The sequence below is a fragment of the Pteronotus mesoamericanus genome, unplaced genomic scaffold, assembly GCF_021234165.1.
Source record: "Pteronotus mesoamericanus isolate MK-2021 breed Mesoamerican mustached bat unplaced genomic scaffold, CSHL_Meso_final contig_78, whole genome shotgun sequence".
Taxonomy (NCBI): Eukaryota; Metazoa; Chordata; class Mammalia; order Chiroptera; family Mormoopidae; genus Pteronotus; species Pteronotus mesoamericanus.
In genome coordinates this window covers 23,840,809-23,912,897 of record NW_026555258.1, presented here as the reverse complement: position 1 = coordinate 23,912,897, position 72,089 = coordinate 23,840,809, and the positions used below count along the sequence as shown (strand labels likewise).

The 72,089-nt window shown below is 38.5% G+C and overlaps 1 pseudogene; it reads right to left on the bottom strand.

Moving 5' to 3' along the window:
• Positions 1-20,608: 20,608 nt before the first annotated feature.
• Positions 20,609-70,274, bottom strand: LOC129079120 (WD repeat domain phosphoinositide-interacting protein 3-like; annotated as a pseudogene).
• Between the last annotated feature and the right edge of the window lie 1,815 nt (positions 70,275-72,089).

Below are 72,089 nucleotides of genomic sequence, written 5' to 3'. Positions count from 1 at the left end.
GCCATAGACTGCTAATACATTTGATTAAGAATCCCTAGGACGGCCACCAGTCCAAATAGTCACCTTGTACAAATTAGAACAAATGTGGAGCAGCAAAGTCCTGTGGACCCACAGCTGAGAAGCAGAGAAAGCTTTGTATGGAGACGAAGGCGGAGTAGGGCTCATGGCTCAGTGAGCATAGCGCGTGTTGGGCATCAGCTCCCTTATTCTCTCCGCAGTCACTTTCGTTCAGACCACAACCCTCACCTCTGCACATGGGTCCCTGAACCCTGGAGTTTCCACTGGGTTTTTGGCTGTCCTTTTGGAGACACATTTCCCAGCCTCTGCTGTAGTAGGAGTGGTCACTTGAATCAGTTCCAGCTCATGCATTGTCAGCAGAAGTGATGTCTATAACAACTTCCAGTCATCTCCTTCTGGGAAGCCCTCCGTCCTAGGTATTCTCTTCCTTTTCCTCTGTCTGGGAAATGGTGACAATGGGGCTCCCATCCTGAACACAAAGATAAAAGCCATGGATTGAGAACGGCAGAGCTCGTCCATCGTCCTCGGGAGGGCAGAATCACATCAGCCCTGGCTTGCTCATTTCTAGAATGTACATCAGCAGGAATGACTTTTTCACCCCTCAAGCCACTGTGTGTAAGGATCTTTCTGTTTTGTGGCCTCGCTAGTATTATAACTAATATGGGGCATTTAGACCAGAGCTGACAGAGTTATTTTGATAAGGGAGTCTGATTTTTAGTGACACGAGTCATGGAGCTTTGGGCCCCAGGTGAAAAGATGTGATGAAGAGTGGAGAGGAGCACAGGAGTGGCATGGTACATGGAGCAGTGCCCAGGAAGGCTGATGCAGAGCAATGATGGAGTTGTGACGCGTGATAGGAGGCGGCAGATGCCTGAGAAACACGGCGGCGCAGCGGCTGTGCTCAGCCCAACTGGCACCTGGAGTGTCTCCCTAAGGACTCCCCATTGCACTTGAGTGAGAGGGGCATGGCAGGTGGCTAAGCTCTGGGAGAGCAGATGACGGAGAAAACACATTTTGCGGTATTATCATTATTCTGACCCATCTATACTCCCAGGGTGATAGAACCCTGAGTCAATCAAGGTCCAATGAGGAAAACAGAAATCACACTGTTGTTTTCTAAAAGAAAGTAATTGTTAGGAAGCTGGAGTAATGCAGAGATTAGAAACTCCAGGAAGTTCTCAGGACTGAAGAACAAAAAAGAGAAGGTGGTATTAACAAGCTGAGGAGAGTATTCTCTGCTAATGGGGGAGGTAGAGCTTATCGCTGCTACCGCAACTGCTTTTTCCAGAGCCACCCAGCAGGCTTGGGTTTGTCAATCCTGGCAGGCATTGCCCATAACCCACTGCCACCACTGCTAGAAACTACAGAGGCCGCTGGGGGTTATAGCTTCCTGTTGCTTCAGGAAAGATATAGAGAGATAGAGAAAGGGGAAAAGAATGGACCTGAAGAAACAAAGGCTGATTTATATACATTTTAAACCATGCATACAAGATCTGTCCAGAAAGTATCCAGCCACATATTATTAAAAGTAGAGGCATTTTACTGAAGAAGATACAAGATACTAGAAACATTGTACATAGGACAATGACACCTCAGTCCCCTTCAGACTAGGCACCTTGGGACCTCATACAGTTCTCCCAATTGCCATCAGTTGCCGCATTGTATTTTTCTGAATCTCATTGATGGTCTGAAATTTCTTCCCTTTCAAAGGTGATTTTAGTTTTGGGAAAAACCAGAAGTTGCAGGGCACCAAATCTGGGCTGTAACAGGGCTGAGTCACCTGAGTGATTTGATGTTTTTCCAAAGAACTCCAAACAAGATGTGATGCGTGAGGGGGTGCATTGTGGTGATGAAGCTGCCAATCACCAGTTGCCCAGAGCTGCAGCCTTCAGAATCATCTGAATAGCCACTGTGGAGGAATGTTCAAGCTTCATGCAAAATTGGATGCAGCTTCATTGCTCTACTTGCTTAGTCATTTTGAATGCGATGGCCACACAGTACACACGCTCACTCAATGGTGTCTGCCGCCTCCACCGGCTAGTACAGTGAAGTCATCATTGTTCATGCATGCACATTCCAGTCCGCTCTCCTTGGTTGCCAGGTTATATGCATGTCACACAAACCACTCTCATTATATTAACAATGGCTAGACATTTTCCAGACAGAACGTGTGTGTGTGTGTGTGTGTGTGTGTGTGTGTGTGTGTGTGTGTGAAACTAGAGACTAAAATGGGACTTTTCCTACTTACTAAATTGGGACTGCATCCCCTAAGGTGAAAATACCCACACCTTCTAAAGAGATTATGTGTGTGGCAAATGATATTCTTCAAGTCTATGGCTTGTTAATGTCTTTTTTTTAATAGAAACTTTTGAAAAATAATCATTAAAAATTTTTAGGTTGTTAAGAAAAAGAAACTAAGGTTGGAATGACACATTCATTTTACAAAGGCAATCATGTTTCTGTGGGAACTAGCAGTGGAGAGGTTGGAGGCCAGGCAAAGAGCAGGCTGGACATGGTGCTCCCTGCATGGTCTCTGGAACAACCCTGGGCAGACAGGCAGCCTCCAGTCTGTATCTGGTGACCAAAACGTTGAACGCAAACCTTTCTGGTTCTTTAACATCTAATTTTAAGTTCTATATCCCTTTTCAATATGGAAGTGTAAGTTCCCAGCACATAAACAATATTTTAACCAGCTAATAATGTAATTGTATACCTGACATATACTCCCTTTGCTTCACATTTTGTAAATTTTTCATAGCATGAAGTTTATTTCATTGCAAATTATGAAACACTGAATTAAACATAAGCTTGAATGCCGAAGGAGTAATAGAAGCATGTCAAAATTTCACCTGTTCTTGGTTAAATTTAAATAAAATTTGCTGGCCTTCAGAGATGGATACTTAAGACTCCTCAATGAATAATTCTAACAAATGAGGTGTTCTACATAGTCAAAGAAATATTTAAGAACATAATATTTTCGTTGGAACATTGACACCTTTGTATTGCACTTTTTCAAATCCTTATGTTTATTTCTCAGGTAGTCATTCTGCCTCAGGTTTTGATGATTGAAGCACACATATTTTACCTCAATTCTTAGCGTGAACTCATACCCCAAATCCCGTCTTGTACAAATGACTAAGGAATCCTGTTTATTGGGATTACAATGGCTAAGTATCAGAGCAGACCCACTAGATCCAGTGACCCTATTACTGTCTCCTCACTTGAGTGATGGAGCCTCATCTGTCACATAGTTTCAAAGCGATTCCTCTTTATTCCTGACTGGTTTACCTTGGGTCAATATTACTGACAAATGACTGTCTCTTTCAATACCAAACACTGATAAAGCTTAATGTCCTTCACACTTACTAAAGATTAATTTAAACTTCCAGTATACTTAAAAACCAAGAGAAGTCATGCCAAGGAATATACTTACATTACTTGAGTGCCCAGAACTGTGCTGTATAGAAAACATATTAACTGTATAAAATCATTGTTCCATTCGTTGAATGCCTGGGAGTGGGTTGAACGTTTCACCTACATTATTTTAGCTTGTCCTCTCATTCATGCTAAAAGGTAAGTATTTGCAATGTCTATTTTATAAATGGGGAGACAGAGACTTGGCAAAAGAGCTGAAATTTAAACTTACTTCTGTCTGATCCCAATTCTTTTGCTGCTAAGTACCTGGCAAAATCTTAGACAGTATTCCTGCCACTTCACAGTTGGTCATGTCCTCAAAGAGATAAAAGGAAGACCCATGTAGCCATTTTATTGCCAATATCTTTCTCATCCGGCTCTCTCTCCCCACACACAAGTGTTACCGGGCACACCTGTGTAAGCAAATACACAATCAGCAAAGCATCAGCATCAACCTGCACAGGTGAGCCTGTCCTTTGTGTTTTCCAGGTCTCTCTAATCTCACTCATGGGTTTTTCCTCATGGCAAAAGTTGGTTTACAGCTGTTCCTGTGGAAAACAGTACAATAATTAATAAATAATAATACAAGAATACACTCTATTTCACACATCACAACTGTAAACCTGCCTTTGCCCCACCCTGTACGAGCCTGTCCTCCAGACCCTGGCCCTGCAATAGTTCTTGCCAGTAGATCAGCTCCTGCCGGGAAACAGATCAGGCAGCTGGGCTCCAAGGCTACTTGACCACTTCTATGTCCCAGGCTGGTGTCTCTGGGCCCCTCTTTCCCTTACTTACTAACACCAGGACTCTAAGCTCTCCTTTCTTTTTCTCTCTTAGGCTGCTATGTCCTGCTTTACCCTGCAGGGTGAGATTCAGTCTCCTAAGCTCCCCTTTACCCATGCTACCCGCAAACATAAACCATAAGGCCTTTCATGTGTGTGTGTGTGTGTGCAGTTTAGAATTTTTAACCATTATAAAAAACACAGAGAGAGAATGGTAAAGATAAACAAGGGAAATATACAGAAGTTTAAAAAACCTATTATTGCTCCTGATTCCATAAAGTTGGAGAGTGTTCACCTGAAAATCTCAGATTGTGCTCATCCCTGCCTAATTAGCTGATGGCTGCCCATTGTCACTGTGAGAAAGTCAAAGGCCTGGCATGCAATGTTCCCCGTGGCCTGTCTGATGCCACCTCCTGTCACTCTCACTTGCTTATCTCACTCTCAGCCACAGAGCACTGCAGTCTCGCCCCTTAACACTTACTCCCTCTGCACCTGCTATTGTCCCTGTCAAGAAAGGCTTCCTCTTTACCCAAATAATGTAAATGCCATTGTCTCTCAAAAATCAGCTCCTGTTTCACTTCCCGTGTGAAGCATTCCCTGATTCCCTCGGGCTTCATGCATGGCTCCTCCCATTGTGCTCTGTCTAATAGCAATTCATGTCTGACTCTCACACAGCCCTTGTTGCATCGTATTATAATTATGTTTATGTGCCCACATCTCCTTCTCAAATGTGTGGTTCTTAATGGCAGGGACCACATTTTGTTTACTCCTGGGTCCTCTTGGTGCCTCCTACAAGTGCCCGGGTCTTAGAAAGTATCCTCCAAATCTGTTGAATGCAAGAATAAATAAATGCATGGATAAATAAATCAATATGCTTGAGATGAGGACCAGTAATTACCATAACCACATGTCACACATCCCAAAGTCTGGAGCGTGAATGACAGTTATAAAATCTCCCATAGATACATCTCTATTCACATCATACTGCTACAGGAGGCTGGAGTTTTTTTTAGCAGCTTTTTCTACCTAAGGATGTGGAAGAATTGCTCTTCCCCATCAAGGAGAGGCAGCTGTGTCAGTCTGATGTGTGTTCTGTAGCAGAGCAGTACCTGCCATAAAGTGATTGCCTGTCAGCCTGTGACACATGATGGCAGGTGTCACCACACGCCAGCTCTATCTGGCACAGAGGAGAGTTAATGAAGGAGTGGAATGTGGGACTCAGAAGATGCAGACAGCATGGCCGGGAGTTGGGCTGTGGAAGGAAGAAGCCTCCTTCTCAAACACATGAGAAGGGGTCCGCTTCCAGCCTTTGAGGGGAACAAAGTTATCAGAGAACTGTGCTGTCCCCACCTTCTGGGAAAGCTACTGGCTCTTCTGCATGGGGCTCGTCCTCTTCCTCCTACATTCTGAAGCAAGCAGCCACGGTCTTCCTAGAGATCATCTTAGTCTTAGGGCCTGCCAAGACAGGAGCCTCTCCTTACCTGTTTTTGAAGAAGATGAATTCATGGGATATGAAAAAGATGGAGATTCTCTGACCCTTTGAAGTCTATTTTGCCTAAGAGAGGATTCTCTCTCCTTCTACTTCCCTATCTTCAGATAATATGACATCTCATATCTGGAAAAACACAGTTGTCCCATTGATTGGAGTTAGACATTTACACCTATATCTGGTGTTGTGGCAGATTAAGATATGGGCCTTGCTCTCAAGGAGATAATAGTTAATGGAGAAACATACAAGCTAACCAATGACTACACTGTGAAAAGTGGCATTTATGGAAGAGCTACGAACATGGCGCTATAAGAACATGCTGGGGGACTTCTAAGCCATATTCTGTGGGTAAGGCAAAGCATCCTAGGGAAGATAGGACTTAATCTGAGTAACAAAAATCATCAACAGTTAAATAGGTTGAACGAATAAAAGAGGCTTTTAGGCCAAGTGAATAAAATGTGTGATGAAATGGACTGGGAAGTAGAGAGGGGAAAAGAATAAAGCAGGAGAGTTAGGTTCAGACAAGATGCAGTGGGTTTTGTGAGTAATGTTGAAAAGCTTGAACTTGAAGACCTCAAGGGAGTGGCTGAGGACCGCAGCCCAGCAGTCTAAGTCAACTAGAGGGACTGTGGCCCTAACGAAAACCAAGTGGCCCTGAATGGTGTGGCTCAGTGTGTTGGGTATTGTCCAGCAAACCAAAAGGTCATGGGTTTGATTCCCAGTCAGGGCACATGCCTGGATTGTGGGGCCAGGTCCCTGGTTGGGGGCGTGCGAGAGGCAGCCAATCAATGTTTCTCTCATACATCAGTGTTTCTCTACCTCTCTTCCTCCCTCACCTCCCCTCTCTTCTAAAAGTAAATAAAATCTTTTTTAAAAAAAGAACTGAGTGGGTGGAGGTGCATGCCTCTAAGTCCTGATTCCCAGCCTGGAGTGCAAAGAGCTGGTGTCCTTGCTGTTCTGACAGAGGAAATGAGCAGCCTATGTGCCACAAGGCCAAAGGCCCCAGCTGACCAGCTACAAACATTCTGCTGTTGGACCAATTAAAACTGATTTACAATCCTTTCAATCAAATCAGTTCACTTCCCTGGGTCCCCATTTTTTTTTTCACTTGAAAAGCTAGTATAACAAATCTATCCCACAGCTCTTTCCGGTGAGTATTAAATAAATTACCATATGAGAAAAGTGAAGAGTGCTTAACATAACATCTGACACATACCTGGTACTCAACAAATTGTTAAACTTAAATTGTGAGGTATTTATTAGAACTCTATACCAACACTCCTCAACAGAATTTTCTGTGATAATGAGAATGTTTTATGTCTGTGCTGTCTAATGCTATAGCCATTGGCTTAAAACGTGGTCAGTGCAGCTGTGGAACAAAATGATTAATTTTATTTTATCTTAATTAATTTAAGTAGCCACATGTGGCAAATGGCTAGCATATTGAACAACACAGCTTTATTTTCTATAAAGTCTTCATATAATTAAAATTTTTGTTCTAAAAATATATAAATAGAAGGTTGTATCTTCCAATTTTGGTAACCTTTTAAAATAACATTATAGTAATTAGTATTCTACTCTATTTACCATTATGCATTTTGAAATCTCTTGGATAAAAAAAATTTTTTTCAAGACCATAATTTTTATTTTGACAAAATATTTGGATACATGTTGTGAAATAAATGAATAATTAATTTTGAAAATAAAATTACATAAAAGCATATATAGCATGATCCCATTTATTTTGGAAAGACATACATCAAACTTTTTAACATTTTATCACAGGAATGTGGGGTTATAGGTGATTTGTGTTGTCTCCTCTATAAATGTTTTATACTGCTTGAACCTTTTTAAATGAACAAGTGTTAATTTTATAGTTGAACTATTTTGCCTATGTTACAAATATAAAAGTACATTATCAGAAAGATTCCAGAAAAGAAGGATAAACCCAATCCAGAGAAACACTGCCTCCATTTATGTCTCCAATCAAGGCATTTCATTTTGTCTTTCTATCATGAGTAGAGAATTTCACCTCGATATGAGGTAAGGGAGAATGAAACAAAAGCAGCTGCTCTGAGATCCACTGACTCCCTCTGCCAAGCGTGTGCTACTGGGTAAAAGCAACAAGGCAGGTGACCCAGTCTCATCTTCTTGTCAGCATGATAATTAGACCTGTTGGTAAATGATAAAATGTTATTTGCTAGGAGGAGGGTCCTTAGCTTTTGAATACTCTTAACAGGATGTGTCTGGTTATGTAGTGCTCGGAAATCAAACCCATAATCTACACATTTATGATGTACGCTTCCTGTAAAATTGCAGGGACATTGAAAGGGAACCCTTGACAAATACATCAGTAAAGGGGCCCCTCCCTTATCTCACTCATCAGCAAAAGATAACTGAGTTTCCAGGGTTCACCAGGCACTGGCTGTGGTGCTGGTCACTCAGAAGTCCACACACAATCGCTGTCTTCAAACTGCTCATAATGTAGAAGGACTCCGTGCTGCCGGTGCTGTGATATAAACCCAGGTGCTATGTTGGTACATATAAGAGGAAGATGCCCAGCCTGAAAGAACTATGAAAGGCTTTCCTAAAAGAAGTGATGTCTTGGAAGAAATACTGTCGCTATCTTGGCAAGTGGCTACCAGGTCTTCTGGGAGCTCTGGAAAGATTAATAGTAGAAAAGCATAGATCCAATGCAAAGCATGCCATCTGCAGTACCTAAAATAGGCCAGGATGCTTACAGCCTTGTTTGTAGGAGAAGATCAATGATGGACAATGATGCAGGAAAGGTAGAAAGGGGCGTATTGGATTTTGTATATTACTCTGGGAATTTACCAACACACTGAAAACAAAGGGGAGCTATTTCAGTAAGACGGTAGCACAATTATATTAATATTTCAGAAGAGTTATTGGAGCAGTAGTGTGGAAAATTGATGAGGAGGATATAAAGCCAATTAATTTCTGCTAAGAATGTGCTGTGGAGAAGTGACCATATTATTTTGCTCTTCAAAAGGGGAGGAGAACTACAAGGTGCCTAGACTTCGGATATTCCTTAGAAATACATTTTCTGACTCAAAAATCTCCTTTTTCAGGGGAGAAATTGGAATGGAAGGCATCATCTCAGTTACAGGCTCACTTGAAGCCGTAAAATTTTCCTGTTGCAATAAACTTAGATCTACTCAAAACTAGAATGTGACTGTTTCTGAAGACAGAGGGAGAAGATGGCATTTCATTTAAAAATGAGTATTGATTTTTTTTCTTATTAGAAAATATGAACAATGTGGAAAATTATAAAGAGAAAAGCAAAAACACCTAGTAATCCTGTCTCCCAAGGTTAGTTTTATAGATAACATTGTGACATAGTTCCTCAGGATCTTTCTTCTAACTATACATTATAATTAGAAGATAAAATAATTTAAGCTGCTTGGCCTATTGCAGTATTTTAATAGAAACCAGTTCTAATATTCAAAGGCTTTCTCATACTTTCCATTTTACATGAAGAAAATATCTGCCCTTCTCTGGACTTGCTGAGCAATAGGAAACCACTTTCTCTCTCTTTCCAATGCATGTTTGTCCCTATTCTCCAAGTTTCTTTCTTCCCTCTTTCTCTCCGCTCCAAGCCTGTGATCACCATATTATTCTGCATCTTTTGGGCTTCTGTCTTTAGCTTCCATGCTACCTTGGTTGAGGTGAACCTGTCTCCTAGTAGGAGGGTTCTTTTCATAAAACAATATTAAGAATACAATAAATAATTGATATTTGAACTTGACCCTGTAGTTCTCTTCTCAGAATATTAGAAGAGTTAATGAGAACAAGGACATAAAGGGCTTTTCAATCTTTATATTCCACAGAGATATATGGTACCAATTATTTAAATCTTGAATAACCTTACACTTTTAGTTCAAAGGGCAGAAGAATATTCAGATCCACCTCAGTGGGATACTATCGTATGAATAAATCAAAGTAGAAAAGGAAAAACAGCAAGGATTTGGAAATACAGATGTACACAAAATAACAAATCCAGGAAAGCTGTAAATTCTTCAAATAAAAAGTCCTCATTACATTACTGAGTGAAGCATTATTCTTGCTATTATGATTAGGGTAATGTTAAGTATAGCACTCCTCAGAGGACTTATTTTTAACAAAATTGTAATGACAAGGTTGTTATTAACCAAAAAAATGATCATATTCTTTATTTCTGAATTTGGCAAATCAGAGTCTGGGCCATGATTCTAGAACAGTGTCTAACCAATAGTGTATTCAACATATGGTGACTAAATGGATGAATACTGGATTGGTCCTGGAAGTGTTTGAGCAATTGTAAGATTTAGTTTGTTGGGGACAGAGTTATATTGGGCAGTAAGATGACTCTGATTGTTATTTAAATGCATGGGATCCAATTTAGGGGCAGTGCTAAATGATAAACTAAAACTTAGTGGCCAAAATGCTGGGGACAGGAATAGAGCCAGTTTCTGGGGAAAAGTAAGATTGTAGGCTCCACAATGTTGAGGACCACATCACGTGGATACATTATTGTACTTCTACCTGAGCATAATGCCAGGCACAGAGTAGCTTCTCAGTAAATAAGATTTGTTAAACGGATGACTAATTAACTCTAACCCAACAGGATGGCCAGGCATACATATACGAGTATGTGGTGTCGGCTTAGAAAGATCAGTTACAAGGCAGCAAGGAACAATTTTATACATCTAATAAATAATTGTTGTCCTACAATTTTTTATGTTTAGTTACACATACAATAGATTTCACCTTGTGTATTTCAGATGGCCTACATATGTCTCACAGAAGCTTGCAGAATTGATCCTGATCACCTGTGATTTGAAAACAGCTTAATATACATATAAGACAGTTCATATTCTAATAGTGACCTTATATTTATAAGATGTGAGTTTTGATATCACTCTTTTTAAAAATTTAACCTAGAAAAGTTAGACAAGAGTAATCATTTATTCCTTCTACCAACTCTCTGTCCTGCTATAAGCTCCCTACATCAAGGAAAACATACTTTCCTTCTCTCTGGCCTCAGGGAGCAGAGCTGGACCACCATGCGATGGTAACCAGGCCTCAGGGAGCAGGGCTGGGCCGCCATGCGATGGTAACAAGTACATATGCATTTAACTGAGCCCAGATCCCTGAGTACCACTTCCTTCCAGTCTTGCAGGCCCTCAGGTTATGGCTGATTTAACAAGCTATTGTATTTTACAGATAGGTTCCCAATCCCCAAAGTCTGGTTCTGGAGCATTCCTTTACTTTTCACCAGCAGGCTAGCCTACCTCAATATTCCCCGTTCATAGGAAAAATGAATGAAAGACTTTAAAACGTAATCTTTTAACACTACACACCCAAGACTCTTTAGAATACATTCTCTCATTTGAGATGTTTTTGTATGTTGAGGGAAATATTCATTTCACACTGATAGTGATATCACTGAATCACGGTCATTGATGTCTGCATTCCAAGTCGGAACTATTATCTCACCTTCCTGCAGACCCTCCATAAATCGCTCATTCTGTCAGTCCCCCAATGCGCAGTCTTACAATATCAGTTTTTAGCCTACCAAATAGTTCCGTCACCGTCATCCTCATAAAGTGGCACTCAGAGAATTTAGCAGAGCAGTGAAGAGCTGATTCTCTAATATTTTCCTCACTGGGATGGGCCACTCAGGACTGTCCCCTACGGCCCACTCGGTGTCGTGCTCCAGTCACATCGGCCCGTAAGAATTCTGACTTCAAGTGTAAGGAAGCACATGGATTTACTTTCCTTCCAAAATCTATTAAAATGTTAGTAAGTAGAGAATAATCCATATATAGGCCCAATCTGAGACTGGACCCATTAATGATCAGAGATACTGAAGGATTTTTATAATATTGAAAGCAGTATGGACTATTTTGTCTGATAAATTAAGAGAAGAGAATGTAAATAATCCAAAACAAAAATAAAGAAAATGTGTAGTTGAAGAGGAAGCTGCGGAACTCAACTGGGTTATAACATAGAAGTCCAAGTAGTTAGAAAACTGTGGTCAGGACAGCCGGTAAGTTGTCTTGCCCCCTCACCTCTAAGAGATAGACATACACACTCACTCTGAGTCAGGCTTCCGTCACGACCTTCCTTCTCCAACAGAGGCATTCTGCCAAAATAAAACTAGGATTTGTAAAAAAGGGGCTCCACCTCACGGTTTAAATTTTCTTTAATGTATCCTGCCTGTATCCTCCCATTCACACAAATGTGGACCAATTGACAAATCCTGTGCACAGACAAAGAGCTCCACTCATTGCCCCAGGCAGTCTCTCAACTGGGAGCATTTGCATTTGTTGCTCCCTCTGCCGTCTGTGCTCCACCTAATATTCACAGGGCTTTCTTCTTTTAGGCCTTTGTTATAACTACCACCTTATTGCAGAGCCTTCCATGACAAACCTATGGAAAACAGTCACGTATCTTTCTCCATTCATGGCATTCTCTATTCTCATCACTCCGCTTTATTTTCACTGTCTGACATATTATTTTTGTTGGTTTGCCCACAGTCTACCCCCTGCTGAAATATAACCTCCATGAGTTCAGGGACTTGGTTTTGTTCACCACTGATTTTCCAGTGTTTATGATAGGATCTGGCATTTGGTAGGCTGTCAACAAATATTTATTGAGTGGATGAATGAATTAACTCAGGTATATGATGAGAAATCTCAAGATGCCAGCTGTTAAGTAGGTAGAGAAAGCAGGAGGCCTAAATTAGTGTAAGAATTCACAGGGTTCTGAGAATAGTGTCTTCAAAAATAGTGATTCCATTAAATATATAGCATTTAAAAAGCCACTGGAAGCTCTTAATATTTTGAAGGCACATTGTTTCTCCTGCCCACTAAGTAGAACAAAAGCATTTGGAATCTCCAGAAATAACGGAGATATAGATAAGGACATCATAGCCCAAACATGAATTGAAATAAAATGCATCATAATTTTGAGCAATTAAGAGGATAAAATGAAAGAGACTCCATTTGACTTTCAGCCTTATGCTATTCGGCCTCCAGTAGTGCCAGTTTAGTGTCATAAAATTTTGACTCTCTTACTTTCTCTGAGTATGTGACCCGGAACTTGAGGGCAAGGAGGACTTTCCAAGCAGTAGTTGAGCAGATTGTTTCGTTCCCAGGCCAAACTATGGAGCTCCCAGTGGAAGAAAAGAGCTAAACTTTTTCTTAGTCTAAGGCTTTTTGAGGAGCTGTACTGACAACCCTGACTGGTGTGGCTCAGTACAATGCCCACAAACTGAAAGGTCACTGGTTCGATTCCCAGTCAGGGCACATGCCTGGGCTGTGGGCCAGGTCCCTGGTTGGGGGTGTGAGAGAAGCAACCAATTAATGTTTATCTGACATATCAATGTTTTTCTCCTTCCCTCTTTCCCTCCCTTCCTCTCTCTCTAAAAATAAATAAATTAAAATAAAAAAACAAAAACTCTGCTGCTACTACATAGTCAGTATCCACACGTGGTCTTTAAATTTAAATGCAGTTACACAAAATTAAATATTTCTTGTCCAGTTGCACTAGTCATATTTCAAGTGTTTAATAGCCATACATGGCTAGTGACTACGAAGAATGCATGCATAAATGAGTGAATGAATAAACAAAGAAATAAATAAAATTGAACAGTGGAGAAATAAAACATTTTAATCATCACAGAAACTCCTATAATTCCAACAAATGACAGAGACCGGGGGGGGAAAAAATGAGTCAAAGAAGATAGGCAATTTTGCCTTTAGTGTTTACATGTACTTAGAAAAACAACAGGTCTGCAGTTGCCAATCATTTCCCAGGCAGGAAAGCTTCATTTATATGTTTATACAAAATCTCAAACCTGTCTACCCTTTGTTTCACACCACTCAATTTCTGGCTAAGAATCTAGGCCTATATTTCTGGTTGCTCCCTTTTAATATGGCTAAGCAATAACTTTCTATCTCTGTTCTCATTTGGTGGTAACCCTTAATAATGCTAAGACTGCTGGATGTCCTTCCAAGTGTTTTGCAAAACAGCATGCTTCTGTGATCATGATTATGTATAAGTTAGCACTCATCTGTTATCTGTTGTTCCAGCTACATTGCATTATATTTTCTCTTTCGAATTTTGGAAGAGCCATGTTCTCTTTCAGATTGATTGATTTATTTCTAAAATACAATCGGAACTTAAAATTTCTAGTCTATTTGATATTGTACTTCAAGGATACATAACATTTCTCTATGGGAAATCACAGTATTGGCTTTATATTAAATAACATTTACATAATCATAACTTTCTAAATGCATCTTATTGATTTTTTTAAAAAATTCAAATCGCAGAAAAAGCACCAAATATGATTAATTACAAAAGGGAATATAAAGTCAGGTTGGTAGCTTGAAATCACCCACAGAAATAGGCAAATACTACAAATCAGTCTCCCTTCCCCCACCAATGAGTCAGTTTATCAGTGAACCACTGGTTGTAAGATTATGCAATATTATAATTTAATTTTTAAATGATAGGTATCAAGGGATAATCTATAGGATGACAAAAATAGAAATATATATTACTTAGAGCTCTAAATAAAACCAATAAAAGAACTATAAAATAATATAAATAAAATTAGTAGGGAAGAAGTAGTATAAATAAGTTAAATTCCTAAGCTTTCATAGGCAAAGTTTATGCTTACTTTTTAAAGTCAATATATTGGGAAAAAGAGATATCAGCATATTACTCAGAATAATTGTGCTAACAGATTTGGGGAAAGAAGGACAATTTATTTTTCATTTAGTATTACTTCATACTGTTTGAACTCTTACTATGTACCTGCGTTACTTTAATAAATGTAAAATTTATGTAAAATATATATTAACTGCTACATTGGCCTTGTTCTTCTAAGCTTTCCTTATGAATAAATGACTGCTATTGAACTTCAACTGTTAAAGGAAAATAAGGGAAACAAAAATATTTATTAGGTATGCTCCAGGTGTACTGTCTTAGGATTTCTATATTCATTAGTTCCTAAACTGTTAAATCCTTCTAACCTCCTTTCAAGATAGGTATTATACAGAGCAGCCTTAGAATTTAACAACATGAAGCAAGAAGGGGTATATTTGGGGCATAAATTTTAATACACCTATAATGTTGGCGGTACCCAATGTCATCTGTGTATAAAGCTGACTTCGTTAGTGATGTCAGAGTTGGGACTATATTAATCATTGAAGATCCCTTCATTTTTGTTAAAGAGCAAAGGCTGTGGAATGGAGATAGAAGGGGAAAGTAGCTTCTTCCCTGACCATGCCTGGTTGCCCACAGGTGGGCAAGCAAATTGACCTGCCCCGCAGAACTCAGTAATTCCTCACTTCTTCACTTTTTCGTTTATGACTTTATTTCTTCATGCTCGGCAAGAGCAGAAAGTAAATCATGGCAGTTCTTGGCTGAAAGGCAGAGTGAAACAGCTGTGACCCTTGAGATACTGTTTACTGCTCCTGATACACAATTGCTTTTGTTAGACATGCTTGATGGTTTTCGTTCATACAGTTGGCTGTTCTGTCTGCTCCACCAATTGATCAATAGGCAGAGAGCGGTAGCTTTAAGCTACATTTAGTAGTTCATTTATTAAACATTCATGAGCCCCTACTACCTGGCACGTACCAAGAACAAATCAGATACCCTACCTTCATGGTGCTAGCAGTCTATGAAGGGAAGACAGACATGTAAATATTCATCATTACACAAGTAGGGTAAGTACTAGAAGAAGTAAGAATAAGTAACATGAGAACACAGAAAAAAGAAAGACTAATTCTACACAGAGACAAAGTGGAGAAAGACAAGATGCAGAAAGGTTTACATACAAAATGATATTTCAATTACAGTATCTTCAAGCTTCACTATGTCACTCAAGGATGACAAAAAGAAGAAAGATACTAGAAAGTCAGCCGAGAAAGACAGAGACCCAGAGAACAAATCTGGAGCAAAGCCAAAAAGAGGAAGTGGTCCAAAGGCAAAGTTCGGGACAAGCTCAATAATGTAGACTTGTTTGACAAAGTGACATGACAGATTCTGCAAGGAAGTTCTCAACTATAAGCTCATAACCCAGCTGCTGTCTCTGTGAGACTAAAGATCTGTGGTGCCTTGGCCAGAGCAGCTCCTTAGTAAAGGACACATTAAACCAGTTACAAAGCACAGAGCTCAAGTAATTTGCACCGGAAACACCAAGGGTGGGGATGTCCCAGCTGCTGGTGAGGACACGTGAGCAACGGCTAAGCATCTGGAAGGCTTCATGACACAGTAAGAAATAAACCCAGAAATCAGTAACTGTGGCACAGTTATAGGCCATAATGAGTAGTAGGCTGAGTAGATAGAGTGATGCACCACTGAGATCCCCGCTTTAGAACCAAAACACTCAACCCCAGCTGCCAGCAGTGTTACCTGCTAAAGGCTCAAAGCTGAGTCTTTCCCCTGGAAACTGTCTTCCTCCAAAGGGGCCCCTGTGCCTGAGGGTATGTCTCCACCAGCAGGAGCAGCCTGATTTATCTAATTCATCAATTTAGGGAGGCACAATGGTAACTGACGTACCTCTGATGGAGGGTAATTCTGGTGGGTCATCTGAGTTCAAGAGTTCTCCATATGTGGAAGACTGAAAAATGGCCCCCAAAGATACCAAGTTCTAATCCCCAGAACCTGTAAATGCTATTTTATATGCAAATTATGTATTCACAGATGTGATTAAATTAAGGGCTTAGTGACTGGGAGGTATTAGAGTGAGTGCTAAATGTAGTCACATGAGGAGAAGATGATGCAAAGACAGAGGCAGGGATTGGAGTGATGTGGCCACAATCCAAGAATGCCAACACTGCACGAAGAGGCGATGAATGGATCTTCCCCTAGAGCCACTGTAATGCATGTGGCCCTGCAGACACCTTGATTTAGGCTCAGTGATACTGATTTAAGTGATACTTAAATACCTGCATTTAAATACTTAAATACAAGGTCATATGAACTTGGTATGTTGTTTTCTGGACTTTGAAAAAGAGCAGCTTCAGAAAACACCTGTGCTTAGTTAGTGCTGACCTTGAACCCCATAACTAAGTGTTTAGAGGCTAACAATTTGAGAAGGTGTCAGATCATGGCCTGCAGAAAGCTGTGGGTACCTGGACCGTATTGCCTGAGTTTGAATTCCAGCTCTGCCTCTTACCTGCACCATATATTTAAGCAAGCTTCATGAACTATGCCTGCAGTTTTCTCATCTATACCAATGATACTTATTTTGTGGAGTTACCATGAGGCTTGAGTGCATTAATATATGTAAAGCATCTAGAAAAAATATCTGGCACATAGCAAATGGTTAATAGCATTAGTTATTATCAACCCAACAGATTCTTCAAATGTTTTATAATGAGAAGAGCTCTCTTTCATTTATAGGAGCACTGGGACCTCAAGAAATGATGAGGAGAAAAGAATGTGATAAAGTTGCTGATTAAAGTTAGAAAAGATACAGTGTTACCAGAGACTTCACCCTCTGTCCAGCCCCTGACCCCAATGTTCCCCTCCCCCTCCTCAGCAAGAATGGAGAGCAGGGCAAGGGAACCCCATACACTTAGAACTAAAGGGGCCACCCGTGGTCATCTTGGTGAACTACCCACTCAGCGCTGGGCTCCTACTGCAACTTGCCTCATCCTTTGCTTTCAGCATTGGGCTTGAACTCCTCCAGCAATAGGAAACTCGTACCATTCATATCCTCAAACAACCCATTGTCTAGTGGAGTGCACAGCCATAAATTAACAATTATATACATAGATCACAGCATAATAAATGGTGTATTGGGGGCTGAGTTGACCGTGTTTGGGGAATGAAGAAGTAAGGATTAATTTATCTTGGGGTAAGTAGGCAAGGTTTTACGAAGACAATTACATCCGTGATGAATCTTGTAAGATGAAGCTTGGTTTTGCTAGGCAGAGAAGCTGGGAACATGCATCTGGTGCAAAAGAATCAGCCAACAAAGGCACAGTCTGAAAAGAGCCCAGCTTGTCTGAAGACTCCTGATGACAGATGAGACAGAGTTTGAGGAGTGGTAGGGGTTGAGGAATGACAAGAAGGGACAGAAATTGGACCAGGAAAAAGTAGGTTGCAAATCCTTGAAGGCAGTGCTGAGGCAACTGTAACTGTCCTGAAGGCAGGAGGAGACTTTGAAGATAGTCCTAAGAAGAGAGACATAATCAGATTGGTAGTTTAGGAAATTTTTGTGGTGCTATTATGGGTGAAAAGGGGTGGGACTACTGCAAAGCCCCCCCAGATGTAATGAGGAAGTGAAGCCTTTTGGGGACATAACATTTAAAACCACAGTGTTAATGCAAATATGATCTTAATTTTAAAAATGCAACATCCAAGATAAAATGCAATTGAATGGTTTCCTCAGATTTGTGCATATAATCAAGAAACTTTCAAGGAATTTCTTCTGTTAACTTATACAAGGGGGGGGGGATCCCAAAAAACTCTGGAATTATCTTCTGGAGGGCAGTCCCCTTGTAGTACAGGCTTCTCCCAGTACGTGAGTGTTCTAGGAACCCATCTGTATCAGTGTACCAGTTGGTGTTGTGGGAGGCTATGTTCGACTTCAGTAAAATGTTTTTGAAGACTCAACTTGTTTGTCCAATCACGATGGGTGATGTATGAGCACACTTGCCCACACCACACTGAGTGTTCAGCAGTTTTTGACCCAAAACGGCATGACCCCCCTGCCCCACCCTCCCTGTTCACCTGATCTCTCCCTGAGCGACTTTTTTTGTTTCCCCAGAAGAAAAAAAGTCTTCAAAGGGAAACAATTTGCCAAAGAGGTGAAACAAAAACTGACAGAAGCACTAAAAGGCATTAAAATCGACAAGTTCAAAAATGTTCTGAGCAGTGGAAAAAAGTCCTGATAGGTGTATTGCATCAAATGGAGAGCACTTTGAAAGTGACTGAAATTTAAACATGTAAGAATAAACACACAGTTTTTTATAAATGAATTCCAGGGTTTTTTGGGTCCCCCCTCGTATATTGTTATGTTTATTTTATCCAGAGTACTATTTATAGACATAAAAGTTCAGAACACATATTTACCTTTAAGCCCAATACAAATAGAGAAGTGAAAAAATCAAACTGAGAATTTTTTTTTTCTTTGTGTGTGTCTGTGTGTGAAGGGCTAGAAAAGCAAAGTGTATGTTGTCCGGAAAGAATTGCTCTGTCAATCTCGACAAACGTTTTTGTTCCTGTGAAAAATCAGAGTGCATTACGCAATATATGTGCCTGTCAATCTCTCCCAGCCTGAGCTGAGGATTAGTCTGGTAACATTTCCCAGTAGAATAACAAGTGCTAACATGTCACTTCCTGAAACTGAGCATTTTATTTCACACAGGTAAATTAAAAGCACAAGTTTGGAATTAAAAACAAAAGCTTTATTGCAATGCAATACAGTTTGGGGAGTGAAATGCATTAATAGTGTTTCATAGATTTTTCTCCTGAAATTATTAGGTATTAAAATAAATTTAAGTGTCCATTAACGACACCTGGGTTAAGGTCAAGACCAGGAAGTACATACATATTATACTATATTGATGCTTAATCTCTTTGTCATACTTCTTGCACAGCTGAGCGTTTGCATTGCTGATTGTAAATATTTGCATCCTGGAATCAAAAACACAAAATTATATCTCTTTACTGGGATTTTTAATTAAATACATACCTTATGTGGTACTTAAGAATATAGAGCCCATAACTTACTGTAGCTTATCCAATGTTTAAAAAATTGTAATGTGCCTTCTCTTCTCAAAATGTTAGTGTGTAGCTCTTCTTATAAATGTTGGGGACAGAAAAAGATGGTGAGAAAGGAGTATAGAAATGGCAGACTGACTAAGGCACTATGCTTAACACCAACAGAAATCACCAGAGAACCCTCGGGTATCTCTTGGTTGAAAGAGATGTTGAATATTTCCCTTCATATGCACTAAATTAAACAGCTAACTTTTAAGATCCATGCTTTACTTTGTTCCCTACACAGAGCACAGAAATTTAGTTTTGACCCTGGATAAAGCCAACTCTCCTTAGTTAGGAGATGCAGGCACACTCCTTGTGTCAGGGAGAGCACCAACCACCTAAGCTCTTTGAGTCTGTCTGGTGTTTTGCACCAATTCTAACAACTGCAAAAATAGGGAATGGCAGCATGCAGCATACGTGCACACATAACCAAACCACATCACCGGCATGGAAAAGATGGTGACATTGAAATGCCATGGGGCAGATGTCCACATTGTGTTCCCTAGCACAGTTTTGTCTTTGTTCTCCATGTCCAGACTGGAGAAGGAATTTTTCTTTTTCTTTTTCTTTTTTTAAGGCAATCTGCTGGTGTTATTCCATGTACATCTTGTTATACTGTAAAAACTAACATGTGCACTAAGGCTTGTCCTTTCTTCACTGTAGACTCAGTAAAAATGACAGAATCTGTTGCAAAAAAAAATTTGAATTTGTTCATCCTTTCCTTAACCCAGTTTCTATGTCTGAATGGAGTTTTCCTCACACCCTCCCCTACACCCTGCAATTTTAGGTGTAAAGGATGCAGTGGAACCACCAGATCTAAACTTCACAGTTGAACTGAAAGACAACAAGCGAACAGTCAAGCACAAATTGTTCCAAGTCACTTCAGCATCTTCTTATGCCTTGGCAATCATTCTTTTCTTTCAGTGCTGGAAATGGGAAACCTTCCTCAGGAAGGCAAAGGACGACAGGTGGCTTTGAGGCCGAGGGTCACCGGTGCAGCCCCGCAAGTTCCACACTGGGCCACAGCTGGCCCCAGAGAAGTCTCAGGGGTACAGTCAGCTCACTGATGGGCGCAGCGTGGGTGTTCATGGCACATACTTGTGACGAGTCAGAGCCTGTCACTAGTCATTTCTAGAAGCTGTGAATAGACATCCTCAATGTACTCCTCCTTGATGTTGAATAAGAATGTGTATAGTTGCTGCCTTCTGCCCAAATTAAAATGATAGCATTTGAGTCTGTTCCAGAGGCACAAATGCATGACGAGCCCGAGGAATGTGAAATTTGCAAAAAACTTGATTTGGAACTGGAGTATTTTGAGAGGAAATTGGCTGATGCCAAACTAGACTGTCTATTCATTTTGGGGGTCTTTGGTAGCAAAAACGTGCACTGTGTCATGGTCACTAGATACACAGATGGGGAAGCATCCTGACAGAAGTTAATGGAATCAATGTTTGCTGCTTCAGATCCCCTTCCTAGTTCCTGGAGTAAATGCCCTGGTGAAACAGCAAATGTTCCCAGGAGAGTCCCTTTTTCAGACAGGGACGGAAACTCTGTTCCCTACAGGCTGAGAGCAGGGCGGCCCAGGACACCCCTGTGTGCAGGAACGTCGGCAGGAGGCTCCTCGGCCCTGGCCAGATGCACAGGCTGCACGTGCCCCGTGTGCATACTCGGGGAGGGCCAGGGAGAGATTGCTGCTATGGCAACAGGAGACACAAGGCCTTTAGGGTTACAGCAGGTTTCAAAGACAGGCTACTCAGATGTAAGCTTGTGAGCACCTAAATTATGGGGTCCAGAATAACTATTACTGTATCTCACCTTAATTTGACCACCTTGACCTTTGTAGAAAATTCTATGCTAATAATAACCTTCTTTTTCAGATCAGTCAAGAATATCATTTTATTGGGAGGGTATTTCAGCTTTCTTTTTATCACCAACTAAAGCAAAGCAGTTGCAGCAAAATGCCGCATGGGGATTTTTTTTTTTTTAAAGGTAGGGTCAGGCTGCCTGCAGGCCAGCAAAGCGCGATACCAGCAGCCCTCGAGGGCTCTGTGCATCTTCCTGGCACCACACAGGAAGGCAGGGCAGGGCTACGTGATTTATTACGATCACTTTTACTTTATACGTTAGAAAGCAAAATGTTATTTACATTAAATTCTTTTGAAATTAAGATGATTTGGCTTAAGGTAATGTCAGTGGGGTTTCTGGGATTGCGTTCACCTGAAACAATTGTTTTAGGCTACTGTAGGAAGTGTTGAAAAGTCATGATAAAGGGGTATTTGCCCCACAGAATTTAAAAAATGCTTTATATAGAGGAGCAGTAGCTGGTGCAATGTGGTGCTAGCTGAGAAAGTGACAATGGAAAGAATAGAAAGTCGAGAAACAGGCTCACGTAAATATAGATAACTTAGAATATAATAAAGATGTCACGATCTTAGAGGAGGATTGAATAATTAGTAAATATCAATAATAGGACAACAGGCTAGTCATTGCACTAAAATAACTCCTAGATTGCTGAAAAATTTAAATATTTCTTTAAAAAACCCACAGAAGTGTTTTGGAAAGAACTTTCTAAGAAAATATGTCATTAAATTCAGAAACAATACAGAGAAGTGACAGATTTGGCTGGGCAAAAGAACACTCAGAATCAAAATGGATGAAAAAGATGGGAAAAATTATATTTTGTACTACTTAGAATATACATAAAAGTTTTTTAAATTCCAGTAAAAGAAGGATGAAAAAACAGAAGAATGAGTATATCACACACACAAAAAAAAAAAAGATACAAGGGTGAACAAAAGTAGGTTAATAATAAAAAATAATACAAAAATAAACTGCGTTTTGTGTACTCACAACTGTAAACCTATTTTAGCCCACCTCTGTATATAAGTGGTCAAAAATAGTTTTGGAGCACCTGTTGTGTGCCAGGCCCTATTTTAGGGGCCAGGGCAGGAACAGTAAAGGAAACTGAAAAGTCCTTGCTCTCATGTTCGCATATTCAGATTCACCATAATAGACATAAAACAATCAAATACCTAATGTGTCGGTGGATGATAAATACTATGAAAAAAATAATAAAGCACAGTGAAGGACTAGAGAAGGCTAATCTTTTATTAACTGACATTTAAATAAAGGCCCGGAAGCAGTGAGGGACTGGATAGGCTGCCTTTCAGGGCACATGAGGAGCTGCAAGCAGAGGTGCCGGAGGGGCCAGGCGCCCTGGGTCAGGGGTGTGCCCTGTGGCTTAGGGCCCGCGAAACAGTCAAAGAAGCCAGAAGGGAGTGAGGCAAAGAAAGAATGTAAGAGATCAAATCAGAGAGGTAATTGGAGGCCAGATAACATAGTGTGATGAGCGTTAGCAAGGAAATTCTTAAACGATGGGCCCTATGCTAGACCGATTCTGTACTTCTCCGCTAGTCTGAGGCAGAGGGAACCCTCAAAGTCAGTGACTATCAGCAGATGAATGAAACAGGCTGAATATCTGAGGTCCGCTGGCAGGAATGAAAGGTACATGGAGCAGCTTGGGGCTAAGAAGGTGAGACTTAAAACCCCAAATGGTTCAGAAATAATTTGCATAATACAGATATTTTAAAATGAAAGCTTAGTTTTGAAATGGTGTTAGAAAATATCAATGAATGCTCTCACTGTGTAACCAAGCATAAAGAATAAATATTCTCCAGTTCACTTCAGTTTCTCTGTTATTCTTTCAAAGAACATGCCTACAGAGGCTTGCAATGGCCTGCTATCAAGGAAATGCATATTTAAATTTTTCTCCTGGACTCAGAAATGATCCAGATTATTTGACAACTTGACTTCTTCCAGTTTGCCTTACATTTACATTTTAATGTAGTGTCAATAGATATAACTATCGTCTTTGAACATTTTATTTCTTTCCTTAACAGAGCAGTTATTCTGATCAGAGGATAAAACGACAATTTAAAATGAAGTCTGTGATGGATATCAGGCCATCTGATTGAAATAAATTTAAAAAGAAATCTACCTCAAGATGTATGTGTAATAGAGTGAAATGATATACTCTTGTTGTTTCAGAAAAGATGAATTACTATGTGTGCTGCCTAAACAAGACTTGAAACTTCAAAATATCGGCATCTGAAGAAACATAGAGCTTATCCAAGGGGAGAAAACTCACACTATAAGGATGTACTCTGTCATTTTAACCATCTACAACCTTAAGATGATTATATATTTATTTGTTAATTCATAAGATATTATGGTGTATATGTTCCGTGCTTGCAACTGTGCTTGGCACTAGGATAACTCTGTCTAGAAGGGAAGAGGGGTAAGGGAGCTAACGGTATTAGCAACATGAAGAAAAAAGTGAGCGCACAGGGGTGAGGGGACTTCCTGCGAAAACACCGAAGACCGGAGGGCTGGCAAAGGCTTCTTCAAAAAGACGTTGCTTGGGAACCCTGAATACTAGGATTTGAAGAACGGTTCAGTAGGAAAGTCCTTGAAAGGCGGGCAAGGGACCTAGCTTCCGGTATGTTCTCTGCCATTCACTGAACTTACGACTTGAAAGGCGATGGGGAAGCGTGCATGGAGGGAAGCGACAGGAAAAGCCAAGAGTGCTATGAAAGTCAAGGACGCTTGACAGGGCAGGGGTGAGGGGTGGGGGAGGTAGGGGAAGGACTGAGGAGTGCCCCGGTTGCCCTTTGAATGGCGATTCCTGAGAAGCCTCTTATCCTGGAGTTTCTGATCTCAAAGAAGTAGTGGAGGTGACTTCAGTATCTTTCCTGTGCATCCTCTATCATCCATGGACTTTTCTAACTCCTCCCCAACAATTTCTGAAGACCAAGTGTGATCTAATCCATTGATTTTTTTTCAGTGGGTGGTCCCAGAAACTTCTTATGAGAAATGCAACCCCATCCAAAGAAACTGGCCAACTGGCACCATATTAGTACTTCCACACAGGGACAACGTGGGGCTAAATCCTGGCTCTCAATGCTCAGTTGAATGGGTTCTCCACTCCATTGTGTAATCTCCCATTTCAGATCCAACAATTTAAACTTAGTTTGTGTTGCCAGAAATAACATGGAGCAATTCTCACGTTTAGTTGTTAAGAAGTGAAATAGAAGCTTAAATTATGCATACTGTAATACTTTGATTTTATCTGTGAGCAAAAATATTCATGGAAACAATAGTGTTAGTTATTTTTGCCTTCATGAGGTAAGATTGCTGATTTATCTTTCCCTTTTCCCATAGTTTTGATCCTTTAAAATAAGCCCATTTTTTATAATTAAAAATAACACAATAATTGAATTCAACCTGGGATAAAATTAAAGTTGAAATTCAAAAGCTGTAAGTGACCTTGAAAGAACTTTCAAAGTCCCTGAGTAAATTGTGTTTTCAAGAAGATTTAAGAGTCTTTGTTGGCTCTGGCCTCCCAGATGGTAGAGATATTCTCAGTGATATCTGACCTCATTTGACATCTGAAAATGTCCTTTGATCATCAACTTTGTCCTACTTTTCCTGAAAAATTAAGTCATCAGAAACTCTGACTCAGGGACAGAAAGGGTTTGGAAGGTTTCAATTTGAAGAAGTGAATAAAAATGACAGTGAGTAGTATGTGTTCACTTCTAAAACTCCATAAATCTTCATGAAAAATTTTAAAGGCAGGGGCTTTAAATTCTTGATCCAGAACTTAAAAGTTGATGAGGACAGAAAGAAATTGAGATATTCTTCTCAAATAGAGATAAAGTCAAAAATATTAAAGATTTTTATTTTCTTTTAATGACTGTTCTCATTGTAAACCAAGTGATTTTTTAATTTTTAAATTTTAAGTAATATTCCCTTATATACACAATCTAGAAAATAAAAACAAATATTAGCTATCCATAGTCTTACTATATATTAACATTATAGTGTATTTTCCACAGTCCATACATAGGACTATGATTGTCAACTACATATAATTTGGATTCGTATAATTTTTACAGTATTTTAACATATATATTTCTCATGTTGCTTCTAAAATCTACATTTAGATTTTAGAAGCATCATTGGACCAAAAAATTCCTGATATTAATCATCATAGAACTTATCTGTTTAGTTCATGTTATGAGCCTATTTTAAATGATCGAAAATAGGCTTTTGTTCTCATGACACGTTTAAATGTTCAAGAGGATTTGCATTCTATTTTCCATTGTGTTATTACATAATTAATCACACCTAGGGGAAGTGCTGACAAGGGGCAGCATAAGTTTAAGTCAAAAAACTTATTTTCAGTCCTCACGAAGCTATGTATCTCATGGATGGAGATTCATATTTTTAAAATCTTACAAATAAACAATACCAATTTCTTAAATAGAAAACTCCCAATTACTGATGAATTTGACCAAATTTTTGTGAAACTGTTAATTTGAGGATTCTTCCCACTCCTCTGTCCCACTTTAGAAGCTGCAGCCCCTTCATGTTCTGCATAATGTAGAGAAAAAAGATAGCTATTGGGCTTGGAGAATCTTAGGAAAATAGGAAAATTTATCGACCTGAACGTTGAAATATTTCCAGATGGATCTGAACTCTCTAAACATCTGGGTACTGATATATCACCTGGAAACTTCCCTATTTATCCCTTGATAAATCAGTTTGTATTCAATGCCAGATAAGTTCTACACTTGGAGAAAGAGGAAGTCAAAATATTCTGAGATAACTTACATAGCAGGTAGCTAGTGGCAATATGTAAGAAAACACTGGATAATAGGAGACTCTAGTAATGCCTAATCTTAGAGACCAGAAATAATTGCCCCAGGGAATTTAAGTCCAGTCCCACTGATCTTTCAGTAGAGAACTTACTATAGTTCCCCCAATTTCAGTTAAAATCCTCGCAGAAAACTCCCCACTCAGTCTTTTTTCTTTTTATTAGCATTTCCCATTTCTTTGTTACAGTGGCACATATTCTTTACATTGAAACTTAAATTTTCCCACATCAATCACCAAGTAGTTTACACTGGTCTTTAGAAAAGGTGAAGCTAATTTAAAAAACAAGAAGAGTGCAAGGAGCCTTCCTAACACTAAGTTCAGTTACATCATGTTGATATCTTAAAATCAGCCACAATACATGTACTTTATCCATAGAAATCAACGAATGTTTAAATCAGAACTTGCTCCCAAAGCCTCAGCAGGCTTGTCTGATTAGATCACCACTGTAGAGCTCCGTGTTAGGCTACAGTGTGGGCATAATCTGATAATCATGCACTTGGTGGCCTTGATCTTAACATGGATGTCTTTAATTGACTCTCACTGACAGTATGATCTAGAGCCTAGACACCACAGTGTAAGAAGCTTGAAAAGAAAAGTTAAAGCCAGTTTTCCCTTTTAGGAGCATCCCCAAGTGACTCAAAGTAGAAATCACAGCAAACCCTCTCCCTCCCTAAATTCAAAGGAGAAACTAGAAGACAACAATGAAGAACGAAGAAGAGGAGAAGGTGGAAAAGAAGGAAAAGAGAAAAAACAAGGAGAATGAAAAAAGGGCTTGTCAAAAATCCTGCTTTGTCCACAGTGGCCAAAACTCACGGCTATTACTCATCCTTTTTTCCAAGGCACTTTTACTGTGGAGTTTATTTCTCCTTTCTATTTTTTTACACCAGTGTCAAGTGCTCTGCAACATGGCCTCCTGTAGTACAGGGGTGTGCTGGGCCGTGCTTTGCTTCCGCACCCCACAACCCAAGACTTCTGTTCCTTTGAGGGCCCTAAACTCCATTAATGAGTCATAATAAAATGTCTGTTTCCAAGACTCAGTGATACAAATACGGGATCCTCACACACAAAAGAACCAGTCACAGGCAAAACAAGATTAGACAGAAGAGACTGAACTTGAATCACTACTTTCAGAGAGGTTGCTTAGATCAGGCTCATTACAAAGCTACCTTTCAGAAAATTAAATTTCTTATTAAATTGCTCACATCACTCTTATTTTTTTTAAAGACCCTGTAATGTCATTGAAATCAGTGTAGCACTAAAATATTCACATCATTTTAAATATACTCCACTGAGACTTTCTGAATACGAGATACATACCTAAATGAAGTGACAAAATTTCTCACCCAGCCAGTTCAGATCAGGTGGTTTCATAAAATTACATTAATGGCACAGCATGTGCTCTGCAGTCTCAAGATATATGGTGATTTCTATAAGTCTGTGTATACTTTCAAGTATTGTTGGTGTCCCCATGAATCATAACAAAAAGAAGGTGAAGGTGAAACACAGGTACCATAATTTGCTATTTGTACCATATTTCAGGTGCATTTCTGCTTTGACATTATATTCAGACAAGCAACAATAAGTAATTCTCAGTTACCCTTGGTAATGTCACCGGAATTTTCCTAATAAAAAGCAGAAGCAGAAAACATAAAAGGTAAGTCTCCAGTGAGGCAGGGATTTTGTTCTATTTTATTCACTGATATATTCCTACTGCTTAGGACAGTACTTAGGAGAGTAGGTGTTAAATAAATATTTGTCGACTGAATGACTAAATGAATGAATAAAAATTTCAGATTAGTAACTTGACTCTTTTTCTTTGGGCTTTATTGCAGTTTGGTAGAATCCTCTAGGACTGTATTTTCGTTTTTATTTCCCATGTTAACTGTATACTCCGTATTTCTGCCACAGAGAAGTAAAGGAACTCTATAGTCACAACTCATGATTTATAATCCTACAGATTTACTGGATTCTCATAAAGACCTCTTTTTATCTAAACTAAGTTCATTATGTCAGAAAACCCCTTAGCTAAAAAACATAGCCAACAAAAATTATATTAAGAGGATATTTATATTTGTAATCTTGCTTATTAAAAAATATTAATTCTTATTTCCTTTGCTTTTGTTTTCTGTTCACAGAAGCATGACCAATCAAAACAAACAAAAAGAAAACTGGTTTTCAGTTTTGAAGGGAATGGCTCACCCCCTTTTGCTAACAAGCACCTGAACTCAACTCCCTCTGGCTTTTCAGCAATCTTGAGCAGCTGTAGATTCATCTGGGCACAAAGGAGCACTCATTTATTAAGGCTGTTTCTGAAAAAAACATACCATATCCATTTAGGGAAATCTATTAGGAAATGTTTTATGGTTGAAACAAGTTAATGACTACTTTAGAAACATGTATATTTGAGGAGGAGAAGCAACTTAATTACCTGTCAATCAAAGTCTTAATTGTACAGTTAATTAATGCTAATTAGTTGATGAAGTATTTATGATTAGCTGTGTATATTTTCTATTATACACTACTACACCTAGAGGTAATTTTTTAACTAAGCCTGTCTGTAGATGTCTATAAATGAAAGTGTGTAAAAATTCTCTCTCATGTATATTTTCAGAAAGATTAAAATAGGTGAAATTAGGCCTTTCATTTTGAAAGTTAAATCCTGAACTTCCTTTTCCAAATCAAAAAGTTAAGACTTTTTCTCACTTGTAAATAAGAATTCGTGACTTAGAAAATGCCTGAGCTTCCAACCCTATGGTAGAAAAATGCATAGGTTTAGATAACAAACTCTCTTAAAATCTCATACATGTTTCTCTAATTTGACTGTGTGTCAGGAACTCCTGAGAAACTGTTAAGAACATATTTTTCAGGGTCTGTGCTTAGATCTATGGAATCAGAATCTTTGGGAGTAGAGTTGAAGCATCCATATTTTCGAAACAAAATATTTTCCAGGTGATTCTGACATGCAACCAAGTTTGGCAATAAAATATTTTAGATAACTAAGTATTAGGTTGGCCAAAAAGTCCATTACAGTTTTTCTGAATGATGGCTCTAGTGGCACTTAGTTGCTTTTAACTTCATTCAAATCAATTTTATTAGACTGTATTGTAATAGCTGTCATATCAGCATGCATTTAAAGAAAACATATAAAATTGGTGAATTTTTGTGCAGTCATTTTAATATTGAAGATGGAAGAAAATCCACAACATTTTTGGTGTATATGGTTATTTCAAGAAAGGTAAAAATGCAACTGAAGTGCAAAAAAAGATTTATGCTGTGTATGGAGAAGGTGCTGTGACTGATCGAACGTGTCAAAAGTGGTTTGTGAAGTCTCTTGGTACTATTGATATTTTGACCAAATAATTCTCTGCTGTGGGTGTGCATTGGAAGGTGTTTAGCAGCACCCCTGGCCTCAACCCACTAGAAGCCAAGAGCAGGAGATTGCTGACATACTCATAATATCCAAATCAATAAAGTTATTGGTGAAAATGAAAAATGTGTCTTTTTACAGAAAAAAAATGTAATGGACTTTCTGGCTAACCCAGTATTTCCTACCATCATTCACTATTGGCCACTCTCATGCTTCCATATATTCCAAGAAACAATTCTACATAAAAATTAAGCTAATTATCATATTTAGAGAGTTTGAATTGATTTGCCTTGACATATAGTTCAGAAAGGACATTCAAAATTGACTCTGGAGGGTTCCACGGACAATTCAAAGACAAGATTTTTCATCGTCTGCAGCTACTGCAACCATGCCCAGTAGCAGTTCAGAACTGTGTGGATTCTTATCAGGGCATACATTCTAGAGAAAACAAGCAGTAAAAAATTTAAATATGAGTCCAAATCTCAAGACTTGATACTCTTAATTGCCAGATTTGATATGTGATCTGTTGCTTTTCACACATTAGCAACAATTTTGCCCTACAGTGTAAGGAGATTCAGGGATTCACCAGTGATAAATAAGTCCCTTGAACCTAAAATAGGATGCTAGCTGTGAAATGTAAAGAGAATCCAGAAGGTCATTTTGGTATCCTGGGTTCCTCCCAGAAGTCAGAGCCTGAGGTAAGGGCTTTGAGTTTAGGTATTTAATTTGGGAAGTAATCCCAGGAAACAGAAGCCAGGAATTAAGGAGTGAAATATGGATAGAAGAAAAGCCATATAGGAGTTGGTCACTGCTCTGGGTGCTGGTGCTGTATTCTGTGGGGATCTTTGCAGGAGCAATGTAGAATGTATCTCAGAACTGCTCACTGGAAGGCCAGAAGTGGAGGGTATTTATGCACCAGCTCTCATCTCCCATTGGTCAAGGATTGTCCCTCTTCCATTAGGTGTTTATTCTCTGGAATTCCAGTTTGCTCATGTGCAAGTGCCACAAACATCATGTGCCACAATGTCAGAGAAGACCTGGAGCACAAAACAGAAGGTATGTAGACAGGGAAAGGTAAGATGCTCTCAGTTTACATATGTGCATGCAGCTCGTTGATGCAACAATGGATAGATGAAAAAGTGCACCACATAGACCAGAGACAAGGCACAGAAGTTGTCCAAAACAGTCATGAATGTATCAGGAGGCTGCTGTACTACAGTGAGTCTGCAACTTAGACGTATGAGGTATGAGATCCCAAGGCCTAGTATCCTTATTTATGTATTGAAATGTTTTCAGAGTTCTTCTAATTACCAAAAATAACATGAAGTTATGCACTCTACATCCTGTTACACTGGAAGTTTCTGTACCATGTCAACTCCCTTGCTTCATCTACTGTCAATTTCTCATCCCCATCCAAGACTTCTCATTTCTGGTCCTAAGCATTGTTTTGTATTTTACCTATGACCAATGAGAAGCTAATTAATTCCAAAATCTACTTGTATACATTTAGCAAATGAACAAGATGTGGAAAGTAGAGTAGAGGTACCAGGCACCTACATGGTGATTGTGGGTAGAAGCCCCTCCTGACTGGTATCACTTCACTATCAAACAATAAGAGGCAATAAGAATATTGCTGGTGCCCTTACACCAGACTCTTTGACTCTCTAGGGCATACAAGTAAAGTGGTGGGTGCTTATGTTATTCTGAAGATTCACGGTCAATGACACTTTTGGAAAAACCTACCATAACATATTTTCATGACTTGTTATTATCAACTGTATTTCTGGAAGATCAGCCTTGCTCCTCTTCATCCCTGCTGCCAAACATTTCTCAGAGATTATCCTACTTTGTTTGATTTACCATCATCACCACTATGCAGTTTGAAAGTCAAGTTGCCATCCATTCCCAAGAATGGCTTTCTCTGAGAATTAACCTTCATGTCTAGTTCCACTGTTTGGACACTGTCTCTGATTGAAGACCACTTTTCTGTGGTCACTGACTCTGTATTTGACCTGTGATCCTGTTACCTCTGTGTTAGTCCTCTTGCCATTAGCTTGGTTGTCTCTTTGTTCCCAAAAGGGTGCGAGACCAGCATTTGGAAACATATAGCCTGATCCTTTGCTGGAAGATGTGTTGCTATAGGAAATTGTGCCTTTGCGTATTTCTGTGTGTGAAGGAATTCAATATTTCATAGAAACAGAATGATTAGATTCACTTTTGCTTTTGAGGTATTACATATCACTGTGCAGGAATTCATCAAATTGAGTCTGATCTAAAATAATACAAAAGCAGAAAGAGGTTATTCATTCTATCACCCTTCTTTTTATTGTTTACATGGTTCTGTGAGTTCCCTCTTTAATCATAATAATTATGGCTTTATTTCTGTAGCAATGAGCAGAAAGTGATACTAAGATGGGCTTTAAAAAGGAGAATATTTTCATTAATATAACTGAACAACTAAGGGAGTATTTGACTTCAGATATGGTTTTACCCAGTGTTCATTCAGAGGCAAATAAACATTTCTATCTCCATTCTTTGGTGTTGCTTCCACAATGTTAGATTCATTTTCTACAGACCCCCACTCCCACGCAGTGGTTTTAAGATAACTGCAATAGTTCCCATCTCTGCACACTCTTGTGCAATGGATGAAAAAGAGTATTTCTGAGGATTCAGTTAAAAATTTATTGAGCATCAGTGTTATTGGCTTACGCATTTATCTTAGACTGAATTGAATCATTATGTATTGAATTGTTCTCCCTCCAAATTCATGTGCTGAAGTCCTAATCCCCCAATATCTGTTACTGTGACCTTAATTGGAAATAGAATCATTGCAGATGTTACTACTTAAGATGAGGTCATATGAGAGTAGGATGGATCCCTAATCCAGTATGACTGGTGTCCTTATGAAAAAAGAGACATTTAGAGATTGGCACACAGGAAGAACCCCATTTGAAAATGAAGGCAAAGATCAGGTGATGTAGCAGAACCCAAGAAGTGCCAAAGATGGCCAGTAATCCACCAGAAGCTGGGAGAGGGGCATGGAACAGATTCACCTCTCACAGCTTCCAGAAGAAACTAAACCAACCCTGGTAACACCTTGATCTTAGACATTAACTTTTGGTGTCTAAGACTCTTAGTTTGTGCTACTTTGATATTACAGTGCCAGGAAACCAATACATGGGCCAGTCACCATGGTTAGGTGAAAGCAATCATGTGGCTGGCTTGAGTCATGTGCAGGCCCTCCACACGAGGTATGGAGTGACAGCACTGAGACAGAATGAGGAAAGGGGTGTTTCTCAGGGGTAAATTAGTATTGTCCTCTTTCAGTCCTTCAACTATACCTGATATTTTCTCATCTGCACAAGGCCAAGTGTTTCTCAGGCCCCTAGAAACAGTAGAAATGTCCATGATTTCCTTCCCAGGTTGAAGGTGTTAATGGAAGCAATGATAATGTAAGATCCCTGGTAAATACAATGATATCTCAATAATCAGAGCAGTTGATCAAAATGTTCTATTTCTGTCCATAATGTATTGAGATTTTTCTCTAGTAATATATCAAAGTAGTAGGATGAATATATATAGAAATTCCATAAAATCTAAACTTTGGAATGGCATGTAAAAAATATTAAAAAGAAAAATCACTTTCAGTTTGAGACAAATTCTATGCAATACTAATATGTGAGAAGCATAAAACTGTGCTTTAAGGAGAGTTGAAGTCTTGCTGGTATCAATGTATATGTTGAGATAAAAAAGGTTGAGCTATTAGTATATATATATTCATGAAATGGTCTATTAACATTCTGTTTGTTTTATACTTAACTCTGTAGGGTCTACTAATTTACAATTAAATTAAAAAATCCACTAGGACTAATGAGCTAATAATTGCAAAGAACTCTGGGCATGGAAAAAAGGCATCAAGGGAAGACAAACTTCTGTTTGTGAAAATCGAGACATCTGAGACTTTAATTACATCCTTTGCTAGAACTAATCAGTTATGGGGACTAGCTCATTAATGCTCTACTATGGGATTCCTAAACAACATATTGAAAACCATTTAACTTATCAAATTTGAATATACTTGAGAACAGGAATTTTCAATAATTCCATCTCAATACATCAGGTTCTCTTTTTTTCATTGAAATTCAAAAGATTCTAATTAGTCCTACAATAAAATGCACCTCTGCATTGTGAGAATATGTGTATTCACTTGTTCTTTTTTATTTTTAGTAAATTTTCTGGGGTGACACTGGTTGATAATATTATACAGGTTTCAAGTGTACATTTCTGTGATACATGAGATCCATATTGCATCCCGTCACCTAAAATCATCTTCTGTCACCACGCATTTGACCCCCTTTACTCCCACCCCTATGTCCCCTGGTAATCACCATACTGTTGTCTGTGACCATGAGTTTTTACTTGTTTTCTTTGTTTAGTCATTGCTTTCAGTTTTATATCCCACATGTGAGTGAAATTATGTTAACTTTTTCTGACTGACTTATTTTGCTTAGCATATTATCAAGGCCCATCCATGGTGTTGCAAATGGCAGTACTTCATCTTTTCTTATGGCTGAGTAGTATTCCATTGTATATATGTACCACATCCTTTTTAGCCAATCATCTATCAAAAAGCAATTTGGCTGTTTCCATGTCTTGGCCATCATGAATAATGCTGTAAGAAACATAGGGGTGCATATCTATTTATGAATAAGTGTTTTCAAATTTTTGGATAGATATCTAGAAGAGGGGTGCTGGGTAACATAGTAACTCTATTCTTAATTTTTTGAGAAACCTTCACACTGTTTTCCTTAGTGGCTGTAGCAGTTTACATTCCCACTAGCAGTGAATGAGGGTTTCTTTTTCTCTACAATCTCTCCAACACTTGTTATTACTTGTTTTATTGATCATAGCCATTCTAACAGGTGTTTTGATTTGCATTTTCCTAATAGCTAGTACAGTTGGGCATCTTTTCATGTATCTCTTGGCCATTTGTATGTCTTCTTGGGAAAAGTGTATGTTCAGGTCCTCTGCCATTTTTTAGTTGGATTATTTGTTTGGTGTTGAGCTGTATGGATTCTTAATATATTCTGGATTTTAACCCCTTGTCAGAGCTGTTGTTTGAAAATATCTTCTCCATTCAGTTGAATATAGTCTCATTCCTTTATTTTTGCCTTTACTTCCCCTGCCTTTGGGGTCAAATATATAAAATCCTCATTAAGATCAAAGTCCATAAGTTTAGTATATATGTTTTCTTCCATGTAATTTATTGTTTTAGGTCTTATGCCTTTGATCCACTTTGAGTTAATTATTATATAGGGGGACAGACAGCAGTCTAGTTCCTTTCTTTTGCATGTGGCTTCCCAATTTTCCCAGCACCATATACTGAAGAGGCTTCCTTTTCTCCCATTGTATGTTTCTGGCTCCTTCGTCAAAAATTATTTGCCCATATACAAGGTGGGACCTAAAAAACTCAGAATTTCTTTATAAAAATTCTGTATTTATTCCTACATGTTTAAACTTCAGTCACCTTCAAAGTACACTCCATTTGATGCAATATACCTATTGGGATGTTTTTCCACTGCTCACAACAGTTTTTTAACTCAATGATTTTGATGCCTGTTAGTGTTTCTGCCATTTTTTGTTTCACATCTTCCACCTCAACAAAATGTTTCCCTATTGAGGACATTTTTCATCCGGGGAAATGGGGAGGGGCAGAGGGGTGAAGAGGCTTGTAGAAGTGGAGAGGTTCAGAGAGGCACTGGAATACACAGTCCTACATTTATGTGTGGTGGATAAAAATCAGGAGGGATACCTCAGGAGCAACTGATACCAGTCCCAGACCAAAGCACCATGCCCAAGGTTCCAGCACCAGGAAGATATGTCCCCATAACTTCTGACTGTAAAAACAAGTGGGAGTTAGGGCAGTGGAAGCAACTGAAGGATTCTCAGAAGGCTCCTCTTAAAGGGCCTGCAAAAGTCTCAGGACTTATGCAGACCCACCCCCTCTGGGATTCAGCACCAGGGCAACAGCTGGAAGGGCACTAGTGGCATATGAGTAGAAGTGAAGTGACTGGCAACAGGGCAAGTGCCAGGAGACAGCTTCCTCCTTGGCAAACCTCCAGAGGCCAGGCAGCAGCATTGTCCCTTCACCAAGCATCCCCCACACAGAGCCACAAAGCAGTAAAATGTGTTGCTCCACCCTGGTGATGAACTAAGTATCCATCTCACACAATTTACAGGTCCCTTTTCTACAATAGGCCATACAACTAAGATAGGGAGTCAAAGGAGCTTGACCTAATACACAGAAGAAAACACAGGGAAGTTGTAAAATTGAGAAGACAAAGAAATCAGGCCCAAATGAAAGATCAGAACAAATTTCCAGGGGAAAAAAAACTAAACAAAATGGAGATAAGCAACCTATCAGATGCAGAGTTGAAGATACTGGTTATCAGGATGCTCAAAGAACTCATTGGGTACTGCAACAGCATAAAAAATACCCAAGCAGAAAAGAAGGTTGCATTAAGTGAAATAAAGAAAAACCTAGAGGAAACCAACAGTGGAGAGGATGAAGCAAAGAATAAAATCAATGATTTGGAACATAGGAAAGAAAAAAAATATTCAATCAGAACAGCAAGAAGAAAAATGAATTTTAAAAAAGGATAGAACAGGGGCCTCTGGGACATCTCCAAAAGTGCCAGCATCCAAATCATAAGGGTGCCAGAAGGAGAAGAGGAAAAGCAAGAAATTGAAAACTTATTTGAAAAAATAATGAAAGAAAACTTCCCTAATTTGGTGAAGGAAATATACATACAAGTCCAGGAAGCACAGAGAACCCCAAACAAGTTGGACCCAAAGAGGATCACTCGAAGACACATCATAATTAAAATGCTGAAGGTCAAAGATAAAGAGAGAATATTTAAAGCAGCAAGAGGAAAGCAGATAGTTACCTACAAAGAAGTTCCTATAAGACTGTCAGCTGATTTCTCAAAAGAAACTTTGCAGGCTAGAAGAGATGGACAGGAAATATTCAAGGTGATGAAAAGCAAGGATCTATAACCTAGATTACTCTATCTATGATTTAGAATCAAAGAACAGATAAAGTGTTTCCCAAGCATGGTAAAGTTAAGGGAGTTCATCATCACCCAGCCGTTATTATATGAAATGTTAAAGGGGACTATATAAGAAAAAGATCAAAACTATGAACATTAAAAGGCAACAAATTCACAACTAACAACAATGAAATCTAAAAAACAAACTAAGCCAACAAGCAGACCAGGAACAGAATCACAGATATGGAGACAACTTGGAGGGGTATCAGCAGGGAAGGGAAAGGGGGAAAATGGGAGGAAAGATGCAGTGATTAAGAAGTACAAATTGGTAGTACAAAATAGACAAGGGGATTTTAAGAACAGGGAAATGGAGTAGCCGAAGAACTTATATGCACGACCCATGGATCTGAACTAAGGAAAGGGATTGCTGGAGGGAAGGTGGGTACCAGGTAGAGGATGTCAAAGGGGGAAAAATTGGGACAACTATAATAGCATAATCAGTAAAATATATTTTTAAAAAACTGAGGAATTCCCAGCACAGTGTGGGCAGGTGCACTCGCAAATCACCTATCATGAAAAGGGCAAACGTGTTGACAGAGTCTTCAAAAACAATTCACTGAAGCCAAACACAGCTTGTCACAACATTGCCAGCTGGTACACAGACACAGATGGGTTCCTAGAACACTCACCTAGCAGGGGAAGCCTGTACTATAAGGGCTTGCCCTCCAGAAGATGATTCTGGGGGGTTTTTGTGGAATCCCTCCTTGTACCTGTGGGTTTATTTATGGGCTCTCAGTTCTGCTCCATTGGTATGTCACTCTAGTTTTTTTATAAAATATCAATTTTTTTGTTTTTATTACTATTATCCAAAAGTAATTTAAAACACTGATTGATCATGATTATTGTGCAGTTGCTCAAACACCTTATTTTATTTTTATTTTTTTTATTGTTCAAATACATTTGTCTCCATCTCTCTGCTACCACCTCCGCCCCCCGCCCACCTCCCTCCCTCAATCCTTTCCCACTTTGTCTTTGTCCATGGGTCCTTTATACATGTTCCTTGACTTGACCCTTCCTTTCCCTCCCCCACCTTTCCTCTTGATTCTGTTGATTTCTTTTTTCTTTCAATGTTGCGGTTATATTTTCCTTGCTTGTTTTTTTTGTTGGTTAGGTTCCACTTATAGGTGAGATCATATGATATTTGTTTTTTGCCCCCTGGCTTATTCACTTAGCATAATGCTCTCCAATTCCATCCATGCTGTTTCACTCCAGTTTTTAAATTGGGTAATGGTTGTATTGTTATGTGTGAGGAATGTTATTTCTAGAATGGAGAAAAGAAATATATAAAAATTTCTTCAAGTCTCTTTGTAGAGATAGTTATGGAAACAGGCTCAGTGAAATGGAAACTCAGATATTTGTTTTCAGTGCTGGAACAATGAGATTACACAAAGAAGCATTGAAGGAGGTGCCAAGGTTTCAAATATGGTATCTAACAATCAAATGTTCTGGAAAATATATGAAGTTATATTCATATACATATATACATATGTGTATATACATAATCTTACCTGAAAGATTTTAAACCTACTAAAAAATGGAAAAAATAGCACAATGAACACCCTTAAATCTTTCATTCTAGTATGTATATTTTGATCCATTTTTATAAAAATTTGAATGTAGTATTTGTTTGTATTTATTGTTTATATTGTAATATTAATTGGTTAACTAATTTAATTAGTAATCTCCAGTGGGGATTTAGATAATAAATTTATTTTCAATTTATTCATCTACATATTCTAATATGATGATTACATATTCCTTATATAAATTTTTAAAAGACAGTAAAACATTCTGAAAAATTCTCACTGGGTTATTTGGAAATAATTTCATCAGGGAGCTATAAAAAAATCTCATAAATTTCATGTTATGCATTTGAATCTATGAGTAGAGTCAAGATCTGTGAGTTAGAGACACCTGAAAACATAGTAAAAAATTAAGAGTTTTGTTTTTATCATATACCAGGGAGTTTTCAGGTAGGAAGTCCAGGGTTGCTATCTTGGCTTCACAAAGTCATAATACTCATGCTGCTCCTATCTTTCTGTTATTCTATCATGGATTAAAGGTCATATGGTCTAAGAAGGGTCAAGTTCCAGCATCAAGTCCTCATTCCAGTGAGAAGGAAAGAAGATAGACTATGTCAGATAAGTTTGTATATTAAAGGAGTTTGTTTTTTCTTTTCTTCCTTTTCAAAATCCCAATTAAATGACTTCTGGTTATGTCTCAATGTTTGGAACTAAGTTACATGACCATGTTAATCAGTAAGCAGCTCTGGGAGATGTAGTCTTTTGCTGGGAACAGTGCCTCCTCCAACAAAACTGAGTATGAAATACATCAGTTTATGTATCACTAAAAAAAAAAAAAAGAGGAAGAGGAAAAAAGATTCCTGTCAATGAACTATGGAATGATTTTCTTTCCACTTAGAATATTTATTTGATAATCACTGAAAGAATACTTATAGGTTTTATTTTACACTTAGAATGTTATCATATATCATGCCATCCTGTGTCCAGGACATTGTGCATACATGCACTTTTTATTTGATTGGTAAATTGTAACAATCTCTTTGAAGATATTGTAAAAAGAAATTAAATTCAGCATGAGTACAACTATACATAATTCACCTAATGTGACAACAGTGAACAGCACTGACCAAATTCACACAATATCAGGCAATGACAATTATGTCAAGATGCTTCTTGGCCAACAGTGATGGCAAGACACCAACAATGCCAAGAGCATGGAACATAGAAGAACAAGTCGGACCTGGAGCCAGTCAGTACGGTACATAAGAATAAACTAGACTGCTTTTTGATAGTCAGTGGTGTCTGCAACATTATTTGAATCTTCATAGCAGTACTTTAAAATTAATCCAAATTCTTTCTCTTTTTCCTTTATATTGAATTTATTGGGGTGACACTGGTTAACAAAATTATATGGGTTTCAGGTGCACAACTCTTGCAAGACATCATCTGTACACTGTATTGTGTGTTTCCCACCTGAAGTCAAGTCTCCTTCCTTCACCATTTACTTCCCCTATACCCTCCACTATGTCTCCCCCACCCCAGAAATCACCACAATGTCGCCCATGTACATGGATTACTTTCTGTTTTGCTCAATATCTCTACACACCACTGACGTGACACTGTCAGCCAACTGTCTATCTAAGAGTCTGTCTCTCTTTGGCTTGTTAGTTCATTTTGTTCATTGGATTCCATGTATGAGTGAAGTCATATTGTACTTGTCTTTCTCTGACTGGCTTATTTCACTTTGCGTAATACCCTCCAGGTCCATCCGTGCTGTTGCAAAGGATAAAATTTCCTTTTGTTCTACAAATGATTAGTATTGCTTTGTGTAAATGTACCTCAGCTTTTATATCCATTCATCTATGGAGGGACACTTGAGCTGCTTTCAAGTCTTGGCTATTGTAAATAATGCATCGATGAACATTGGGGTGCATATATTCTTTCAAATTAGTGTTTTGGGGTTCTTCAGATAGATTACCAGAAGCAGAATTGCAGAGTCATAAGGTAGTTCCATTTTTAATTTTTTGAGGTAATTCCACACTGCTTTCCACAGTGGCTGCACCAGTTTGCATTCCCACCAACAGTGCAAAAGGGTTCCCTTTTCTCCACATCCTCACCAACGCTTGTTTGTTGATTTATTGATAATAGCCGTTCTGACCAGTGTAAGGTGATAACTCACTGTAGTTTTAAAATTTACATTTTTCACATGACTAGTGACATTGAGCATCTTTTTATGTCATATTCTTTTTTAAAAAAGAGGTAATGATATTCTCTTTTAACTAACTACTTAAGAGTTAATGTAACTACCTTCAAAAGGCAAAAAATCCAGTAACCAGATAAGGCATTTTAGATTTCATAAGCAGCACTGAGGGAGAAAAAGCACACTGGGTCCTAAGGAACGAAAAGATGGATAAACCAGAGGGTAGAGTAGAAGGAGACATTTGTTCAAGCATACTTGAAAGAGATAAAGGCACTGGAAATGAAGTGCATCCAGGCACTGATATTGCATCCCTGGACATGCTAGGGGCACATAATGAAGCTGAGTGTGAGGGGCAAGGAGGATGATACCATGATAACTAGCTTGATCTTTTGTTGTGATCCTGAATTCTCTTTATCAATGTAATTAAGGTCACATAATCTATCACCTACCAGAGTACCCAGGATCTCATAGTGCTCAAAACTATTTATTACATTGATTTAGAAAATTTTTAATTTTTATTGGGATGAGGAATTGAGAAATACCCCCAGAATATTCATAAACATTCTTTTTCAGCTTATTCGGTTAAGCAGAAGTTCACTCTCAGAGACTTTCATTTTTTGGTCAGGGTCCTCTTTGACCCTGGAGTGTAGGTGGGGACCAGTAACTAGGAATCAGACATGTCTATCAAAACTAAAGAAGCTGACTTAAATTTTACATCCTGAAAGAGTATTCTCCTTGTCTTTCTTCTTTTTAGACAAGCATAAGATACAGTAAGTAAAAACTGAATTTTGATTTTATACTAAATGTCATTCCATCCCATTTATTATGCACCTGTTCTCTATAACCTCCTGAACTGGATACTGTGGGAGGTAACAAAAGATTGGTGGGGTGTAAAGAGATGCTTGGATTCAATGACTAAGTCTGTGCTCCACTCTTGGTCCACAAAATCAGTATCTGTGCAGTTTTTACTTCAGCATTGGTGATTTTAAGATCGGCCAGGGTAAATTGTGGTATGTAGCTATGTTTCGAATCCTCTGGACTGGATCATTTCTAGAGTTCCTTTCAGCTCTCAAATTTCGTACTTTAACACATTCATCATGTATTCAACAAACCTACTGATTTTTATCAGCAGCTGGCAGGTCTGCTAGTTCTCATCTCTCCTTAAATACAATACATAAGACCATGAGAGTTTCATAAACCTCAGACAGACTCAGGGTTACGACGTTCTAGAGCACTCTAAGACCCCCAGAGACGGTCAGCCTGAGAAATTCCCAAAAGGATGAGAGAAAAACAAGAGTGCCCCAGTCTTATCATGTAAACATTTCCATCTCATATCTCCAATTTTTTGCCCCTATATTCCTCTGTAACAGCAGACCTTTAGTACAATCACAATGGCCTCTCTGCCATAGGATGGAGGATGGTCTGGAGACAAGGAACCTACGTCAGTGGAGGAACTAGACTGCTGAATCAAAGACTGGACAGAGGGGCAGCTGTTACATTAAAGAAGAAGAACCATTTGGAGGTTACTACGTATAAGGAAAAGAGTAATATACCAAAATAATGTGTTATAGTAAAATACCAAATAATATATTAATTTTATAGTAGTATTTTGACACTTAGCCCACATGGCTTGCAAGGAAATCTTCTGCTTAAAGAGGTGTAATGCTGGGTTTAATGACTCAGAGTCACATTAGGGAACTCAAGAAATAAATAGGTCTGCTTTTAAATGTAAGCAAAGTCAGCCATCTATCTGCCAGTTTTCTGTTTAATTGGCCCACACCACTTTATTAAAAAAGAAAAAAAAAACAAGTATGGCATTGCTTTCAAAATAGGAGCCTTCAACTTTGGAGGCTGTGAGACTGATCACATGAGCACCAGATATTCACACACAGCTGTGACTATTGTGAAAATAATGAAAAAGGATTATGCACTTGCCAGAAATTTCCCATTAAAATATGCCCCATAGATCCTTGAAGCTAAAGGAGCCTTAATAGATCTTCTGGTTCCTAAAGAATGAGTTAGGCAATTGCTAGGAGGAAAATTAGAACGAGGAATTCTGGCAGATTTAAATTTTCAGGTCCATGTGCAAACATGATACATTATGAAACAGCAAGTTATATAACATGATAGCGGAGTACTTTTTGCTGAGAGACTGATAAAAATAAGCTCGTGAAGGATGTGATGAATTGCGTTTTTGCTTTTCCCTTCAGCATCCCTCCCTGCAGGAGGATTATATTTCATACACCATTGATCTTCTCTTTGTCTTTATCACTTCCTTTAACCAATGAAATGAGATAAAAGTTCAGTCTGGTATATACAAGTATATTTTCTCTTTCTTCCATGTCCAAATTGAGTTTGCACCTTCAATCTAGTTCCTAGAATAAAAATAATTTGGAGCAGAGCTGCAGTCAACCTGCTAATGACATGTAACATGAGCAAGAAATAAATCTTTGTTGTGTAAATCATTAAGATTTGGGGGCAATTTGTTTCTACTGTGGAACACCACTTAAATTGACTGATGCAAAGTATTTTATATGTCCGTTTAGGAGACAGATTTAATACAGAAGTTTGTGAGGACTCATTGAATGTTTTTAAGGTAAGAAGCAAAATAGATATATGACTGTTAATTGAGGGATGAAATAAAAGATAATGAAGCTGTAGATTGGGAGAGGACACTGCTATTATTGGCAAGGCATAAACTAGTGCGCTTGCTCAATATCTGGTGTTATTCCTCATATTGGCATGTTTCTAAACATTCTCATCTACAAATACAATAAAGTACTTAGCGAACAAGCCAGAATATATGTAGGTGAATAATTATTCTCATGCTTTACCATGTTCCCAACCACTCCCTGCAATTATTAATAGAGGATAATTTATTCTTTGTTAATTATTGACTTGCTAATATTAAATAATCAAGATAGACTGTAAATAATTGTTACCTTTCCTCAAATATTTTTTCAATTCTAATGTCACTGGAAGCTCTGTGTCCTTAAAGATTTAGGTTAGACTATCTGCTTCTAGGATTAACACCTATGGCTGTGAATGGCTAACAAAGACAGTAATCATCTTATGCACCATGCTGCTATATTTGTTTATCCAGGTTCCTGTTGAAAAACCAGCACAACCATTGTGGTGTAACAATTTCTCAAAAAAGAACATATGAATTTACACTGTCAGTCACCTGTCAAAGAGATTCACTGAAAAAACAAACAATAGAGGAACAGAAACAATTTTTCACAGAAATGTAAATATGGGATACATGTTGATTTGGAAGTAATAGAATATACCCAGGAAGATTTGTCTAGATGTTCCCGAAATTTTGGATATTTAGCAGTTAAGCACAACAAATACTTGAACCTCTGATAGAAGTTTTCAGTTCTCCTGAAAATGAAGACACTTTTATTTGGGGAAACATTATTTAAGAATTAAGAGGGAAGACTAACTCAGTGTTTTCCAACCTTTTTCATCTCATGGCACACATAAATTAATTACTAAAATTCTGCAGCACACCCAAAAATATATTATACTTTTTTCCAATCTGACAAAAAATAGGTATAATTTTGATTCATTCACATCAAGTGGCTATTGTGTTGGCTGTTGTCATTTTTTAATTTGACAGTCTAAGAGAAAAGAGACCAGTGCTCCTGAGTAAACAGCCAGGTAGTGCACGTTTTAAAAATTCTTGGGACTCACTGTTTGAAAACTGCTGCTCTAACTAAAGGGAAGATTGAAAAGAACAGTTGTGTAAAGTCAGGTTGACTGTCTGATTTCCTTAAGTTAACCAGATTCATTTGTAATGTCTCTCTTCACCTTGTTCAACTACTCTTAACAGCTTCAAAAAGTTTTTAGCTCTAATCAGAGCAATCCAAGAGAAAATTTCTCAAATTGCAAAATGGACTCTTAGAAATCAAGAAACTTCTACTCTTTGGTGAATACATTCAAAAATGCAAAAGTCTGAACAAATTTTTTCTGATGACTATAAAGGCATATTTAAGTTCTTCAGAAATAGTTTATTATGTATTTTTCTAAGCATGTCTTCTGAATAATTTTAAAATGTAAAATAACTTCTGTTTCCTCTCCTCTGACTGCAGACTAGTTTACCAGCTGAGAGACAACATGTTTGATTTATGTGTGGGAAAGATAACCATTACTTCCCTTACAGATAGGGATACTCCATTGTGGAAACTAGGAGCTGCTGAAATTTTTCAGTCAACTAAAATGATGTTTCTTGTTTATTCTGTTTTTCAAATTTCTGGGCACAGGATTTAAAATAATTCCCAAAGAGGCTTAAGATAATTATAGGAAAAAATTCAGGAGATAGCTACTGCTCAAACGTGTTAAGGTACTAAAGAGGCTTACTGATAAAAATAAATATGTTTAGTAAGACAAAAAGGTGGAAAAACAGAAGACATCCCTGAAATCAGGGCAGGAGAAACGATACTATTCCTAAAGGAAGGAGTAGAGATAATTTGGCAGAGGCAAGCTGGTAAGATACAAAGTTTTGATGGGCCCAGAAAGAAAAATAAGCCAATATCCCTGATGAACACAGATGCAAAAATCCTCAACAAACTCTTAGCAAACCAAATCCAGCAATACATTGAAAAGATAATACACCGTAATCAAGTGAGATTTATTCCTGGGATGCAAGCCTGTTACTATGTCTGCAAATCAATGTGCTACACCTCATAAACAAAATCAATGATAAATATTATATGATCATATCAATATATGCAGAAAGAGTATTTGATAAAATCTAGCATGGACTTGTGATAAAAACTCTCAGCAAAGTGGGGATAGAGGCTACATACCTCAATATAATAAAGGCCTTATATGACAAACCCACAGCCAACATCATACTTGACAGGGAAAAACTAAAAGCATTTTCCTTAAGATCTGGTACAATACAGGGATGTTTGCTCTCACTGCTCATACTCAAGGTAGCACTGCAAGTCCTAGCCACAGCAATCGGATAAGAAGAGGAAATAGAAGACATCCAAATTGGAAAGGAAGAAGTAAAACTGTCATTAATTGCAAGTGACATGATCTTGTACATAGAGAACTGTAAAAATTCTACCTAGAAACTACTAAAACTGATAGGTGAATTCAGCAAAATAGCAGAACACAAAATTGATATCCAAAAATTAGTTGCATTTTTATATACCATTAATGAGCAATCAGCAAAGGAAACTGAGAGTGCCATTCCATTTACATTTGAATGAAAAAATAAAAATAAAATACCTAAGAATATAGTTAACCAAGGATGTAAAATACCAGTACTAGGAAAATTATAAGACATTGAAGAAAGAAAATACAAAGAAGTGGAAACACATACCATGTTCATGGGTATGACAAATTAACAACATTAAAATGCCTAGGCTACCCAAAGTAATCTATAGATTCAGCACAATTCCTATCAAGATTCCAATGACCTATTTCACAGAACTAGAACAAATATTTCAAAAGTTTACATGGAACCACAAAATGCCCTGCAAAAATATCAACAGCAATCCTGAGGAAGAAAAACAAAGTTGGAGGAATCACACTACCTAGTATCAAGCAATACTATAAGGCCATGTTAATCAATGCAGCACGGCACTGGCATAAAAACAGACACATACATCAACAGAACAGAAATAAACCCATGACCACAGAGAGCCCAGAAATAAGCCCACACCTTTACAGTCAATTAATATTTGACAAACGAATCAAGCCCATACAGTGGGCTAAAGATAATCTATTCAATAAATGGTGTGGGGAAAATTGGACCAATACATGCAGAAAAATGAAACTAGACCACCTCCATATAATGGATTCAAAATGGATTCAAAATGGATTAAAGACTTAAATATTAGATCCCAAACCATAAAAATCCTAGATGAAAACATAGGCAGTAAAATCTTGGACACTGCTCATAGCAATATTTTTTCTGATGTATCTCTCCAGTCAAGGGAAACACAAGAAAAAATAAACAAATGGGACTACATCAAACTAAAGAGTTTTGTACAGCAAAGGAAACAATCAACAAAATAAAAAGATGACCCACAGAAAGGGAGAACATCTGATAAGGGGTTTAATATCCAAAATTTATAAAATAACTTACAAAACTCAACACCAAAAACACAAACAATCCAATTAAAAAATCAGTAAAGGCTGTGAATAGATACTTCTCCAAATAGGACAAACAGATGGCCAATAGACATATGAAAAGGTGCTCAATGTCACTAATCATCAGAGAAATACAAATTAAAACCACAATGACATTTTACCTCATACAGGTCAAAATGGCTATCATCAATAAATCAACAAACAACAAGTGCTAATGAGGATGTAGAGAAAAGGGAGCCCTTTTGCACTGTTGGTGGGAATGCAGGTGGGTACAGCCACTGTGGAAGGCAGAATGGAGATAATGCAAAAAAATAAAAAATGGATCTGTCTTTTGACCCAGCGATCCCACTTCAGGGAATATTTCCAAAAAAAACCCCAAACCACTAATTTGAAAGAAGAGAAGTACCACTATGTTCATTGCAGCATTACTTACAGCCACCAAGATATGGAAGCAGCCCACGTGTCCATCAGTGGATGAGTAGATAATACAACTATGGGACATTTATACAACAGAATACCACTCAGTCGTTAAAAAGAAAAAAATTTTACCCTTTGCAAAAGCATGGATGGACCTGGAGAACATTATGTTAGGTGCAATATGTCAGTCAAAGAAAGACTAATACCATATGATTTTCCTCATATGTGGAATCTAACGAACAAAATGAACAAGCAAGCAAGATAGAGACAGACTCATAGATAGAGAGCAAGAGAACAGCTATGGGGGTGGTTGAGGGATGGAGGCATCGAGCAGAAAGGAAAAATGCCTCTTGAACATGGACAGCTGTGTGAGGATCACAGGGGTGGCTATAAGGGGGTTAAGTAGTAAGGGAAAAAGATACAATAAAAAATTTAAAAAGAAAACATGGATAGCCACTTGACTGTATTTTCCTTCAGTTTACAGCTTGGGTTCCCACTCTCAGCAGGCACCGTTTTACCCCATATATAACACAATTTGAATATATCTTCTTTTCCTCACACACGCCAAAGCATTAAAAAGAAAAAGAATTTGAAAAGCAAAGGTAAGCTGTATCTTTAAAAAAAATTTAATGAAAATAATTTTCCAGTGTGGGCTGTGAGTCCCCATGAGAAGTAGGGAAGGTGCTCACACTTCAACTGAGGCCTAGTGATAGTAGCTGTAAACAAGCACCGAGAGGGGCTCATACATGACCACAGCGATTTAGAGAACATAGTGGACTCTCTACGACTTCCACTTGAGAAGTTTAAAATACAAGAGGCTGCCTGAGGTAACCTATAGCAACAGAAAGGAAGGATTCAGTTAGGAGGTAGGTGTACTCTGCAGACATTAGATCAAAGGATCAAGTTTCGACAAACCAGGTATGGTGTTAGAAACAACCCAAGACAATCAAGTGGAGGAGAAATAAGATTTCAGCTGAAAGGAAACTAAACACAAGAGATCCCCAGACACTGATGTGCTCACAAAGACCACAAGCAACATTTCAGAAAAAAGTAATCCTTCCTCTTTTACCATGTAGAGAATTTGAAACAGCTTCGAATACTACTAGTCAAAAATAAACTATCCTGTTCTTTTGTATTTTCCTTGTTCATCCTCCTCCTCTCCATATGAACCTTGGGCAAGTCAGAAACCGTGGTTACTGATGTGGAAGAGAAGGGATAAAGGATAAGCTGGGGAGGTGTAGAAGGATTTGGGCATAGCCATTTTCCCACTGAAGCTGGCCTTCCCAGAGTAGGCCCAGCTGGAAAGGTGAGAACAAGTAAGTTTTAAAACAGTACAATGTACATCCAAATAGCTATCATTTGAGGGGAAAAAGAGAGGGAGGAATAGCTTGGTAGGTTTGTGTGGGCTGGTCTTGGAAGGACAGATGTAAATGTTGTGCCCATTTTGTTGGTCACATTTCATTCACATGGCACTATCTGGAGGCAAGGAAGGCTGAGAAATACAATCCCTGGCTGGCCGCCTCAATTTAGCTGCAGTTCTAGGCTGTGAAATGGGAGTAGAATGTTTAGTATTCAGCCACCTGTCTTGCCACATTGGTTTTGTTTTCTTAACAATTAGATCTCATGCATCTAAAATTATTTGTGTGTGTGTATATGTGTGTGTGAGTGATATAAGTCAAAAATCTAGAGATTCAAAGTCTTGATTATTTCCCTGAATTGGATATGTCAGTACTGGCCTGAGAATGTTTGGAGGGCTAAAGTGACTGATGTTGCTTTGCTAAATGAAAGATTAAAAAAACAAAAAACTATGGTGTCAACCCAGGATTTAATCAAGGAACAAAGGCAGAATTGACCTCATAAAGAGAGTTTTTTTTTTAAATTAATTTATTTACTTTTTAAATACATTTGTCTCTGCCTTCCCCCCCTCTTTCCCTGCCCCCTCCACCTTCTCTCAGCTCTTCCCCTTTGGTGGAGTTTTAGTTTCTCCCCCCCCCCTTCCCCTTGAGAGTTAAACAGACAATAAGGGAAAGAGAAAAATGGTTTTTCCTGTATCCCTGATAAGTGCCGTTTATCTGTGCCTTAACATTTTAGAAACATATGTAATCTTTGATTTTAAATTTAGTATGAGCCTGATTTACTCTCTAGTGATTTTATATTCAGAATAATTAAAAGGAACAAATCAGCAGGTACCATCACCACTAATTAAAAGACTTTTTAACTTGTAGTAGTAAAATGTAAAGATAAAAGACAGATCTAATCAAGTAAAGTCATAGGTGTAGGGCAGTGATTTTCAAGCCTTTTTCATCTCATGGCACACATAATCTAATTACTAAAATTCTGTGGCACACCAAAAAATACAGCTACAATTTTGATTCACTCACGCCAGGCATTTATTGTTTTGTTGGCTATTGTCACTTTTTATTTGACAATCTAAGGGAAAAGAGGTCAGTGTCTCTGACTAAATAGGTATTGCATGTTTTAAAATTTTTTGCTTCACACTGGTTGAAACTTGCTGGCAGAGGGTGAAGTGCCTTGTTTTTAATTCCCATGTTTGGTAGTTAGGTGTTCCGCTCTTTGTCTCTGTGTTACTTGAACTAAGTGATATGAGGATAAAGCATTACCAATCATAGCTGATTATTCACTCCAGTAGAGTGTCTCTATCATATTTAAGACATATCAAATCTCAAAACAGTCTGTGCCTTGAAATCTATTTGTGTTATAAAACTAGCCAAAAAATTATATAACATTCTATGGTAAGAAAATACTTATTGCAAACATCAATTTAAATGGGCGAAGGATCTGAATAGACACTTCTCCAAGGAGGACATACAGATGGCCCATAAACACAGGAAAAGGTGCTCAACATCACTGGCCATCAGAGAGATATAAATTAAAACCACATTGAGATATCACCTCACACCTGCTAAAATGACCATTGTTAATAAATCAACAAACAGCAAGTGCTGGTGAGGATACAGAGAAAAGGGAATCCTAGTGCATGGTTGGTAGGAATGCAGGCTGGTACAGCCATTGTGAAAAACACTATGGAATTTCCTCAAAAAAACAAAAATGTAAATGCCTTTTGACCCAGCAATTCCACTGCTGGGAATATACCTTAAGAATCCTGAGTCACCAATTCAAAAGAACCTATACACCTCTATGTTCACAGCAGCATTTTTTACAATAGCCAAGTGCTGGAAACAGCCTTAGTTCCCATCAGCCAATGAGTGGATCAAAAAACTGTGGTACATTTACACAATGGAGTACTACACAACAGAAAGAAAGAAGGAACTCTTACCTTCTGTGACAGCATGGATGGAACTGGAGAATATTATGCTAAATGAAATAAGCCAGTTGGTGAAAGACAAATACCATATGATCTCATCTATAAGAAGAATCTAATGAACAATAAACTATCATACAAAATAGAACCACAGGCATGGAAACATGGAACAGACTGAAAGTGAACAGAAAGGAGGGTGGAGGGGGATAATGGTGGAAAGAAGAGAAAGGGACTAGACAAAGATCATGTATGAAAGACCCAGAGACATGGACAACAGTGTGGGAATTGACTGTGGGAGTGGAGGATGGAGTGGACAGAGGAGGGCAAAGGAGGAACAATTGGGACAACTGTAATAGGGTTACAATTAAAAAAATATTTTAAAAAGATCTAGCTAATGTGATACAAAGAATGTTTTCTATGGAATATTTAAAATAACTGTTTATATTTTATTGTAGCATTTGTAAAATGCCAACTCTGCTGAAGACAGAGGCAAGCATATATCTAAAGCATACAAGAAAGAATTAAGTTAGGTGCTATGGCTGTGATGGTTAATTTTATGTGTCAAGTTGAGCCAAAGAGTAGCCGTATATTTAATCAAACATTATGCTGGGTGCTTTAGTGATTGTGTTTTGGAAGAGTCAATTTAAATTGGAAAACTAAATAAAGCACATTACTCTTTCTAATGGGGATAGACCTCACCCAATCAGTTGAAGACCTGAACAGAACAAAAAGTCTGGCCTTCCTCTGAGTAAGAGAATTCTTGCCTTACTTTCTTGCCACACTTAAGCCATATTCTTGCCATAATTGCATGAGCCAATGCCTTATAATAAACCTCTCTATATGTAACAGAAATAAATGTCAAAGAAACTTTACCAAATTTACTAAAGAAAATTGTGATGCCTCATTGTACAATAGGAAGGACTCTCTTCGGATACATTCTCTGTATATCCATTTTGATCTCAGTGAAATAATAGCTTGCACTACTACTACATTTATAAATGTATCCACAGGGAGTAGGTTCCAAGACCCTCAGCAGAGGCCTGAAACCTTGATAGTACTGAGCCCTATGTATGTTTTTTTTCTATTTATAAACACACTTTATGGCTTCTCTTTGGCATACCTGAATTGCCCTGTGCTTTGGGGAGATTAAGTAAAATAAAAGCATCTTGAACAAGCACTGCAACACTGTAACAGTCGATCTGATAAACAAGAAGGCTACTCAGTGACTAACAGATGGGGAGCATATAACAACAGGTGTGCTAGACAATGATGATTCAAGTCTTGGGAGGGATAGAACCACAGAGCTGGACAGTGCAAGATATCTTCATGCTACTCAGAAGGGCATGTGATGTTAAACTTATGAATTGTTTATTTCTGAGATTTTCCACTTAACATTTTCCAACCTCAGTTGATCACAGAGAACCAAAACCATGGAAAGAGGAACAGCTGGTAAGGGGGGGACTACTGTACTTTTCTTTCCATCAGGATTAACTAGTGCAAAGATTTTACTTCTCAAAGAATAAAATGGGGGAAACAATCCTATTAAGAATGACCAGTCTAGTAAAAATATGGAGGCACAAGCTAGAAGTTAAATTATATGAAAATATTTAAAAGTATGGTCTCTAACAATAGACTAAAGTTATTTTAACTTTTATCATATGTCACTTTGGATACATGTAGTGAGCTCATCTTCTGCCTGGCTTCGCTTCCAGACATAGACCCTGACATACAACTTTTGGCTCTGACTGGGAGTATTTTTTTCTATATGATTTTATCCTTTTTTACCCCTTGATCAAGTGCTTAACAAGTGACCTGAGAATCTCTAATTTTTTTTTTACCCAAGAATCTGAACCTTGGAATGAAGTAAAACAGAGACTGTGTGTGGTAAGCAGCATCTGACATGGCTCTCAAAGATCCCTCCTCCTGGTATACATGTCATTGTGTAATCTCCTCCCCTTGAGTGTGGGCTGGATCCAGAGACTAGTTCTAATGAACAGAGTGGGGCAAAAATCATGAAGTGATGAAACATCACTTCTGTGATTAGGTTTCAAGAAATCTATGACTTGTCTTGCTGATGCTATTGCCTTCTTGCTTGTACATGTTGATGTAGTAAGTTATCATGCTAGAAAGGATGGCCATGTGGCAAGGAACCGAGGGTCACCTCTGGCCAGCAGGCTGCAGGAACAGAATGCTTCAGTCCCACAAGGCACTGAATGCTGCCAACAGTCACAGAAGTGAGCTTTGAAGCAGATTTTTCTTTAGTCAAACGTTGAGATGACTAAAGATTCTTGAAGAAGGAGATCTAATTAAGTCATGCCTAGATTTCCGACCCAAGGAATAATGAGAGATCATTGTTTTTGCTTTGAGCCTCTACTTTTGGGGGTATTTGTTATATAGTGACAGATAACTACTACACTGGGTGCCTTTAGAGATGAATCACGGGATGGGGGCAGCATTCTAGGGTAGCTCTTGACCTCATGCTGCTGGCATCCTCACAGCATCTCTGGTTCTCTTCCTTCTAACGTCTTAGCTTTTCAACTTTCTTTTCATTCTTTAAGCTATCCTGCCCTATGTCCAACATATGCTTTGAACCAGAAAAATTGAATTTCTATTGATTATAATCTGAATAGCCTTTAGCTATCATTGTTTTATTTTCACATTACACTTTTATTTTTACCATTATTTACATTACTATAATTTTTGAATGACTCAATAAAATTGGTTATTTCTCATTTTATTACTCCATGAGCAACTAATTTGTTCTTATCAAGAAACTAAATAAACTTATGCCAACATAGATATAAATAATTTAAAAATAAGCCTACTAATGTAATTCATACATTCCTGTGACATCTAGACCTTTCTCTTATATTTTGTTAACTTTATATTTTCACAAAAATTGGAATCCTTCCTCATCTGTGATTGTTAATGATATTCTATGTGGTCTGGCTAGAAATCATAATTAAAGCCATACAAGATGGCATTCAGTATGTAGAAAACAATGTCCTCAGTAACTATCAATTGGAGTGAGGATTTTCCATTATTTTTATATCAAATCCATAAAAAATAGCTATAGAACTATGCAACATCACAAAGATTATAAATTCGTGATGAAAAATGTCCAAAAAAACCAAGCAAGAAAAGTGGGTAACCCAGATTTTGTCGTTCCTAGTGTTGTGTTTTATCCATGTTCCTCTTCAAATTTCTATCCTGATTTTATCAGGTGGCATTAAAATATTGTTTAGAATAATTTTACACTTGGGAATTTAATAAATATAATAAGCAAGCAACATTCAAGTCATTTTTTGTCTCTGCTAACAATTGCTTGTTCTCAAAATCTTGGCCACTACACTTGATAAAAGGTTCCTACCACTATGTAGTATGTCTATTGACTCAAAAAAATAAATTGAATCTATTGCTTTTCCTTAATTCCACTTCTAGGAGGAGGTAGTTCTGTTGAGAGAGCATTAAGTTCTCTTTAACTAGATGATAGTGTCAGAGGGTTGAGCTTTGGGGTTAAAGCAGGGAAAGCATTTGGCCTCTTGATTGAGTCACAGCAGTTTCTACTTCAGTTGTACAGGCATGTGGTGGTTGCATTAAGTCATGGTCCACAAGAGAATAGGTTTCTCCTGCATCCACCCCCTCACCCCATTAAGATAAATGCTAGAAAGAAGAACAAAGCCTATTAGAAAGGAGAAAACAGTCTCAGCCCAACGGGGCCACAGAGTTCTACACTCTGGTCTACTTCACTACAACTTAGGCTGCACATTGGGGCTTGAGGAAACAGCCACAGGAAATAACAAAGTATTCCTTCACTTGGCCCTATTATCTGTTCATATAGTGCTCTCTTCCTAATTTTGGTAGTAGGCAGCCATTAAAGCCTGGGTGTCTATCATCTCTCTGTAGCATCCTAAGACAAATAATTTATATTTGATGTATTTTGGTAGAACAGGTGAGAATATCCATTAAACTAAACAAAATGTGGAGATGCAGAGTACCAAAATAAAAACAAAGTTTTATTGGATTTTTATATAACCCTTGGAGCTAGGCCATGGTCAGTGCTGGCCTGGATCCAAAGTGGGCCTTCTGAACAAGAACTGTATAGGAAAAAACTGCTTTTCCTATTGCAGTATTTGATCATCCTTCTCCGATTCAGTGACATATTGGCATCACCACACTCCCCATCCCCCCACAACCCACTACTAATTTGATAGTACCTGCTTTAAACATTTTCAGGGCATAAAAGTAAATTTGAACATCAAGTTTAACCATTAGCTCGTTAGAGATATTTGCTTGAGGATTTTCCCTTGTACTTTTAATTTGTGAGCGCTCAACATTTTATAATATTTAGTTTTATATTTTTGTGTACTGCTGGGATCACTCCTACATGTGCAGCATCAATATAGTGGAGAGAGAGAGATCATATGTAGGGAACTAGGGAAAAGGTAAAGGCATTATCTCTACTCCCCCCCAAAAAGATTTGTGAACTATTGCTTTTAATAGATAAGGAAACAAAAGATGATAAAGAGTCCTGGAACCGTGCTTTATCTTAGAGCGGTTGTAATTTCAAGACACTGATACTTGGATTTTGAGTCAGAAAATTTCCTCTGATGCTAAATAAATCCATCCTTGACAAAGAGGGACAAACCTTCTTATACCAATCTTTGTTATACTATTTGGGGCAGGCTACCTGCTGAAACAAATAATTTCAACATCTCTGTGGCTTAGTAAAATGGAATTTTATATTTCACTCACAGGAAGTCTAACAGGATGGAGGGGAAGCAGGGGATGTTTTGCTCCACACTTCCTCAGAAGCCTGGACTCCTCCTCTTGTGTAGCCAGTCCACTGTCCCTAAGCCGTTGGCACACTCAGTTGGACGTTGTCTTTGACTAGCAGATAAGCAAAGAGAGACAAGCGTATGTGGAGGACCACAGTGAAAATTTTTATGAGCCAGGTCTGGATGTGGTACACACCACCTATCTCAAGGGTCAGACTTCAGTAGCTGAAGAGGAGGCTAGGAAATACTGTCTAATTATGAGCCCAGGAGGGGGAAAATAGGTTTTCATGGAAACATACTCTATACCACCTTCCTGCTCATTGTGGCTCAGGTGTTCACATTCATTTCCAAGATCATGAAAAATTCACTTCAAAATTGCCACCCCTATATAGAGGATTTTGACTTTCAGATTGATGTATATCTATACCAGGAGATCTTTGTGTCTTTTCCCCACTCTGTCTCAGCCAAGTTCTTAGGGTTCTGTTTATGACTAAACCTCAGTAACGCTGTAGATTTGAGTGCAGGGGTTAGCGGGGGAAGGTGGACCCAGATTCCAGAGTATGCATTCCAGCACATCTGGAGTTCATCAGTGAAGATAAAGAGAAATGGGAATTGCTAGTATATAAAAGCTGTACCATTTCCTTGCACTGAGGAAAAATTAAATGCATTTATCAAAAATTCTATTGCTGAAGGAAACAGCACAGTGCCTCTATTATCAGAATTGCTAATAGGTAAACAGATAACTTCAACCAGACGGTAAGAAAACTGGCAACAGAAAACCATTCTTTGCATTTTATAAGAAAAGTACCAGTAAGGTAGTCCACTTATAAAAGGTTTTGAACTAGAAGTTAAAACATGAGCGGTAATAAACAGTAAAGTAAGGGAGATGTTCAAACTCAGCATACATTAGTTTATACACAGTCAAGGAGAAATGGATCAAATTATGAAGCACATCGAAGTGCTAAAATCTCAACTGGCCTTTTAAAAAGGATATTGAGAAACACCAAAGTAAAAATAAATGGATTTCTCTAGTTGGTATAGTCAGATTTCATTCTATAGATAATAAATTAAAGATGCAAGCTGTATTTCTGCTGCAATTGGAATAGAGAATGTAAGAGAATTTAAGGAAAAACACTGTTTAGGAGAGGAGTAAATACAAATGTTTGCGCTGGGCCTAAAAGGTACAGCTTTCGAAAGCAGAAGGAATTTCATCTCCGGTTCTTTTTTTTTTTACCTTTATTTCTTTTTTTTAGTTGCCTTTCAAGTACAGTTGTCTCCACTTTCGCCCCACCGCTCTCTCACCCCACTGTCCCCCACCCTCCACCCTCAGTCCTACTCCCCTTTGCTTTGTCCACAGGCCCTTTATACATGTTCCTTGATGACTCTCCCCCATCCCCTCTGGTTACTGACAGTTTGTTCTTTATTTCAATGTCTCTGGTTATATTTTGCTTCTTTGTTTTGTTGATTAGGTTCCAATTATAGGTGAGATCATACGGTATTTTCTTTCACCCCCTGGCTTATTTCACTTAACATAACACTCTCCAGTTCCATCCATGCTGTCGCGAAGGGTAGTAGCTCTTTCTTTCTTTCTGCTGCATAGTATTCCATTGTGTAAATGTACCATAGTTTTTTGACCCACTCATTTATTGAAGGGCACTTAGGTTGCTTCCAGCACTTGGCAATTGAAAATTGTGCTACTATGAACTTTGGGGTGCATCTTCACTTTTTAAACCTCCAGTTCACAAGTCTATTTTTCAGCAGACAAATGGCAATTCAGGAAGAAATCTTCCCTGGGAGGGAAAATCCAAGGCCTAAGGTGTTCAGGAGTTGGGGGCTGATACTGCAGCTGTTAGTAACATAAATCTCAGTAAATGGCTAAGGCATATATGATGGTTCTTTTGGGGATGGAAAACCTTAGAGAGAAAGCAAGAATTTGGGAGAGTACAATATGCAAGTCCATAAGCTATACTAGTCCTTGTTATAAATCTGAAATCCTCAGCTTGCAAAGCAGTGGAAATTTGAACCCTAATCAGAGACAACACCCACTTAAACTAAGAACTATGGTCTAAAAGAAAAATATGAATTAAGATCAATAGAAGAAATATGACCTGGCATACATTAAGAAGATAAGAAATTTTCATGAACATCTCCTAAGTCATCCATGCAGGGCAGTATTATTTTCCTCTCTTCTATTTAATTGTGTCCCTGGATATAAGCAGCAGAGAGTCACAATTATCTCTGAGTGAGAGTTCTGATAACCAGAACTTATAAGGGCTAAATTCATAGGCACTGGACTCAGAAAATTGACAGATGTTCTGGAAAATTGAAATAAACCAAGAAAGTTTTCTCTCTTAAACTCTTACTTTTCCTTGTTAGTTCTTCTATCCGTTGTTACAAGGTCTTTGAAGTTATGTATTATTTTAATAGAGTAAAGGTCTATCTTATAACATTTGTTCACAGGAATATGCTTAGATTTTAGGGGCTGCCAGTATCACCTGGGTCCTGAGTATCTGTGGATGAAGTGAGGGGCCAGTGCTGTGACGCTCCTATGTGTCTTGGGGTCCTTCTGGAACTTTACAAGAATGCAGGAGGGTTTTCTAGCTGGAAGAAGTGCTTGTGGCGGTGCTACAAAGCTCTCCTCCATCCGTGGAGGGACACCGGCCTTAACCTGGACCCTAATGATGAAGAAGCCACCGTTTCTCTACCAAGACACTTAGGTGAGCTCTTGTTTGATTGAGGCTAAGTAAAATAAGAAGAAAATGCAGGAGAGAAAGTGTTTTTAGATATAATCTAAGACTGTAATTCATCTGTAAAAAGGAAGACAAGCTTTCATGTCAGCTATTAAATCTCTGTGTAGTAAAAAGAGTTTATATAACATGAAGGGTTAATACTGTTAAAATGAACAAGTTCAGTGGCAAATGTAGGGCATTTTAAATTGGTGCCCTTGTGTGTTTTAGGTTCTGCTGTTAGCAGGCACATCTTGTATAAATTTATCTAGTGAATAGGAAGGAAAAGGGAAATAGAAACTTGGATAATTTATCTTAATATATAGTATACCCTTGGGATCACTCAATTACTTCCTGCACTGACCCATTTTAGAGGCTTTTGGGGACAATATAAAAAGGGATTTTCATGATGGCCTAAGGGAATGATCTGCCAGTACAACTGGTCCCTGTGAGACTATAAGCTCTGAGGAAATCAAAATTAGGAAATTTTAATTATGCCGACACACTTTAGTTATAAAAATGTGGGTTAAATAATATTTATGGACATACACACTTGAAGAATGGAAATACTCTGTTGAAAATTTCTTTCTCAGCAAGACGAGAAATTGAAGGAATGAGAAAATATTTCTTACACCCACAGGAATATAAATGAAGATACTAGCCAGATGGAAAATGGCTTTTTGAAAGATAAATTTGTGCATGCTTTGTTTCTTGTCAATGTTGACTAAGAGACCTTTTCCGTATTTATCAATAATTATTACAACAAAATAAGACTTTCTAAGAATGAAGAATGCCTAACTACATATCTTCTAAATGTAAGAGGTTAAACATTTCATTTTGTCAAGAATGGCTGTGATAGGAACTTATATTTGTTCATTTAAATTATATATTTGTATTAAAATTTGATTTACCTCTCTTACTTGTAAGTAATCTCATCAATCTTGTTTTCATTAAATCATTACAATTTATTCTGTGATAAAATCTCTTTTTAGACCGAGACAGTTTTGGTTTTCTACAATATTTTTTTAAGTCGGTTCTTTCTCACTGATTCGGTCCCAGCACGATATGATGTCTAATTTATACAGTTGCTTCCCGGGATGCTGCATGAACTCTCACCTGTTTTGCCCTTATTGCTGCATTCCCATTGTCTGGCATAAATTAGGGGCTCAGACTTCCAAACCACATGACTATATATGACTTGTTAAAAATCAGAAATCTGGCCCCATGAAGTTGTAGGAAGTATTTTCTGATAATCCACCAATCTGTTTCCTCTCCTAAGTGGGTTGGTGATGTTTCCAAATGGACAATGAAGTTAAGCTCATAAGATGAATACAAAAAACAATCAAAACTAGGGGAAAGCTGCCCTCTGGACCCATTGTCACGGGTTCCCTAAGAATGTGTTAGGACCAGGGATACACGCTGGGACACAGTGTTAGGGTCACAGGCTTCTGTATCTTTGTAGGTTTCCCCAAAGCTGAAGGAATAAGAAGGCCAAGTTTCCCTACCCTGAGGGTGCCTGGGTTGGTGGCTCAGGCATTGGTCGTCAGGGGAATATAGACACTATCGTCTCCAGTCATTACAGTAAATAATTTCTAGATGGCTTATGTTTATCTCTATCATGTATCTAACCTTGGGTTTGCCTTCCCCCCACTCCCCGCCATCCCCATGACGGAAAGGTCTTTTGCCTTACCATTTATGTTGGAGGTCATTTAGGCTTACAGTAGGAATCATCCAAAAAGATCCATCCTGACTCACCAAACTTTAGAGTATGTGGCAAAAACCTTACAGTAATAGTAGGCAAAGCCACCTAAAATATCACCTGTATCAAGGAAAGTTTCCTGAACCACTCATTGAGAATTAGCCAGGTCTTACCTTGAAGCATGCTGCCAACCTTGTTTCTTCATATCGTATTTATTTTATTCCATATACTCTTATATCCTACTTACTATATATACAAGACACTGTTCTAAGAGCTTAATAAACACATTTAATTCTAAAACTTTTAATGTGCTATTACTCCCAACTTGAAGATGGCAGAATTGAAATTCAGAGAGAACAGGTAATTTTTCAAGGTCACAGATCTAATAATCATCAGATCATGTGACTCCACCTGTGCTCCTAACCACTGAGCTCTGCTCCCTCATACATGTCTTGCTGTTCTAGTTGCAGTATCTACACTCATGTTTTTTTCCTTGAATTTCCTGATTTTTTTTCCAAAGAAAATTAAGTGGTATATCCCTCCTCACTTCTCAGAAATTCTGGGTTTCTCTAAAATACAGAAAACTTTTCTATTGGTCATGTTGATTTTTCACTTAATGAATAATAATTGAAGTAATAACAATCAAAGTATATTGAGACTTACGCTACCCTTGGCCTAATATTCTAATATCTAAGAATATATTACCATATTCTTTTATATTAAAAGGTATACACCATCCAAAGGGTTCTGGACCCAGTTCCACCATAGCGGGGAGAGTTCCCCCCACATCAACAAGCAATTCTCAGGCACCAGCTGAGCATCCCGCCATCCAACTCAGTTCTGACACTATCCCGATTAGTGTGGATCCTTCCCCATGTTCTGACACTCCAGGGGTCAGGGACTGGCCTTATTCATTTCTCTATATCCAGGACCTCGTCATTATCCGATACCTAAAATGTGTTTAATAAATGTTTGATGGAAGAACAAATGGAAACCAATGAGCCATAATTATGAACAAATAAACCTTTACCAAAGGCAATTCAGTGGTAGAAAATTGTCACACTATACAAAGCTATGTGGGGAGTAGCAACTCCAAGCCTCAGGTTAACTTTCCTGATGTTTAACATTGACTACTGTTTTGAAGGTATGATTTAAGCAGCTGTCATATCAGACTTTCAATTTATTCAAGCCTCATTTATTAGGCGTGATAAAACTCAAGATTTAAGACCCTGGCTAAATAACCAAGTGTGCCTTCAATTTCAATCTCTGTTACCTACAAATATTTGAATCGGTATTTAATGTTTATTTTGAGCTATCAGTGCTATTCCTGGGCCTTCGCAACTCAATTAGAAATACATTTCATTTCCTTCCAGCATACCCAAAGGAGAGGCATGGACTCCCATCAGAGGAGAGGTATTTCAGGTCAAAGAGTCTGTAACTGGAATTAACATGAATGTATATTCATTCCTATATGACTTTATCCCCCAATAAACATTTACCATCCACTGCCTCTGACCTCCCACCACTGCATGCCACAATGAGGCCAAATTATTGCATTAGCCTTTTTATATTTTCCTCTGCTGTTTGATTCTCCACTTCTTGATATCACATGCTATCCAAATTAGCTTTGTAATAATAAAGAATTTAATTATAACCCTGGTCTCTACCTAGAGAGCTTTGCTTTGTTTTCAATTATATTCTAGGTTAATTGTTGAACTTTAATGTGCTGTCCAATCACCTGGAGAGCTTATTAAATTAGAGATTCTGGCTCTGACTGGTGTGACTCAGTTTTCAGGGTGTCATTCCACAAAGCAAAGGGTCGCTGGTTCAATTCCCAGTCAGGGCACATGCGTGGGTTGCAGTTTCAGTCCCCAGTTGGGGTGCGTACGAGAGGCAGCCAAGTGATGTTTCTCTCACTCCCTCCCTCCCTTCCCCTCTCTCTAAAAAAAAACAAACAAATAAAATCTTTTTTAAAATTACAGATTCTGATTCAGTAGGCCAGTGTTGGGGTCTGAGACTATGCATTCTAACATGCTCCCAGATAATGATGATGAGGTCCTAGGGACTGTGTGTTTAGTAGTTAGGTTCTGAGTATTTTCAGTTCATCATAAGGTTCTGGGTATTTTCAATTCATCAGTTATTCAAACTTCTCCTGTGAATTTCTTGATTTTTAAACCTTATTATGGCCATTCATTTATCCCTTAGGCTCATGCTTAAGAACTGTTCTCAGGTGTAGACCTTGGGCCATCTAGTCAACTACAGCTTGTATTGTTTGTTTCAGCTCCATAGTGAGCACCTGGAGTTTCCACATCTACCAGCCTTATAAGACCACCTGTAATTACAATCCCTAAAAACAGGAGGTAGACTTTCAGTCACGGTGAATGCAGAGACAAATCAGTTAGTTTGAGTCCCAGATTCTCTGTGCTTCCTTTGATGCATAATTTTTACAAACATTCTGTGAATCCTTGAAAAAATGTGCATTATGCTTTCAAACTCACTAACTTTACTATTCAAATCATTTATGCATCTCTCACTTGAATTGTATTTCTACAAAAATGTATGTTTTGCTTTCAACCATTTAGATATTCAAATTTTTATGTCTATCACTTTAATTGTTTTCAGTCATGTTTTTATTTTAACACTGCTCATTTAGTATTTTTTTATATTTTGTTATTTAAATTTTTAAAATGAGCCACATGGCACTATGTTCATCTTTTTTATGGGTATTGGAATTATTATATTCTGATAGATTGTATGAAGGAGTAATCTCCCTAAAAGGTGAAGATATTATCAGAATCAGCTTTCCTTTGAACAGGCAGTTCCTAAGATAAGAGATGAGGAAGATAACAGGAAATGATGAATTATTAAGGCAGAGCTTAAGTAAGATGCATAACTCCTATTGGGTATCTCTCTAAGTCTTGGTCTATTGAATCTAAACTTCTAATATAAATATACTTTGATATTTTTGTGCAATCTAACAATTTACATGTTATTTGCTGTGTTCCCACTTATTGTTACTGAAGTTTCACTTTTAATAAGTCCTCATTTAAAAAAAGAAAAAACTTTAGATTGGTTTTAGATATACAGTGGGGAATTAATAATGAGGACGTAGGAAAGTAATAGAGGCTTGAAGCTTTGCAGAAGGGAATACAGATTTGGCAGACTTCAAGGTCAGAGACTTTAGCTATGACTACAGATTTCAACAGCAGGTGCAAGAACAAAGAACCTGCCAAGCAGAGTAACTCTCCCTGTGCCTTGGTAAGTGACGAACACATACAAGGAGGCTGGTGAAGACTCATAGGACATCCTTTAACTATTATTTAACCCTCACACCTCAGCCTTGGTATACAGGCTAACCAAGAATTTAAGTCTCCCCACCCCCATACCAATACATGTAGAAAAAGGCAGAGGGAAAAAGGAAGAATTGATCCAACTTATGGCCATGAATAAGTATCTCAGAAAGGCTGACTCAACTTGAAAGAGACTGTTTTAAATGGGAAGAAATGAAGCTACAGTGGACAAATTATTTTCTTTCATGACCATGCAAGAATCGAAGCTCAAGAGCTGCATGAGAGCAGTTACACAAATACAATTTTCTTCATTTTCACGTCTGAGACAGTATATATACAGAAACTCAGTGCATCTACTTTGATCCCAGTTAACATTAAAAACATTGCCTTCATTTTAGTGTGTGACTCACCAGAAAGTTCAATGTTGCAAAATACTATTGCCTTTTAGTCCTCAAATTAAACTCTGAGCAGCATGTAACATGTTTGATAACTTTTTCCTCTGAGAGAAACACCCCCCTCTCTGGGCTTTGATGACAGCACATTCCTCTGGTTGATCCTCATCTGTTTGCTTTGCTGAGTAATCCTGGAGCTCAAATCTGCATCTACTTCTCTTATCCTTCACCCCCTAAAGAGGTCAGGTCCTCAGCACCAGGTATCCATTTCAGTCACCTGGGGAGCTTTAGCAACTACTGATACCTGGGTTCAACGGCCAAGTATTTTGATTTAGTTGGTTTTGGACAGTCTGGTCAAGTAGATTAAAATTTCTGTCAGGTGATTCCAATGTGAAACCAATAATGAGAAGCACTTTTCTAGATTGTTTCTCCTATTGGTAAATATTGCTTTTTATATTTCTGCTCCAGAATTCTTTCCTGAAACAGGATTCATCTATTCAACTGCCAGAATTCTGGTGACAGTATGGCAGAATAGTTTATATGGGTCCAACTCTCCTACCAATAACAATTATAAACTCTGGACAAATATCTGTCTCTTTCTGTTTCTGCATTGTGTAAGTGAGGACAGAAACTGGAGCTGATACTATACTTTCAAGAATGGAATCACTGGCTGGGGCCAACTTTTAACTGGCATTTCTCGTAGCACACCCCAGTTTGCTCTGCGACAGGAGGTAGAATTTAAGAAGTCTGAGGTTAGAGTTCAGGGCTGGTAGAAATTGGTGAGAATAGGAAAATGCATGAAAAGATGATACCACAGAAGGGGCAGCCTCCAAATCTGCATGTGAACACTTTTAGAAGGAAGCTCAAAGGAAGGAAGGAAGAAAAGGAAAAAGAAAAAAAAGAGTTGGAAGGCTAAAATAAAGAATAGGAATTTCAGTACCTGCCTGGTAGATTTCCCCAAACTGGGAAACACAGTTTGGAGTACAAGTCCTACCTAACGAGAGAACTTAAATCTAGGGCTTGTCACTGATATGCCCAGAAAGGCCACATCTTACATTAGACAGAACCACTCTCCCAGGACTAAAGACTATGCCCTAGAGCTGCAAAAAAAACCCCTGAATGTCAGCTATTCTAATAAAACTAAAAACAAAGCCTCCACAGCATCAAGTTGTGTGCACCAGCAATTTAATTGCTTGTTGTAGCTAAATTGACATTTCTTAGAGGAAGGTAACAGAATCCAAAGTCTCTGTAAAATATCATTCAATGTATAGTCAAAATTACTGGACATGTGATGAGGCAGGAAATTGTGTCCTCTACTCAAAATAAAAGTCAGTCAATAAAAGCAGACAGATGTACCAGATATTGGAATTAGCAGACAAGAAGTCTAAAATAACTATAATAAACACATCAAAGATTTACTAGGAAAAAAATGGATATGATGAGTAAAGATATAAGAAATTTAAAAAAATATATGAAAACTAAAAATGAGCCAAATGGATATCCTGGAACTGAAAAATATAACAACTGAAATTACAGGAACCATAAACGACCCCGAATAGCCTCAGCAATTTTGAGAAAGAAAAACAAAGTAGGAGGGATCACAATACCGGACATCAAACTCTACTACAAAGCCACTATACTCAAAACAATCTGGTACTGGCACAAGAACAGACCCATAGACCAGTGGAACAGAATAGAAAGCCCAGAAATAAGCCCAGGTCTCTATGGGCATCTAATATTTGACAAAGGGGCAGAAGCATAAAATGGAGCAATAATGGCCTCTTCAACAAATGGTGTTGGGAAAGCTGGATGGCTACATGCAAAAAATTGAAATTGGATCATCAGCTGACACCATACACAAAAATAAACTCAAGATGGATAAAAGACTTAAATATAAGTCGCAACACCATCAAAGTCCTAGAGAACATCGGCAGGAAACTCTCAGATATCCCACGCTGCAATTTTTTCACTGATATGTCTCCTAAAGCAAGGGACATAAAGGAAAGAATAAACAAGTGGGACCTCATAAAAATAAGAAGCTTCTGCACGGCAAAAGAAAACATCAGCAAAATGAAAAGGGAGCCAACCCTATGGGAAAATATATTCGCTAATGATACATCAGACAGAGGTTTGATCTCCAAGATATATAAAGAACTCACTTGACTCCACTCCAAGAAGACAAACGATCCAATCAAAAAACGGGCAAAGGACCTGGGCAGACACTTTTCCAAGGAGGAGATACAGAGGGCCCAGAGACATTTGAAAGGATTCTTGGCATCACTAGCCATCAGAGAAATGCAGATCAAAACCACCATGAGGTACCACCTCACACCGGTCAGAATGGCCATCATAAACAGATCAACAAACAACCGGTGCTGGTGAGGCTGTGGAGAAAAGGGAACCCTAGTCCACTGTTGGTGGGAATGCAGACGAGGCCATTTCCCACCATTGTGGGAAGCAGTGTGGAATTTCCTCAGAAAGCTGAAAATGGAACTGCCTTTTGATCCAGTGATTCCCCTGCTGGGACTATACCCTAAGAATCCCAAAACGCTGATTCAAAAGAACCTATGCACCCCAATGTTCATAGCAGCACAATTTACAATAGCCAAGTATTGGAAGCAACCTAAATGCCCATCAGTAGATGATTGGATCAAAAAATTATGGTACATATACACAATGGAATACTATGCAGCAGAAAGAAAAAAAGAAGTACTAAACTTCGCAACAGCATGGATGGAACTGGGGAGCATTATGCTAAGCGAAATAAGCCAGGGGGCGAAAGACAAATACCATATGATCTCACCTATAAGTGGAACCTAACCAACAATGCAAAGATGCAAGGAAAATAAGACCAGCAACACTGAAAGGAAAAGAAATCAACAGAGACAAGAGGGAAGGAGGGAGGTGGGGCGGGGACAAGGAAGAGAAAGGGAAAGTCAAGGAACATATAGCAAGGACTCATGGACAAACCCAAAGGGGAAGAGCTGAGGGAGGGAAGTAGGAAGGGGGCAAGGGAAAGTGGTGGGGGGTTGGCAGAGACAAATGTATTTGAAAAAATAAATTAAAATAAAATTTAAAAAAAAGAAATTACAATAAGAAGGGTTTTCACAAGAAAGGTATCAGTGAAATGGAAGATAGGTCAATAGAAGTTTCCAAACTCAAATACAGATTTTAAAAATAAAAACAAAAATTAATCAACAGGGTCTCAATGTCTTGTGGAACAATACCAAGAAGTCTAACATATTTTGGTAATGGGAGTCCCAGGAAAAAAAGAGATAATGAAGAACAGATACTGAAGAGATAATGGTTGAACATTTCCCTAACATGATGCAAAACATCAATAGATCTAAGAAATTCAGCAAATATATCCAAGTAGGATACACTCAACAGCCAACTTATCATTTCAGTTTGATTTACTCATAGATCTTTAGACCAACAAGTTCGAAAACGATCTGGCAATATTCTGATACTTCCCACCCTTCAAACCTGCCTGATCTTTTCACAATATTTCTCATTTTAGTAAATGTGCCTCACTTCTGTATTGCTTTCCTATGACCACTAGAATGAATTACCACAAATTTGGTGGCTTAAGACAACACAAATTAATTTTCTTACAGTTTTCTTACAGTCCAAAGTGGATCTCACTAGACCCCAGTCAATGTGTCAGGCGTCTGCACTTCCTCCAGAGGCTCTCAGAGACAAATTGTTCCCTTGCCTTTTCCGCCATCTAGGAGCTGCCTTTTTACTCTTTGGCTTGTGACCCCTATCCCTGCTCTTCAGACCCAGTGTCTAGCATCCTCACCCTCTGACGCTGCCTCCTCCTGCTTAGATCACGGCTTCTCCTGCTTCTCTTCTGTGTCAAATCGCCCTCTGATAAGGGCACAAGTGATTCCATTTAGGGCCCACTCAGTTAAGACAGGGTAATCCTCCCCATCTCAGCATCCTTAACCTGATCATATCTGCAAAGCCAATTTTGCCAGATAAGGTACCATTCCCAGGTTCCAAGGATTGCCACCTGCACGTGTGGGTGGCCACTATTCAGCCAAGCACGTCATTTTTTATTGCTCCCCTCTCTCCCCAACTTTTAGTTTTCACAAACAATTCTTTTTGGTTCTAACTGAAAAATACATCTTGACTCCATCCACTTTATCTATACTGCCAGGCTTCTAATTCAAGATACCACTAATTATCATCCAAAGAATATCCCCTCTAGCTGAAATACACTTCCCTCAGATCTCTGTACTATTATGTCCTTTTTAGTCTGTAGCTCAAATTACTTCACTTTTTAAAAAATATTTTTTAGTTTAATCATCACCAGAGGATATGTTTTATTGATTTCAGAGAGAGAAAGGAAGGTGGGGGCAGGGAGCAGAGGAAGAGAGAGAGAACATCAACTGGTTGTCTTCCATACGTGCACAGCTAGAGATCGAATCTGTAACCTAGGTATGCACCCTGACTGGGGACTGAACCCACAGCCTTTTGGTGTACAGGACAACACTCCAACCATCTGAACCATGGGGCCACAGTATCAAATAACCTCACTATTTAAGAAGGCTTTAATAACAATATCTAAGGAACTCCATTTTACTCTTTTATCTCCTTTGAAGCACTTAACTCATTTTAAAATCAGCATATTGATTTGTTTCTTCTATCAGTTAGGTTCCATCAGGAAAATAGAAATCCTTTCTGACTCCTAACAGAAGGGACTGGTTACACTAGTAGTAGAGAGCAGGAAGAGCAAGGAGGAGGAGAGGTCCTAACGAAATAAAGCAAAAGAGGGAACGCTGCCAGGAGACCGATTCCTGCAGAAAGCAGAGACCTCCCCTAGGGCCAGAGAACACAAGAGAAGTGTTGTTACCAAGATTCAAGAGCACGTTCATGCTCAGGGATGTTGTACAGAAAGGGCTGGAACCGCTCACAGGAATAGCCTAGAAACAGAGAGAGAGGATGAAAAAGAGCATCATGCTTCCTCATTTTTTATTTCTGTATAGAACACACATACAGGTTTCCTACACGCCAATGAAGTGCATGTGGGCCGTATCTTGTGAGTGAACAGGGCACCATTTAAATGTGGTCTGCCAACCTTAGCGAGTGAACATTGTTCTAAAGCTCTTAATTCCCAACAATCAGCATATTTGGATGACTTTTTAAAAGCATCAGATGTTCTCTGTTTTTCACTGTCTGTATCTTATCTGTAACAATTGATTCTGCTGTTCTTAACACTGCTCCAGATTTACATTTTCTGAGAACTTGTGAAAACAAATGTGGAAGTTTAAGCAGCGTGAATACACTGGGGTGAATTTATCTTGTTTCCCAATAAACAAAAATTACTGATGGCGAAACCATGTTGTAATAACTGCAGGAAGGGATCAGAATGAATCCCTCCCACCACCAGAAGCTGTGCTCATTACAGCAGGAGCCCTATGTATGGTCTCCATTGGGACCTCGACCTTTATAGGAAGATACTACATGATTAGCATTATCAGAGCAATGGGAGCTGAAGAGAAGCCGCCTTGTCAGGTCCACCTCCTGCACAAAGGAAGCAACGAGCACACGCAGAGCATAGGGACTTGTAAAATCAGCATTATTGAAATATCTAACATATGCTAAGAATTCTAAAAATATATGTATTTATTTAATTGAAAGAACGTGGGATTAAGGTGCAGAACACCTCTAAGATCCCAACTCTGCCTTTTTAAAATTATGTAATTCTGGCAAATATGCTTAACCTCTCAATTTTGGTTTTCTAGGGTGTAAAATAAAAGAAGAATAATCTCATAGAAAATATTGTGAGGATGACTCAAATAAACATAGGGAAAGTTGTTTGTAAAGTTGCTATATAAATATTTCTGTTAAAAAGTATAAACTGCTAACTAAATATTTCTGTTTTTATAATGATTAGTATAAATGTATTAAGCATTTGGCTGTGAAAACAAAATGGCAGTTGTTAGAAATTAAGATGGGATTTTTGAAGATGTTTGCAAAACCGTGGCAATGTCTGAATCCTCTTCTTCAAATCTCAGCTCATCCCTGAAAATTCTACAGGGAGCTAGACATGGGCAAAAAGCCAGTGGGAAGCAAATATTACTTTCTTATTACTTGTGTGAGCACCTAATTACTGTCAATGCAAAATGTTGGCAAAGCCAAGTCGAGGTCTGCAGTTCTTCGCTTCCATTTGGTCAGTTTCAAAATTGGAATATTACTACCTGCTGACCAGCCACAGGATACAAGGGCCTGACACATGGACCAGGGCACTTGGTGAGAAATGACAGACATCCTCCCAAACATACTGCAGAAGAGGAGGAGTGAAAAAGAGTTAGTGCTGAGTCACGATACGTATAACAGATTATTCCTGCCCCTTAGCAAATGTGGACAAATATATGGCCCAGAATTGGACGAATAAGATTAGCAATTTCTTCTTCATGGGAATATAAGGGAGCTAGGATACAAGTGGAGAGAAAGAAACTGAAATCTCCCCTGTCTATTACAGTCGGCAACCCTAAATGGCCCTTCCTGAGAGCCAGCCTGACTCTGATTGGCTGTTACACCTACTGGGCCCTTTGGATAAATTCACAGGGAATAATTCCCACACTGATGCACCTCAAAGAGGAAACGAGGTCAGCCAGTGTGACCCTTAGCATTTCAGGGCCTCTCAACTACAAATCTATTCTTCCTTGCCTGTTCTGTGAAATGGAGCCAGGCTCTTCAATTATTTCTTCTTTGCTACATGGGACAATGTCAAGCTTTGTCAATAGAGAGTTCTGGAGGGACGATCAGTGGAGGAGGAAGGAGATCTTTTCCTGATTCTAGTGTGCTCTACTCCATAGGCTCTTGAGTGTGCACAGCTGCCTCAGCACCTGGTTTCTGTGGAGCCCACTTCTTCAGTCCTTGCTCCTGCAGCACGCATGGCATCTGCAGCGCCCAGTTCCTGCGTTGCTGTGGTTTCTCCAGCGACAGGACTCTGTGGCCCAGCTGTCTTCTCCGACACCTTGCTCCTGTGGCACACAGTGGCCAAGAGCACCTGTTGTGACCAACAGCTTTCTCCAGCATTCTGGGACACAAGATGCTTCCCCGGGAACAGTTTTCCCAGCACTAATAGAGGAAAAATTTCCAGCAACTTGTGCTGGGGCAGCACCACAGCTACTTTTCCGCCATCGGTGACCATGACTTCTTCCACAAGGTCTGGATCTCAGCCACTGTGGTGAGGGATGCCGGGGCTGGGATGCTCTGCTCTATCATACCCTCAGAGGTCGTGGATACTCCTTATATCTGCCACTCCTACATCCTGTAGAGTCCTCTTTCATTCTTACTGGCTAATCTCTTCTTACTCCAATCCCCTGTTAATATGCTTTCTATTAAACTTACTAAAATCACTGTGTGGTATCTGTCTCCTGGTTGGACCCTGACTTACACGGCCTGGCTGGGTAGGCAAGGGGCTACTCTAGAGAGAAGGGAATGAGTATTTACTAAGTGTCTACCTTAGGCCTTGTGCTGGGTGTTTCATCCTCATTACCTCATTTTATTTTCATAGCAGCTCTTTCTTGTGGGACACTGTTACTGGCATCGTTTTCCCACCGAGGACACTGAGGTTCAGAAAAATAAGTGACCTGCCAAGATCTCTCAGATATTAAGTCACAGGGTTTTGGAACTAACCTCTTATTTATATGGGTTAAAGCCCATGGAGCACATGCAGCAAAAAATTTTCCAAAATTCCCTGGAAACACTCTTCAGTTTACTTCCCTAGTTAGCACTAGATAATATCCTAGATACTTATTTATGGAATAATGCCCTTTCTAGTTCTCATTGAGGTAGAAATTACATTCTTCAGTGCCAAGGTGAAATTGGTCTTTATTAGAGTTTAAGCTCTCTTTTCCACTAACCTTTACCACCCCCTCTTGGCGTGTCTCTAAGGACCCATTAAGGACACATGAATTGGGCTATCAATAGCTAACCTTCAGAGCTACCACTACTCTGCTTCCTTTCTTGACCGATCTTCTTTTAACTCCAATTGATTTTTCAAAATTTTCAGTTTCTGCTTGATTCCCTGTTTCCTTGCACTCCTGTCTTCCTTTATAACATCACAAACTACTTTATATGCTTTGGCCCAGTGGGGTGATTTCTCAGATAAAATAACTTGTTTTCTTTCTCCAGTTCTAAAATCATCAGAGGAACCTAGTAGCAGGAAAGGGAATTGTGCAAAGTATTTTGAGGATCATAAATTACTCATTGGAAGGAAAATGATGGATATGTTTTTCTATTCTCTGCATGTATTATGTGTTTTCTCAAGACCAGTTCAAATATTTTCTCCTTTAATCTTCCCCTGAACATTCCAGACATAGCTGGGTGGTCCCTAATTGATAAATTCTTCACATATCCTTTCTCACCTACTCGTATGGGACCTTTACGGAACACACCATCAGTAAATGCTTGCGAAATGAGTATTAAAACTTGGTCTCCATTTATCTGAATGGAAATTATATTCATAATGTCATGAGCATAATAGACTTGGAGGGGACATTAGATATCATTCTTCCCATTACACAGGTAAGCGAGCGAGTCGAAGAAAGAAAGTACCTCACACAAACACCTGCGCTTATGGGACTGCTGACTTACTGTTTTCTTCCCATGGTGCTACCTGTATTTTTCTCATAACCAAAGCTGGAAATGGCTAACTTGTCCTAAAGTAGAATAAGTAGCTTACTTTTCTTATTTTTACTACTTATACTTTTCCTGGGATATCAATATTTATCAAGGTAATAAAAATAACTTAAAAGTCAGTCACAGGGCTCATACATGAAGATATATAAACATTATTTATATTATTTAAGTTATTTACAGCCTAATTTCACATCTGCTTTTTTGATGTACAGTGATATACAAGTTTCCTAAACTCTTTTATTCTAATAGCAATTTTGTCAATTTTCTTAAACGTCTAATATATTTTATATACTACGTCTTTTGTTATTGAAATAAAATGATT